General features: G+C 40.0%; 3 protein-coding genes across 4 annotated transcripts; 2 read left to right on the top strand and 1 right to left on the bottom strand.

Annotated features, from left to right (window-relative positions):
* Positions 1-3,262: 3,262 nt before the first annotated feature.
* LOC122025026 (adenine phosphoribosyltransferase 3-like) lies at positions 3,263-7,938 on the bottom strand. The gene is made up of 6 exons (XM_042583783.1): positions 7,450-7,938; positions 7,175-7,285; positions 6,514-6,606; positions 6,134-6,283; positions 4,011-4,069; positions 3,263-3,579 (listed from the first exon to the last, which is right to left on the bottom strand). Exons 1-6 carry the CDS (start codon positions 7,535-7,537, stop codon positions 3,526-3,528), a joined length of 555 nt encoding a protein of 184 aa, XP_042439717.1. The 5' UTR covers positions 7,538-7,938; the 3' UTR covers positions 3,263-3,525.
* Positions 7,939-29,621: 21,683 nt separating this feature from the next.
* On the top strand, positions 29,622-30,821 carry LOC122023346 (LIM domain-containing protein PLIM2b-like). The gene is made up of 4 exons (XM_042581397.1): positions 29,622-29,762; positions 29,859-29,958; positions 30,038-30,141; positions 30,594-30,821. The coding sequence occupies exons 1-4, from the start codon at positions 29,622-29,624 to the stop codon at positions 30,819-30,821; spliced, it is 573 nt and encodes a 190-aa protein (XP_042437331.1).
* A 4,223-nt stretch (positions 30,822-35,044) lies between these two features.
* On the top strand, positions 35,045-52,229 carry LOC122022462. 2 transcript variants are annotated; one of them, XM_042580481.1, is made up of 11 exons: positions 35,045-35,544; positions 40,299-40,385; positions 40,613-40,692; positions 40,777-41,757; positions 47,065-47,153; positions 47,858-47,961; positions 48,062-48,158; positions 48,241-48,316; positions 48,412-48,526; positions 48,607-49,138; positions 51,347-52,229. In XM_042580481.1, exons 1-11 carry the CDS (start codon positions 35,280-35,282, stop codon positions 51,822-51,824), a joined length of 2,904 nt encoding a protein of 967 aa, XP_042436415.1. In that variant the 5' UTR covers positions 35,045-35,279; the 3' UTR covers positions 51,825-52,229. The 2 variants fall into 2 exon arrangements, with proteins under 2 accessions (XP_042436415.1, XP_042436416.1); XM_042580482.1 differs by having other exon boundaries at positions 35,046-35,544; positions 40,536-40,692.
* The last annotated feature ends 4,181 nt before the right edge of the window (positions 52,230-56,410 follow it).

The following is a 56,410-nucleotide window of genomic DNA, read 5'->3' as shown; positions in this document are numbered from 1 at the left end:
GAATTACCTGGAAGCATGGGAAGCCCACCCGTGGATGCTAGAGGTGGAGGCGCTATTGGCGGAGGTGGAGATGATGCCCGTTGACATCGCGGAGGTGTTCACAAGATATGACGTCAAGGAGAGGGCACCGATAGCGCAATAAACAAGATGATAGAGGAGATGTAGCGGCAAAAGAAGAAAACCATCACCTGACAACAAAAGAAGTAGAATATGTGAAAAATTAAAAGTCAAGGGTGTTTTCGTAAATTATGTTTAAAAAAAAAGTGGAATATGAATTGACACTTTAAAAATTGTAAATTTAAGATATAAAATTTTAAACAAATGATAATTCCAGTTAGTCACATTAATTATCTCTGGGATGATCAATCCGGCCCCACGTAATTTTCCCACCGATCATTAGGGTAAATCGAAAAGTACACAGGGCGGTCAGCCCAGCATCCTTTGGTTACGTCCTCTATTTGAAGGAAAATTCTATATAAATATATCGTAATTAAAATTTGAATCATGAGTACCTAAATGATAATCTAAATGTCCTACTGTAAAACTATCATCCGGGGATATAAAATTTTAAAGAAAGGACAAGACCAACGTTGCTTAATTAGTGTGATTATTTGGCTCTTCACTATTTTTTGACTAAGAACGTAGACTTTGCTACCACAGGGTAATTTACGTGTACACAAAATTTCGATCACAGGTCATCGCACGTGTAGGTCTATATGGACAATTGTGCGAAATCCTTTCCCAGAGTAATTTTAAAATACATGCATACAATTCTAATTATTTTAGGGGTCTCACCCTTAATATGGAATTATTATAGCACCCTTATATTTTAAAAAATTTACACATAAATTATAATTAATAAAATATTTACACATAAAAATTTTACATATAAATTTCATTATTATATTTTATTTTTTTTTATGTGATGATATATATATACAGAGAGAGATTTGATATGTTAAGCGACGCTTAGTGCACGAATATGAGTGAAATCCGACATGGGTTATCTGATTGGCTAAAATCTATTTTTTTTAATCTCTCTCTCATCTACATGCAACAACTTTTTTCTCTTTATTTTTAAATTAAAATAAAATTTTATCTTCTCTCCTATTATTACATACAACAAAATTATTGTGATAATGATGATACAATATTGTAGCAGTTGCTACAACTTGTAGCAGTTGCTACAACTTGTAGCAGTTAGTTTGCAGTAGCTGCTACAACGGTGCAGTAGCTGTTACAACAATACAGTAACTGCTACAACGGTGCAGAAGCTGCTACAACGGTGCAGAAGCTGCTACAACGGTGTAATAGCTGCTACAATGGCGCAGTAGCTGCTACAACAGTGCAGAAACTGCTACAACGGTGCAATAGCTGCTACAAATGTGCAATAATTGCTCCAACGATGCAGTAGTTGTTATAATGGTGCAGAAGTTGCTACAACGGTACATTATCTGTTACAATATATTAGCTACACAATAACATTGCTACACATTATAACAGCTACTATACAGAAACTGCTACAATGTGTAGCAGTTATTATGTAGTAACTACTACAACGTTATAGCAGCTATATCACCTTTAAAAATTAACATCACAGTGATTGTTGCATGCAATCAGATGAGAGAGAAATGAGAATTTTATAGTTGATGCATGCAAATGAGAGAAAAAAGTTATTGCATGCAGATGAGAGAGAGAAAAATCAGATTTCGTTCATGGTCGCGCACAAAACGTCTCTTAGCATATATATATATATATATATATAATATCTGACTTTTCATCCCTTAGATAAAATTTTTGAATTCCTCCCCGATTGAGTGTCTAACTTTATCATACAAATGATCATTGTACTAGGTAAATTATTCTTTATGATTTATCTGACTATATTAGTCAGAAGATCGATAATATTAGATCATCTAAAATAAACATTATAATTTTACTCCAATAATAATTTAATTATTCTATTTAATATCGTCCAACTCAATTTTATTATCAATTAATGAAATGTTGATGAATCGTATTTGTCATTTGTTATTGTTGTCAATCAATGAAAATCATTTCAATCAACTTAAATAACTTTTATTTATTTAAATTATTAGATAGCATTTATTTATTTAAATTATTAGATAGTATTTACTAAATATTTTTTGCCAAGGCCCAAAATTATATTTCCTTTTTAGTTTAAATTTATGTTTTTTTTAGTTTAGGGTAAAGCATGTAAGTTTTTCTTTTCATGCTTATTTTTTTTTTTCTTATTTAATATCTCTAGTAATTACACATTATTAAATTTCATTAACATTTATTTTTTAAGTACTATAAGTAACACATTTATATTTATTTATTAATTTATCATTCACAATTTTTTATTTTTAGTTTAATTTTAGATTTAATATGCAATCAAACCAATTAACACACTAATCTAATTAGTAAATCATTACAAACTTTTACAATTTTAAAATTTTTTTAATTAAATAATAAATTTAATAATATAAAATTATTTGTTCATTTTAAAAACTTTAATTTATTTATAAATCTTTTAAAACTTTATTAATTAATGGACATAATTTATAAAATTTAATCATAAATGTTATTGACAAATATTAATCATTTAATTAATGAACGATGACAAAACTTAACATTTAGTAGCTTGGACAAAGCTCAGGTCAATACATAAATAGACAATTTTACTTACATTGCAAGAAAATTATTTAACTTGAATTGGTGACCTCAACATGGTGATAAGGTCAATATTCAATTAATTCAGTTAATTTTATATAAATTTTTTTTATTATTTTTAAAATAATTTTAATTAATTTAATTAAAATAATTAATTTTTAATTTAATTCTATTCATTCAACTTTAGTAAAATTTTAATTCTATTTAATTAATCAATATTAAATTAATTTTTAATTAATTTATGAACAAAATTAATCGAATATCCACTCCTAACAATAATTTTACTTTTATATCAAGCTCTCCTTCACCAAACCGATAACATACATTTTCTTAAAATTTCAAAATTCTCAGTTGATTTCATTCAATTTGTAACTAAGTTCAAGCCCACATTTTATGTGATTCTTAATGAAATCAATTTGTAACTAAGTTCAAGCCCAGATTTTATGTGATTCTTAACCTTCATCTATCGATACCCATCTATCGACGAGACGAAAAACAAAATCACGAACACAAGCATAGCGGAAGACGAATACAATCAGACATTGTAATTGGTGATAAAAACATCTAATTTTCTTTGGATGAAAGATTCACCAAGGAAGAAACTAAGATTATAGATTTCAAGGATAACTTTTACAAACTAAGATTATAGATTTGAAGGATCACTTTTACTAAAATCTAGAGTGAAGTTCCAACAGAAACTTTGTGAAACCAAAGATGAAGAAGAAACCAGACAACAAACTCATCAAAATTCAATGCTACGATAACCAATCCAGAGCTTCTCCCAATACTCAAATGCTTAGAGCCGACGAAGTAGACACCCAGCTGATTAATAGAGCGAAAGCGGAAGACTCAACGGGACTCCACCAGAATATGCAACGGTTTGCCTTTTAGCTTATCTCGCCCCTGAAAATAAATTTCAAAGTTTATAGTCAGTTAACATGTTCATTTCAAGCAACCGAAACCCTATCCAACCTCAAAACAACTTTCAGACGATGAATCCACCGAAAACGAGTTAAAACTGAGAATATACAGAAACAACAAACAGAATTACTATTGACAATATAGTTTAACACAGCCACAACAACTCTAAAATACACAATAATATAGAGTAGAATTGGTAGAATCATTAATTACTGTCGACAATAACACAATTAAAGAATTCCAACATGGAGAGCTAAAATGAATTTATACTTGTATACAAAAGGGTTAGTAATTGTAGATTAAAACATTATAATATTGTTCAAACTACATCGATCAAGCAATAGAAGTGTTACAGAGGAACCACTGATCTAATAGCATTCTAATTAAATAATAACGATAACGATACGACACACCTTAAGTTCTGGAAGCTCTATCACACATGCAAATTCAACCACATTTGCGCCAGCACGTTCTGAAGGAAACATAGATAAAGAATAAATCGAAAATCCCATGTAAAATACAACTATAACAGTATGCGAGCAATAACAAAGAATATGAGAATGCTACAATGTTAAAAAAAATAAAAAATAAAGATAATTTACTACGTCTATCATTCAAGGAGGTTGAACCGCTATAAACAGAAGCAATCAATGTTAGATATAGAATTGACTATGGAGTGATATGTGTTCGAAAGGTGAATCCATTAGCCAGGCTCATGAAGCATGTGACATGTCAAGTGCAATCCACACGAGCAACGTAGTGCAAACATCACATAACGGCTGCCAAATGGCACACACATGCATGATTTACACGGAAATCTCAAGGATTTACACTTTGCATGAACACATTGTCGCCTATTTCTAAGCACCTATTCATTTTATAACCGTGTGAGAAAATAGGTCAGCTGAGTTGTGCAACTGGATGAACCAACAAGTTCGAGCAAACCAATGCCTTAAAACTAATGCAATTTAAATCATCCAAGTGATGCAATTGCCCATATCAAACTCGAGTAGTTGCCATCTACGAGGCACATGTCATTCAAGGGTCTACCTATCTATAAAAGGACGAAGGGCTGGGATGGACCACGACACTCAAATTAAGTTAAAATTCTAAGATACTAATAGCCTGCTCTCGAGCAGGGTCTTCTCCCTCTCTGCACATGAAGCTTTTAACTGCTAAAATTACACAATTTATGGGGCAGAACTCTAGTAACCTTATTTTCAAGTCAAGATACTAGAGGCACTTTCTTAGTAGTGCAAGACATAAAAGAGAGCAGGTGCTCATCATATAAAGGGAAGTTCGATGCACGAAGCTCCTACCAATGTGGGTCCCGGGGAAAGGTCTATTATACGCAACCTTACCAAGAGACTATTTCCGCAACTTGGACTTATGACCACCAGGTCACGCAACAACAACTCTACCATTGCGCCAAAGCTCCCCTTCAAGGTTCTCATCACATCCTAAAGGGGGGAATTAAGCTTTGAGGAAAACAATTACACACTTTGAGATTGCCAATTGTCGCAAGTCACAACCATCATTCCTATGAACCAAAAATCAGATTTTCAACGATATCATTTTACAAAGAGGTCAATGCAAAACATCTAAGTATGTTCGTGCCATATAATAACCTCGCATATTAATTAATGACTGTAAGCATCGAAATACAAGATTTAGAACGATTGGTACACAAGATAATTGTGAACATGTAGAAGAGAAAGACAGCATGTGAACCCCATAAATCATGTTAAGTGAGGAAATCTTAGTACAGTACCAACTTTCTTTATCGAGTTCATAATTTACTTGCTACAATATAAAATATATTCTTGTACAATATAGTGAAACAAGTCGCCATGAACACAAAAGCATTTTGACATTATCTGTGTTCACAGTTCAATTGTTAGCTTCCATTGAAAAATTGATCTACATGTTAGCCATGCTATCTACACGAACACCATAAGTAACTACTTAATTGGCACATTACAAGAGATATCGAATCTATGCAAACCAATTTCTTCTATGTCATTTTCTTGTTGCAAATTCAAATTTGTAGCCTTTGGACACCAAAGAAACAATTAGTCAGCCTAGGAACAAACGTTTGAATCTAATGAGAGCAAAAACGAATGGCACGAATATTGGGCAAATAGGACCGCAGAGCCATAGCACATAAACACTTTATTACATCTTTAAAGAATGTTGATTATCTAGCACTCTAAATTGAAAAAGGATGGATGCATCTATATTTTCTTCAAGCACACCAATGCAAGAACTAGTTATTGATCAGTGAATCACAATGAGGGCTAACTTAATTGGTGAAATGCAGTAGATTGTGGATTTCCATTTCAGTAATTGGAAAGAACATTGTTGCCAGTTGAGATCGAAAAGTCATTTGCATAGCAGTAAGAATTTGGTACAAAAATTTACAGACAAGCAAATTCATGGCACACATTAGAAAATATACGAGTTTTGATAAATTTTTTATTATTCAAAGCATGTTAGAGAAATATTGATGGCACATCAACTTGTTTAAGCCACGTACCGAGTAGATTCATAGCAGCACAGAGTGTTCCTCCAGTTGCTATTAGATCATCAACTACTAGAGCACGATCTCCGGGTTGGACTGCGCCAACATGCATTTCGAGACAATCACTTCCATATTCCAGATCATACTTCTCAGAAATGACTTCACCTGCGCAACAATATGTACATATAATACGATAAGATGACCCAACCATGTAACCATGCAAAGATCTCTACAATGGACAGAAATAGCTAATTAGGCACTATCTTGGAAGATATAGTTTTGTCCGAACCACCACCTAAGTCGAGGAACAAGCAATGTTTGTTGAAGATATCATTAAATCTACATATATTGTTTCATGTGCTAGTCCTTTTATTGCTCATAAAAAGGTCAAATACCTGGTAATTTTTTTGGCTTCCTCAATGGAATAAATTTTGCACCAATTGCTAAAGCAATTGGTGGCCCAAATATCAAGCCTCTAGCTTCAATCCCTGTGAATTGATCGAAGGGTAGTTAACAGAATAGTATTTAATTGGAAAGGTCTAATAAGATATAGATCTTATTAGCAACAATCACAAATAGAACAAGAAAAAGCCATAGAAGTTTTCACATCTATGGTTTGTCGAGTTTCAGTCGACAAAGGAGATTGGTTGATGTTAGTAACCAAATCCACACATTCAGCAAGAGCACAGAGACAGAATATAGAGGCCCATTCCTTTTAGACAGTTTCCCTCAAACAATGGACCTCTGCCTGGATGGAGAGTGAAGACCACCAGTCCCACAAACAGAGCTAGAATTTGAAGCTCTGATCGAGGACACAGCGGGTCATAGTTATGGTTCATGGTAGCAATCCAGTCAAGAAAAGTACCATGGATAATCTTCCTCAAACATAAAGCAGAATGATGAAAAGTAGAGCATTTCTCTGTTTGCCAGCCAACTACACACAGATGAGTGATAAAGACATTTTCACATGAACAAGACCGGCGAGTGAGAAGAAAGGGGGCGCGGCGCTTGCCATCGAAAGAAAACTCAAAGAAGCCGAAGGAAATCACCACTCACCAGCGACAACGGTGATATCTTTCCCCAGGTACCGCTCCACGAACAAGTCCACGGCGTTCCTGAAGGCTTTCGGATTAAGTAAAAGCGTCGTGATGTCCCGGAACATGATTCCTGCGTTCAGTCGAGTGAACGAGTAGAAACATTGATGATCAAAAATGGAAATTTCCCGAGTTTCCGCAGACAAAATCCATTTTTTGTGAGAAAAAAAGAGTTTTTTTTTTCTCCTCTCTCTCTCAAGCAGATGGAAGGATGATCAGGAGGAGGGAGGGAGGGACCTTTCTTGGGGAAATCGGGGACGACGCGGATGGCAGCGGCGATTCCATGGACGCGCTGGTCCTGCTCGTTGTCCTTACAGGACGCCATTCGCCGTCGAAGAACAAGGCCAAACGGAACGCCGAGGAGGAGGCAGAGAGGGAGCGGCGCAGCCGAATCAAGCACATACAACAAAAAAAGGGAAGCCGAGAAAGCCCAGAGAAAAGGAGTAGCAGAGAGAGAGAAAGGCAGAGAGAATCGTCTCGAGAAGGAAACAAGGAGATCCTGTCGCAGCCATTTGGTCGGCCCTGCCGTGGCCTTTATCGTAGTCTGTTAGCAGCTCCCTCTCCTTCACTCTCTCCTCTTGGCTGTAGCTGTCGCTGTTGCTCTTGCTCTATATGGTCTGTATATGCTCTATATATGCTCTGTATGCTCCTCCTCTACATGGCGGTGAGTGGTGGATGATGGTGATGTTGGTGTACATGCGTAGGGGGAATCGAGAGGTATCACGAGGAAGATCTTCTCGCCTTATCTCTGTCCCTCTCCCCTTCTGTTTTGCCGTGCCGTCTTGGTGCATTGACGAAACTGTCCTCTCCGAATGGTGAGATGATTAAAATATTAGATATTATCGTTTAGATCATAAATTAAAATTCAATATATTTTACACGAGGTAAAATCTTCTGGTTCATTTTTTATTATCCAGAAAATGTGTCACTCGTATTTATGATCGGATCATAATCACGATCCGGTCATAAATAGTTACGATTTCTTCTTGAATTCATCATCCCTATCAGGTTATAATTTTTATTCGGAGCGGGTGGCCAGAGGTCGTCCGGAGAATACTCTCGCTCGGTGCCCAGTAACTTGATCATTTATTCACCATCGGAGGCCTCCGGGCGGCCTCCGATCGTCCGTTCCGAACAAAAATTATAATTTGATGGGGATGATGAACCCAAGAAGGAATCGCAATGATTTGCAGTCGAATCACGGCCACAATCCGACCATAAATACAAGTGTCACATCCCCTGGACCACAAAAAAGTGGTCCAAGAGATCTGTGTTCATTTCTCATGATGGCAAAATAATGTATTCCAAAGTCAACACGGAGAATGTAAATTAATAATACATCATGCGCTAGCTATTAAATCGTCCCAAAAGATTAACACGGAGAATGTAATTACGGGCGACTACTGATCTTTAAATAATGACTAACATATAAGCGAGATATTTACCTCACTTTATCGAGATTTGAACCTCAGATCTCATGGTGACAACACCTCACGTGCTAGCCACTAGACCGTCCCAAGGGGTCAATACGAAGAAGGTAAATTACGGACGGCTACTAGCCTTTGAAATAATGACTAGTACATAAAGGAGGTATTTACCTCGGCTTTGCCGAGATTTAAACCTTAGACCTCATAGTAACAATATCTCATGTGTTAGCCACTAAACCGTCCCAAGGGAACAAAACTAAGATAGAGTAAATTTTTTATAGTAACTGGGTTGACCGCTTCGCAGCCTCATACCCCATAAAACCCCGAAGAAATTTTTTGAGGAGTCTCAGTATCATTGTATTGGTAAGAACGTATGCAAGACACCTCATTCAACAATAATCCGACGAATAAAGAGTTGATAAAAAAACTCGAATCCGACATCTCAGCCAACAGAGATAGCTAAGATGGTAACAGGATGATTATTTGTCATATGAGATTTTAAGATCGAACTTACGATTTATGGAACGTAAATCTCTGCACCCTGTATAACTCATATAATATTTGTCTCCTCAGTTATTATAATTTACCTTCTTTATATTGATAGTGGGATGAATTGGTGGAATACTAGGGACGAACATTTTACCTTTTGTCACTTGGTGCATCGACAAAAAGGCTTTGTTGAGTTATTATAATTTATTTTATCATATTGATTCTGGGACGGATGGACGAGGGCACGAGAGGGATTTTGTCTTTGACCACTTGGTGCCTCGACAAAAGCAGTTGCCCAAATCTTTCGTATTCCACTAAGTTCCTAAACGTATATTTTCTCGGGGGAAAATCACGAGAAGCATCTCTTTATTAAAATCATCAAAAGAATCTCCTCTTATATTTTATTTTTCAAAATTATTTTTATTTTTAACGTTATTGTTATAACAGTTTAAATTTGTACTATTACGATGCCAAATTATTTGACATCACTCTTATATAGCGAGGAAAATCAATATTATATTATAATAATATTTTAACTCTTATCAAATATTAAAGTAATTATATAACTATCAATATTATTCCACATTAATTTACTTTGATTAAATTTATATTAAGTAGTTACAAATCATAAATCATAATTAGTATTTTATTTTCAATCAACATCAGTCAAGAGTATTCATATAAGTTTCTTATCATTATATTTCAAATTTAGGATAAATAATTTATTTTATTAAATTTAAACATCATTTTTCACTATATATTATATTAACTATCCTAGAAATTTTATTATATTTAATTTTTTATTATTTTTTCTTTCTTTTATATTTTTTATTATTATATTTATGGAATGAATGATAGGAAAGAGATTGAAAAAATAAATAAAAGGAGAGATATTGAAAAAAATATTATTTTATTTTTAGGATAGATATTTCATTCTCTAAATGTAGAGAATCATTATTCTTCAAATATAAATTTAGGGAATAGATAGGATAGCTGATGTAAATGATTTTTAGTTATCCTATCTAAAATTTTAGATAAAATTTTTGAATAGAATAATTGATGTAGATGTTCTAATATTATATTATATAAATTACGCTTCATAACTGTTATAATTATATAGCAATTATGAATTTATAGTTATTACAATAACACCAAAAGTAAAATGTAAAATGACTAGATGGGATGCTAAAACCTTGTTTTTTTTACTATATATATTCAAACAAAAAAAAATACCTTTTGATTTTTATCCTATTTTCTTTGCCGCATTTGATTTTAAAGTCTAACAACTATCTAAATTACACTGTTAGATACACTTAGTTGTCAAAGTACTCTTTCTTTCCTCCATTACAACGTAATATAAAAATATATCAAATAAATATAATTTGCACTAGTGATCCCGTCGATTCAATTTTTTTTTTTTTAATTTAAAGTTTTTTAAGTCCATTTATATTAAAAGTTGAGTATAATATACTACTACTAATGTTGACCTTAGCGAACAAGATCTTATTTATAGTTAATTATTACTATAATAAGTTGTTCATTAGTATTGACTTAAATTGAATAGGATCTAACTTGCATATTGATTCTGTCCGGAGGCTGAGTCGGACGGAGGCTGGTCGAGGTGTCCCGATTGTTGACGGGAAGTCGCAGGTGATTCGGCTCCCACGGGTGGCTGACGCTGCTGCAGGACCCTGCGCACACTCAGACGATCTCCCCCTTCACGTTAGAGACCGAAACCCAGGGAAAAAGTCCCCGGATCAGGCCCTCCGACGCTCAAGTCAGGTCCTTTTTCCCCAGAAAAAAGCAGAGAGAAGAAGAAAAAACAGTTGTGGAAGAAAGTGACGAGGGAGTGTGTGCGCGTACCTGCGTACGAGGGATCTCTTCCCCTTTTATGCCTTGTCCCTCGTAGAACCTGCCATCCTGTCAGAAAACGTTAGACGCTGGGCTTTGTCGTCTAGTCCCGGACACTTGTCGTATCGCCATTTGTCGTGGAAGCATCTTTCTGTTTAGGGACCTCCGCCTTTGCGCATAGGTTTTGTCTTGTAGCGAGAGACAGCTGGCAGGCTGTTACTGGTTGTGAGGGCATCTTTTCGTTTCAGGAACCTTCGCTTGCACTATTGGAATGTAATGATTATTCTCGCAGGACCGCTGAAATTCTCCGCACCCGCACTACTTAGCTTCTCCGATCCATTGTGACCTGCCTCTGCACTTTGTATTTCCTGGCCCTCCACCGTAAACCTGTAGATCGAGCTGACTCTGCTCAGCTCTGCCGATCCCAATTTGCTTCCTCCTGGCTCTGCCGATCCCGATTTGCTTCCTCCTGGCTCTGCCGATCCCGATTTGCTTCCTCCTGGCTCTGCCGATCCCCATTTTGCTTCCTCCTGGCTCTGCCGATCCCAATTTGCTTCCTCCTGGCTCTGTCGATCCCCATTTTGCTTCCTCCTGGCTCTGTCGATCCCCATTTTGCTTCCTCCTGGCTCGGCCGATCCCAATTTGCTTCCTCCTGGCTCTGCCGATCCCCATTTTGCCTCCTCCTGGCTTTGCCGATCCCAATTTGCTTCCTCCTGGCTCTGCCGATCCCGATTTACTTCCGCTTGGCTCTCTCTCATTCTCTTACATCTTTTCTCACAATCAACAAGTCTGTCTGACCCTTGGCTACCCCCCATGCTGAACTCTGACTGCCCCCTCCACTTGATTTTCCGACCGCCAAGTCGCCATGATTATTGACTGTCACCTCCTCTTGACTTTTGACCGTCACCTGGCTTTTGACTCCTCTAATCCTTTCCTCTTTGGGCCCCTCCATTACCAACTGTATCACAAGCCTCCCCCTCAAGTCTAGTCGAAGGAGGACGACAGTCTGACTGACTAGACCTCCGCACATTTCTGTGACCTCGGCATATCCCTATGATCTCAGCGTATCTCTGGTTATCTACCTCTGCGTATCTCTATGACCTCAGCATATCTCTGCGCGCCCTGCCTTAGGCGTCGACTTTTGTGTCGCGTCGCTTGGGGTGCCGTGCCTCATTTATTGCGTCGCTAGCAGCTTGGGGCGTCGCACCCCCGCAGTTGCTTTGACTTAGCTGCTACTCCTCTTTATAAGGAGCCTTAAGGTTGCTTCTCCCTGCTATCCCTTCTTTTTTACGCTGTCTTGCCTGCGTTCCCCCAACCGCTTCCCCACACAATGCATTCTCCTCCCTCTTCTCAGGAAGTTGACCAACCACCCTCCCAAACGCTGGTAAACGAACTCACCACGCTACTTGTCTCGCGAGAGCGCGAGCTAAATCGCGTGTCTCAGGATCGAGATCGCCAGGTAGCTGCTCTGCGTTCCACGGAAGACCAGTATCGCCTTGCAAAGTACTGCGTGGATGTGGAGAAGACGAGGAAGGAGCAGTGCCAGGCTAGCCTGCAGCGTCAACTTGGTCTCCAGGAACAGTTGCGTCAAGAGCATGAAAAGGAGCTCTCCCTCCTCCGTGCGGGCCTCGAGGATAAGCAACGCCACCATCACTCAGCAGCAAGCGGTCATCAGATCTTTACGCGCGGAGCTGGCTCGAGCTGTGAACGCCCCTGACTCTCCCGACAGGTCTTCACACGGGAGTGCTCATTCCCCAGGGCCAATTCCTTCCACGAGTCAAAGCTGGCCTGGGGAATAGTTGTCTCAGTGGCTCCTTTGTCATACAGCGTTCCTGCTTGTGGCCTTGGCTGTATCACCTTTTTGTTGGACTGTGCTGCGGCGTTTGTATATCTGTCTCCTTTCGACATGGTCTTTCCTATTCAATTTTCATCTAGCAAGTATTTTTTAGGAACTGGTCCGTATGTAAGAGTCAAAAATTGCTTCATGCTTCCTTTTTATGTATGAATTTTGGATAATAAAACCGACATATTGCTTAAGACTTAAAACTGTAATGAACGCGTGAAACCTGATTTCGTAGTTGATGCTGACGCCCTAGGAGTAGGGTAGATGACGTTCCGCATCCTTTGCCCTGCGTATTTGCTGCATATTTGAAATTCGCGCAAAGTAAAGTCAGATGTAGCTGACCTGATTATGGAAAACGCTCTGCTCAAGCTGAGGCACATCTCTCAGAAAGGTAGTTATGCATAGGCACCGAGCTCGCTTATGATTTTCGCAGAGGAGTTGATTTCTGATCCCCGCGTGGAGCCGACCTGAAAAGGTCGTTGGGCGTGAGGACAGGGCTCACTTTTGTTTCTCGCATGGGAGCCGACCTGAAAGGTCGTTGGGCGTGAGAGCAGAGCTCACTTATAACTCGCACTGAGGCGAGAGTCTGGGACTACCGACCTAAAGGTCGTTGGGCGTGTGAGGCTCACTTATAATTCTCGCATGGGAGCCGACCTAAAGGTCGTTGGGCGTGAGAGCAGAGCTCACTTATAACTCGAGGCGAGAGTATGGGACTACCGACCTAAAGGTCGTTGGGCGTGAGTGAGGCTCACTTATAATTCTCGCATGGGAGCCGACCTAAAGGTCGTTGGGCGTGAGCGAGCTCACTTATAACTTGACCGAGGCGAGAGTGGGACTACCGACCTAAAAGTCATTGGGCGTGGGCTCACTTATAATTCTCGCATGGGAGCCGACCTAAAGGTCGTTGGGCGTGAGAGCGAGCTCACTTATAACTTGGACCTGAGAGTCTGGGACTACCGACCTAAAGGTCGTTGGGCGTGAGTGAGGCTCACTTATAATTCCCGCATGGGAGCCGACCTAAAGGTCGTTGGGCGTGAGCAGAGCTCACTTATAACTTCGACCTGAGGCATGGGCCTGACCGATAAGGTCGTTGGGCGTGAGCGCGAGGCTCACTTATAATTCTCGCATGGGAGCCGACCTAAAAGGTCGTTGGGCGTGAGAGCAGAGCTCACTTATAACTCGCACTGAGGCGAGAGTCTGGGACTACCGACCTAAAATGTCGTTGGGCGTGAGCGCGAGGCTCACTTATAATTCTCGCATGGGAGCCGACCTAAAAAATCGTTGGGCGTGAGAGCAGAGCTCACTTATAACTCGCACTGAGGCGAGTGTCTGGATACTCCGGTCCGGGACCGGTGGCGATGGCGCTGGTCCGAGACCAGTAATAATACTCCGGTCCGAGACCGGTGGCGATGGCGCTGGTCCAAGACCAGTAATAATCCTCAAACGGCACAGGTCTAAATGCATCACTCTTCTTCGCCTCCATCCGTCCTGCCTACGCCGGCCTCATTGCTTTGGTTATTCTGGTCGCTATTGCTAGCTTTTGGCTTATTCACTTGCATCGTGTTTCTTCCTGCAATTGCATCACGTATGGTATAGAATTAAGAATAAGAGAGGGAGCGTAGAAACCTTACTCCACCCTTGGCCCACAGCGCCCTTGCATCTTATGATGACCTTGCAATTCTCGCGACGCGCCTGGTCAGCTGCTCGGATCAGGGCTACCTATGCGGAGCTACTTGCTCGGTCGATGAATATCCCCGCAGACCTGCTTGCTACTTTTCTGGCCTGGCAATCGCTTCCGCTGTCCCGTCTTACCTACGGCCCTTTTTAAATTGCTTGGCTTCTGCACCTTCATGAAACTTCCCGCCTAGCCTCGAGCTTTTCACGAAGAATGCTTCTTTCTTTGAGGCCACGCCTCTTCATGATTACCTTGCCTTGTCGACCTTTAATGCGTTCCTTCTCGCGATGACACCTGTCTGGCGCCTTTACTGCGCACGCCCCCTGACGTCAGCATCTGAACCCTTTTGCACCCTTCGGCGCTTATTTCCCATCCGACGGCGTTGAGGCACGTTGCCCCAAAAAGATATGCGGCTCAACTCTCGATGTTTCCTAGAAATGAATGGGCTTTATAAACCCTAAAGGCAGTCCGCCTTCCTTACCCCGACGCTTCGCCATCTTCCTCCTCCCTTCGTTCGTGGTCGTTTCTAGCAGTGCAGCTCCTCGTCTTCCTGCTTACGCCTGACCTGTGACCCTTCTTGTCTTCATCCTCCTTGCCTTCTTGCTCCTCACAGCCATGGATGGTAAGGACCCCCTCTGGTATTCGCATTACATTTCTGATTTAGACCACCATGACCTATCCGCACTGCAATCCAACCTGGGGGTAGGCCCGGCATATGAGTTTCGCCTTCCTTTGACAGACGAACATCCTTCTTCTCCCCCCGAAGGGTTTATCACAGTATTTAAGGATCAGGTCGTAGGCGGTCTTCGCTTCCCGCTACATCCTTTTCTTTCTGAGTTGAGCCAGTATTGTGGAATTGGTATCTCTCAGTTTGCCCCCAATGTGTTCCGAGCGGTCTGCGGAACCATCATCTTGTGCCGCATTTACCAGATCCCCTTGACCGTCAGACTATTCCATCACTTTTATTCCTTCCGGCGAGCCGAGGCGGGGGCATTCAACGTTCAGGCCAAGCCGGGCCTTAAGTTTTTTGACGACCTACCTTCTTCCAATAAAGGCTGGAGGTCACGCTTTTTCTTCCTCAAGCCCCCTGCCCCCTTAACGGGGTCTTCTCAATGGTGTTCTTTCCTCGCTTCGGACTTCCCTTCGCATGTCCATGAACCTGCCTGCTCCGCAGCTGCGGATAAGCTAAGAGGTGTTGTGGTTCGCCTGTCTGTGCTGATGCTAGAAGGCATCCTGCATGTTTTTGGCCTTAGTCCTGTCCCTACCGAAATTGGAGCTCCTTTCGGTGAGTCATTATCTTTTTGTATACTGCTCTTCGCTAACTGAAGTGCTTTTTCTTCTTATTTTTGCAGCGGTCGCAATCCTCCGTTCCTTTGCCAGCAAAGAGACACCTGCGGTGGCCGTTCTGCAAGCTCTGAACGAAGAGCTAACACAGGGTCTACCCTCTGCTCCTGCCGTCGCCTCCGGTTCACCGCTTTCGGAACCCCGGGCTTCTGAGGCAGAGGACGACCTGATGCTTATTGAGCCACCAGCTCTCAGCCTTGCCCTGCATCGCTGATCAACCCGCGGCCGAGCCATCACCCGCAGAGCCTGCGTCTTCTCTCCCGCCAACTATGAAGCTGCGCCTTAGGCGCAAGGGCAAGAGAACAGCCCCAGCCACCGCAACTTCTCCTCCACCTCCTCGTCGCCAGCGTGTAGTGAGCATTTCTTTCCCCACCAGGTCCTCGGATACGAGCTCAGCCCAAGAGACAAGCTTGGTCCAGGAGAAGGCCTTTGATCCGGAGGTGGCAGACCCACCATTGGACCTGACTGCTTCGGCGTCAATCCAGAGTGTGTTGCCTGCCCCACCTTCGTCCTCCGGCGATCAGCTTCCATACTTACTGATGCCCTCCGCGTCTCCTCTTCGCGCGCCTCCGAGCTCGGCCATGCCGACCCCGAACCTGCCCTCGACAGACCCAGCCTTCGAAGCGTTATGGAGGCTTCCTTCGGAGACCGATCCGGCCTACACGCCTGCTGCTGATTCGTCGCCTATCTTCGGTAGGGTCAACTTCTTTGGGGACCTGGCCATCTCCTGGCAATCAGCCAGTCAGCAGTTCTGGGAAAGCGGTTCTCCTTTGGGGGAATTCGATCAGATTGCTCGTTCCCTGGTCGTGTAAGTCCCTTCTCCTATGTTTCCTTGTATCCGTGTATCTCTGTAACCTCCTTCCTCTTCTTCCGGCTACTGGCAGACCTGCTCCGCGAGTCTGAGCGCTGTACAACGAGCGACCGAGCTTCAGCGGGAGAACGCGGCGCTCAAGGCACGTCTCCAGGAATTAGAGCACCCTGCGACTTCCTCAGCTCCTCCCGAGCCCTGTCTGGGAAGCTTGGATGCCTATTTGCGCGCCATTGGGGAGTCGGCGGCTTCTGCTCGGACCATCTCCCATGCTGCTTTTGATAAACTTCAACAGTTGGAGGCGGCTTTGAAGACAAGTGAGTCTTCCTTGGCTTCTGAAGTGGATCGTCGTCAAGCGGCAGTCTCTGAGCTGAAGGATAAAGAGGCAGAGCTGCTCTCTCAATCGGAGGAGTTGACGCTTTTATGGCAAGGTCAGGAGCTCTTGCAGATGAGGCTGGCCGACGTCCAAGCCCTGGCTTGTGCTGCCGTTGCCCGAGAAACAACCATGAAGACTCAGTGGGAAGCGGGCCAAGCCACTCTCCAATCCTTGCAAGCGGATCTCGTGAAGGCCCAGGAAGCAGTGTCTCAGGGCCAGGGCGATTTGTCCTTGGCCCGCGTCGAAGCTGAGGAGAATCGGGACAGTTTGGAAGTGTACCGGGCTGGCGAGTCAGAGCGGCTGAAGGCCTACAGGCTGGCCTACGTCCGTTCTTCTTTCTTCCTCCACAAGCTGGGACGCTGGATGGTCTTGTTGCTCTGTCACGGGGCTGCTGGTGGGGTCAGACAAGCCTTTGAGCAGGGCTTCCTTCACTCGGCCCCTCCCGCCACATTCTTGGACACAGCTCGCCTGACCAGGGAATTGCCGCAGGACACCTTCCCCTCTTTTGAAGCGGATGAGGGACTTTTCCTCCTGGAGGCTCCTCCACCTGCAGCCGATCCAGCTCTCGGGGATATCTCTGCCCAGGCCCCTCCCGTTGCTGCCTCTGATATGTCTGCTGCTCATGCATCTCCTGACGCAACACCAGCTGACCCCGGGCTCCTTCCTTCGGCTTACGTTGACTCAGTGCCTTCTCCCCCGGATGTAGTATGACGAGCGGTGTGTTGTAACGCTTACTTTTTGGGTGTTGATGCTGAACCTTTCATGATTGTACTTGATCGTATGGTTGTATTGAACTTCGGATAATTGTCTAGCTTCCCCTTCATGCATCCTTAACTTGTTTCTTTCCTTAGTCGGTCGTCCGTGGTTTTAGTAGATTTATGCTAACCTGCTCGCCTTTGCTCATTTTGCTTGCTTTGCTTGGCCACGTAGCTCTTCCTCCGATAGTTGCCTTGGTACCTAGCACGGCCCGGGCTAACTATTGCCTCGCATGTCCCTGAAGCCTGCTGACCTGCACTGCCTATCTCTCTATACCGGCTCTTCCGTACACTTTTGTCTTGGTTGGAGCGACTCCTTTAGGAGACGCTTCGTATTTCGAGCTCGTGCCTTTCCCATAATGTCCTCTGGTTATATTTCCGAGGCTCATCACAGAGTGCTCCCTGTCTGTCTTCGCCCCTGCATCCACCGTCCGTTGCGGACTTACGAAAATATCCTTCCTCCACCATACCTATAAGTATTTTCTTCTTCTCTCCCTTTTGTTATGATTCGCCCTCACCACGAAGTACGCAAACGTCGCCGTCGCCGACTGTTCGTTTCTGAGGTTGTGCCGCGCTTCTTCCTTTTTCTCCAAGCTTCCCCTTTTCGTCTGTTCCTTCTGCCACCTGAGATAATCTTCCTTGTAATGGCTTCTCCTTCTTGGGCTTCCTTGCTGGCGGAGCATTTCCCAGACGCTTCAACTTTCGCTGAGTTAGATTGGGATGACTTACGGTACACTTATGAAATCCCTACTAGCTTTCGCCACATCATTCCTACTGGTGTGAACTTGTACTTCAATCCCCCGCCGGACTCTTGTACTTTCTTTACTGAGCAGTTCGTATCTGGCCTTCGTCTACCCCCGCATTCTTTTTTGTTGGGAGTGTGTTACTACTTTAAAATTCCCTTAGGTCAGCTAACCCCCAACTCAATAAAGATTTTATGTGGGTTTGTAATACTCTGCGAAGTTTGTGAGGTTTCTTGGTCGGCTCCCCTTTTTCATTGCTTCTTCGCTCTCGTTCGGCGCGCCGATGGTCTTTTTGATTTCCAAGCCCGCAGCCAGACTACTTTCTTTTCTTCTCTCCCTCCTCTCAGTGCGAACTGGAGGAAAAAGTTCTTTTTTCTCCGGTTTCCGGAGGAAACAGACTGGCCCACGCATTGGCAACCTGAACTGCCTATGACTCCAGCGCTGAATGAATTCCATATGGACCTCTCTTATGCCACGGCTGCTGATCGATTGGGGGAATGGCGCTTGAATCTGACGAGATTACTATCTGAAGATCTACTTTCTTTTTTCAGACTAAGTCGTTGTACTTCTGACACACCGCGCTCCTTGGGTAAGTTCGTGTTGAGTGCCTCCTTTTTGATCACTTTCCCTGTGATAGTGACTTCTCATGTTGGCGGCTTCAGCTGAAGTTTTGTATCGTGCGTCGGAGGTTCTGCCTCTGCCCCTCGATGACCGGGAGATAATGCGGCGCAGTCGGGCAATCTTGGGCAGGAGGCTACTCCCTCACCTTGGGTCTGCCACAGTCGGGGCAGCGACTCAGCCTGCTCCCAGCCCTGCCTTACACGCCGCTTCTCCTTCCCCTGCCGCCTTGAGCCGAGGTCGGGGTCGGGGCCAAGCCACTCGCCCGGCCAGAAGCGCCTTCCGAGGAGCCTCGCGATCATCCAGACGCGATCGCGCAGCTCTTCATCGTGCAGGTCCGAGCTCATCCGGACGGGGCGACACAGACAGGGGTGCGGCGGCCTCTTCACTGGGTCAGCCTTGCTCTGATGATTCTGACTCTGATAACCAGCCCCTGCTTCACAGGCGGCGCCGAAGACCAGGTCTGACTTCATTAACGCTTGGTTTTGCTTTTTTTCATATGATCATGCTGCCCCTTGCTACTGTCGTGACTGGCTCTGACATTACTTCCCTCTTTACATCTATTTCCCTTATCTGACAGCTTCTCCTAACCCCTACAGGGGGCGACCAGCTGCGTTCCGCTCTGCTCCTACTGCTGCAGAGGGAGACAGCCCCGGCGATCATCAAAACCCGGTGCCCACTGAGCCCGCTCCTGAGCCAACTCCGGCCCCTCCTGGTGCTGACGCCGGCCCTTCTCAACCTTCCTTCTCCGCCCGCCATCGTTACAGGACCACCATCCCCTCTGAAGCTACTCTAGCTCGGCGGCCCGACGCCCCTGCAAGCCTTCTGATGATGAAAGGCTGTCTCGACAGTTTGTGGGCAGAGAGCATGGATCAAATGGGTGACGCACCTCCATTAGCCCAGATGGACAGGTTCTCGAAGTCCTGGGCTAAAGTAAGTACTCTTCACCTTCTACTGGGTAGTGGTTGGTCTTAACTGAGGGTTATATCTTTCCTCCAGACTCATGCAGAATCCCTAGTGCTGAACCAATCTTTCCACACCCTTCATCATGAAAGCAAAGAACTCCAGGAGAGAGTCTCCGAATTAGAGTTGCAATTGAATGACCCCGCCCAGGCCAGTTATGCTTTGCGAGCGGAGATTCAGGCCCTAACCAATCAGACCGACCGATAGAAACGGTCCCTGATACAGGTGAAGGATGAGCTCCGAGCTATGAGGGAGGAGAGAGCTGCATCTGAGGCGGGGTTTCAGCAGCAACTAGCCCACCAAGCTCAGGAAATACAATCCAAGAATACTCTTCTGCAGGACAAGAACAATAAACTGGAGGTCCAGGCGGCACAGTTGGAGACTCAGGCAGCTGAATTGCTGGCGCTGAAAGCAGAACTGTCACAGTCCCGAGCGGCGTTAACTGGGGTATCCACCGCCTTAACCGTCTATCAAGAAGGAGAGGAGGACCGTTGCCTACTAAGTCGAATGTCCTATCTGACTTCCCCCGAATTTCTGTCCCAGGCTGGGGCACGCTTTGCTACGACCGTGCCCTATACGGCGGCTGGAGTCATCAGGCAACTGCACGCACAGGGCTTCCTGAGCTCTATCCCCCCAGCAGACTTCTTGAATCACGACCAAATCGTTCAAGGCTTTCCGGATGAGATTTTTGCTCCTTTCAAATGATCTGTACTAGCCACTTAAACTGGGAAATTGTTACATGTACATTTGTCTTTTTCGAGTTTTCACTTGACTCTCCTACTGTCTCCATGCCCTTCGTCTGATCCGGCCTACGTCCACAGAGCCAGCCCCCTCAAACTCGATAGGGCTGTAGGTAGTTAGCACTCCAAGGTCGATCCAGCTTCCTTCCTTGAGCGTCCTGCAAATAATAGGCTCCCGATGCCAATTTCTTGATAACTTTGTACGGTCCGTCCCATTGCGGAGCCAACTTCGTCACTTCCCCTAAGGGCTTTATCTGCTTCCAAATGAGATCTCCTTCTCCGAAGAATCGGGGAGTCACCCTTCTGTTATAGTTCTGCCTCATTCTTTGTCCACAGGCCTCCAACCTGGCAGCTGTTTGCTCACGGATTTCACTGATGAAATCTAGCTCGGCCAGCCGTCGCTCTGCGTTCCCTTCGTCATACATCGTTCTTCTCACGGACGGTATCCCAACTTCCAGAGGTACCACTGCTTCATTGCCATACACCAAATGGAAAGGTATCAGACCTGTACTTTCTCGGGGTGTTGTACGATAGGCCCATAAGATGTTTGGTAGCTCGTCCACCCAACTGCCTCCCGTATGATCCAGCTTGACTTTGAGCCCCCGCACTATTTCTCGGTTGACTACCTCTGTTTGACCATTGCTTTGCGGATGCGCCACCGAAGTGAAGGCCTGAGTTATGCCAAACCCCTTGCACCAATCTTGTATCTTGCGCCCTTGAAATTGCCTACCATTGTCTGACACCAGTTTGTGAGGCAGGCCGAATCTGCAAAAGATATTCTTCCATAAGAACTGGATCACCGCATCTTCAGTGATTTTGGCCAGAGCCTCCGCTTCCACCCACTTGGAGAAGTAATCCACTGCTACCAGCAAGAAACACCTTTGCCCCGTAGCCATCGGGAAAGGACCTACGATATCCATACCCCACTGATCAAACGGGCAAGACACTATAGAAGTTCTCAGCACCTCTGTAGGTCGGTGCATCAGATTCTGGTACCTTTGGCATGACAGACAAGTATTCACCAACTTCTGTGCGTCCTTCTGCAAGGTAGGCCAGAAATATCCAGCCAATAGTACTTTCCGAGCCAGCGTTCTTCCACCCGCGTGATTACCGCAGCATCCCAAGTGTATCTCCCGTAAGGCCTGATCCGCTTCTTCCATATTCAAGCATTTGAGCAGAGGTCTAGAGAAAGACCTTTTGTAGAGTTGATCTCCGATCATGATATAAGGATGGGCCTGTCTCCTGAGCATACGTGCCTCTTCTAGGTTGGTGGGTACAATCCCTTGCTGGAGGAAACTCATTATGGGCGCCCTCCAATCAATTACTTCGCCCAGATTATTTTGCAGGTCGATCTGAGCTATAAGGAAGGTCTATGCTATAGATCTATCCAGCACCCAAGTAGTCAGAGAGCTGGCCATTTTAGCTAATTCATTTGCCCTTTCATTTTCAGCCCTGGGAATCTTGGTAACTGTGACTTTTTTAAAATCTTTCCTCATCTTCTCATAGGCTTCCTTGTAAACTTGCATCTTTTCGTTGTTTGCTTCGAAGTGTTCGGTCACCTGCTGAGTTACTAGCTGCGAATCTGAATGTATTACAACTTTGCTTGCCCCCACATGCCGAGCTGCTTGCAAACCTGCCAATAGGGCTTCATACTCCGCCTCATTATTGGTAGCTCTGAAATTCAGCCGTACAGCCAGCTGCATGATATCTCCCTGTGGGGATATTAGAAGTGCGCCTACGTCACTTCCCCGATGAGTAGCTGATCCGTCTACATAAATCTTCCAGACTTCCTCCGAGTCGGCCTGATAAACTTCTGTCAAGAAATCCGCCAGAGCTTGTGCTTTGATCGCGGTTCGGGGCTGATACTGTATATTATATTCCCCTAGCTCGGTCGCCCATTTGATAAGCCGGCCCGCTACCTCCACCTTGGTGAGGGCTCGGCCCATAGTACTGTTTGTCAGGACGGTGATGGGATGCGCCAGAAAATACGATCGGAGGCGCCGAGCCATTAGAACAAGTCTATAAACCAACTTCTCTAGGGCCGTATACCAAGATTCAGCCCCCTTCAATAGATGATTGAAAAAATACACTGGTCGTTGTACATTGTCCTGCTCCTTTACCAGCATGGCCCCCACGGCCTCGGGGGTAGCTGACAAGTAAACCCAAAGGGGCGCTCCCACAACAGGCTTGAACAGTGATGGTAAGGACTCCAGGTATTGCTTTAGCTCCTCAAAGGCCTGTGTGCATTCTTCAGTCCACTGAAACTTGGCCGCTTTCCTGAGCACTTTGAAGAAGGGCGCCGCTCTATCTGCAGATCTGGAGATGAATCGGGACAGCGCCGTTATCCTGCCGACCAGCTTCTGCGTTTCCTTCAGATTCTGAGGGATCTGCATGTTCCGAAGTGCCTGCACCTTCTCTGGGTTGGCTTCAATCCCTCGCTCGGTCACCAGATAGCCCAGAAACTTACCTCCTTTGGCCTCGAACAGACACTTCAGGGGATTCAGCTTCACCCCATATTGCCTCAGAGTCCCGCAAGTTTCTTCTACATCTCTTATTAGGCTGGACGCCAGGGGGGACTTGATCAAGATGTCGTCAACATAGACTTCTACGTTCCGTCCGATCTGACTCCGAAAAACCTTATCCATCATCCTTTGGTAGGTAGCTCCAGCGTTCCTGAGCCCAAACGGCATGACAGTATAGCAGAAAGTACCATCAGCTATTATGAAACTAACCTTCTCCTGATCCTTCTTAGCCAGGGGTATCTGGTGGTATCCCTGATAAGCGTCCATCATGCATATCCTTTCACAGCCAGCAGTTGAATCCACCACCTGGTCGATCCGCGGGAGAGGGTAACAATCTTTGGGGGTGGCTTTGTTGAGGTCGCGAAAGTATATGCACACCCTCCACTTGTTGTTGGGCTTCTTCACCAATACGACGTTGGAAAACCAGGATGGGAATTGCACCTCTCGAACATGTCCTGCCTTCCTGAGCTGATCTACTTCAGCCCGGATAATCTTATTTTGGTCGGCGGAGAAGTTCCTCTTCTTCTGCTTGACTGGCTTGGCCTCGGGTATAGTATGCAGCTTGTTCTCAGCTACTTCTGGTTTGACCCCGGGCAATTCTTCCGGGGACCAAGGAAAGACGTCTCTGTTGCGGATCAGGCATTGTATCAGCTCCGCCTTCAGCTCCGGCGACAGATCACTAGCAATGCGAGTGATGCTCTCAGCTCTGTCAGGATACAACTGAATATCTTCGCAGGAGACAGGCTCCTCAGCAATAGGCAGAGGCTCTTCCTGGGTGGCATGTACACCGCCATCCTGAGTCCGCCGGCTCTTGCGCGCCTCCACCCGGACCATATCGATGTAACAGCTGCGAGATACCTTTTGCTCTCCCTTGACTTCTCCGACCTGCTCGCCAACCGAGAACTTGATCTTCTGGTGAAAGGTGGAAACGGCAGCCCGGAACTCATGCAGGACTGGCCTTCCCAGGATGACGTTGTAGGAGGAAGGCGAATCCACCACAATGAAGGTGCTCCTCCGAGTGCGCACCAATGGCTCAGTGCCCATGGAAATGGCCAGCTTGATCTGACCCATGGGTTTGACTTCATTACCTGTAAACCCATACAAGGAAGTGGTTACAGGTTGGAGCTCAGCGACGTCGATCTGCATCTCCTCAAACGCAGCCCTGAATAAAATGTTGACCGAGCTCCCGGTATCCACAAAGACCCGAGCCACTCGGCTATTAGCAATAACAGCCTTGATTATGAGGGCATCGTCGTGGGGCAGCTCCAGACCCTCCAGATCTTGAGGCCCAAAACTCATAACAGGGCCGGAGGCCTGCTCGTGGTTGCACCCCACGGCTCCGACATACAACCGCCGGACGTGTGACTTACGGGCTCAGCCTGAGTCCCCGTCAGTGGGCCCTCCTGAAATCATACCAATCTCTCGCACAGCAAGGTTGCCCCGGTTATCCAGTTCTCCGGCATCTCTTCGGTCTTCGCCTGGGCCAGCTTGGTTAGATGGGCCGGCTAGGTCGGGCCTGGTCTGCCGAGCACGCCCAGCTGCAGCTCGTTCCTCCTCCATTCTCTGTATTTAGGGCGCCAGCGCCGGGGGAGGCAAGCCCTGCTCCGCAGCTCGCCTGGAGTCACGGGCGAATTGAAAGCAGTTACTGAGATCGTGCGTCCTGGACCGATGATATGTGCAATATGGTGCCCCCCTTGGTCCAGGCCTGGGCGCGTGTACGGCGGCGATTCGCGGGGCTGGCCTGACTCCCTGAGCGGGTTGGGGGGCAGGCCTGGGTTGACCTCGCTGGAAGGGCTGAGCTGGCTGCGGTGCTCTCCTTTCAAGTCGGTTGCCTGTAGCCATCGTCTTTTCGGCTTTCCGCCTAGCGGCCTGCGCTTCTTCCACCTTGATGTAGCAAGAAGCTTTCTCCACCATATCGTCGAAGCTTCGGGCGGGGTTTTTGATGAGGTCCCTAAAGAATTCCCCTTCTCGCAATCCGTGGGAGAAGGCGTTCATCAATATTTCTGAGGTGGCGGAGGGGACGTCATTGGCCACCTGACTGAACCGGTTGATGTAGCTCCGCAAGGGCTCAGTCGAATCCTGCTTGAGAGCAAAAAGACAGTGGTCGGTTTTTTGATACTTACCACTACTGGCGAACCGACGCAGGAAGGCTGCTTTGAAATCCATGAAGCGATTGATGGACTCCGGGGGCAATCCATCGAAGCACTTTTGTGCCGACCCGGACAGGGTATGTAGGAATACTCGGCATTTGACAGCGTCGCTGTACTGATACAAGATAGCCGCATTCTTAAACTTCCTCAGGTGCTCTTCCGGGTCCTTGCTCCCATCGTATTCTCCAATGTTCGGGGCTCGATATCCCTTGGGCAGGCTTTCCCTCAGGATCTGAGCCGAGAAGGGTACTTTGTCATCCGGATCCTCAGGCAGATCTCTGGCAGGGATTATAGCTTTCCCCTTTTCGGAATCCCGAGGTGGATGTAGAGAGCTTTCCGCCACCGACGCCGGCGGCTCCTCTTTCTTTGGACTGTGCGCACGAGGTTCGACCCGATGATAGTTGCGGCGAGGCTCCCGGAATGAAGTACGAGGGAGTTCTTCCTGCTGCTTCCTCTTTGAGCCCCTGTCGGAGGCGGGAGCCGGTTCTTTGGACGTTTCAGGTGCTAGGCGGGGACGTGAAACTGTTCCTTGCTTCTCAGAGGCGGCTTGCTTTCTAACCTCCTTGAAGAGCTCGTACTCCCCCGCGGTCATGGTTACGTTGATCCTCCTGCTAGAGCTGCGACCAGAGTCCTCCATCTTCACGCTCCGGAACAGATTGTTGTGTTCCCACAGACGGCGCCAAATTTGATCCCGTCCGGAGGCTGAGTCGGACGGAGGCTGGTCGAGGTGTCCCGATTGTTGACGGGAAGTCGCAGGTGATTCGGCTCCCACGGGTGGCTGACGCTGCTGCAGGACCCTGCGCATACTCAGACGATCTCCCCCTTCACGTTAGAGACCGAAACCCAGGGAAAAAGTCCCCGGATCAGGCCCTCCGACGCTCAAGTCAGGTCCTTTTTTCCCCAGAAAAAAGCAGAGAGAAGAAGAAAAAACAGTTGTGGAAGAAAGTGACGAGGGAGTGTGTGCGCGTACCTGCGTACGAGGGATCTCTTCCCCTTTTATGCCTTGTCCCTCGTAGAACCTGCCATCCTGTCAGAAAACGTTAGACACTGGGCTTTGTCGTCTAGTCCCAGACACTTGTCGTATCGCCATTTGTCGTGGAAGCATCTTTCTGTTTAGGGACCTCCGCCTTTGCGCATAGGTTTTGTCTTGTAGCGAGAGACAGCTGGCAAGCTGTTACTGGTTGTGAGGGCATCTTTTCATTTCAGGAACCTCCGCCTTCGCTTGCACTATTGGAATGTAATGATTATTCTCGCAGGACCGCTGAAATTCTCCGCACCCACACTACTTAGCTTCTCCGATCCATTGTGACCTGCCTCTGCGCTTTGTATTTCCTGGCCCTCCACCGTAAACCTGTAGATCGAGCTGACTCTACTCAGCTCTGCCGATCTCAATTTGCTTCCTCCTGGCTCTGCCGATCCCGATTTGCTTCCTCCTGGCTCTGCCGATCCCGATTTGCTTCCGCCTGGCTCTGCCGATCCCGGTTTACTTCAGCCTGGCTCTGCCGATCCCAATTTGCTTCCTCCTGACTTTGCCGATCCCCATTTTGCTTCCTCCTGGCTTTGCCGATCCCAATTTGCTTCCTCCTGGCTCTGCCGATCCCGATTTGCTTCCTCCTGGCTCTGCCGATCCCGATTTACTTCCGCCTGGCTCTACCGATCCCAATTTGCTTCCTCCTGGCTCTGCCGATCCCCATTTTGCTTTCTCCTGGCTTTGCCGATCCCAATTTGCTTCCTCCTGGCTCTGCCGATCCCAATTTGCTTCCTTCTGGCTCTGCCGATCCCGATTTACTTCCGCCTGGCTCTGCCGATCCCAATTTGCTTCCTCCTGGCTTTGCCGATCCCCATTTTGCTTCCTCCTGGCTCGGCCGATCCCAATTTGCTTCCTCCTGGCTCTGCCGATCCCCATTTTGCCTCCTCCTGGCTTTGCCGATCCCAATTTGCTTCCTCCTGGCTCTGCCGATCCCCATTTTGCCTCCTCCTGACTTTGCCGATCCCAATTTGCTTCCTCCTGGCTCTGCCGATCTCAATTTGCTTCCTCCCGGCTCTGCCGATCCCGATTTACTTCCGCCTGGCTCTCTCTCATTCTCCTACATCTTTTCTCACGATCAACAAGTCTGTCTGACCCTTGGCTACCCCCCATGCTGAACTCTGACTGCCCCCTCCACCTGATTTTCCGACCGCCAAGTCGCCATGATTATTGACTGCCACCTCCTCTTGACTTTTGATCGCCACCTGGCTTTTGACTCCTCTAATCCTTTCCTCTTTGGGTCCCTCCATTACCAACCGTATCACATATGATTTGCAAATTCTGTATATTTATGATTCATACCTACTATTCAGTATAATCGTTAGTATTTATAAGAGTTAGATACATAACATCGATTGTCCATCTGTGTATTTAAATTTATCTCTCTTTATATTCATGAGGTTAGCTTAAAAGGAACAACTGAGATGATGAATCCATAATAAGCTTCCATCCTTTATGTTACCCATATGATATAAGGGGGCGTTTGATTAAATGATGGCAATGACTATGAGTATGGATTTAATAGTAGGGTGGAATGATAATAGGAATGGAAATGAAACTCATCAAATTATATGAGTTTGATTGATTCCCATAAATCTAGTAATCATTCCCAAAATATCATTCTCAAACCCATAATCCAAACATTATCTTTTACTATAATTTCATTCCCTTATTCCTAAACTCATCAACCAAGTACCCCCTAAGTTTATATTCTAACATAAAAGTTTTGTGAAAAATTCCTTCCACCCCTTAGTCATTTGATGGATGCATATAAGTTGACTTCGTAGTTTACTTCTCTTCACATAATTTAGAGACGGACTGTGAAGGGTACTTGGGTTAAGCGTAGTTATTTTTTTACTACAATATTCTAACATAAAGGTGTCCCCATGAGGGACAGGGGTGCACAGTTAGTTAGAGGGTGATAGATTTATTATAATAAAATATAGATCAATTTCCGACAAGTATATATGATCTCAAAAAAAAATTGCTCCTATCCTCTATTCATTTAGTGGTCAATTATAAGTTAATCATGTGATTTACTTAAATTTTAGGATAAACTGTGAAGAATATCTGAAATGAATGTAATTAATTTTTACTATATTATTCTAACATGACGATGCCCCTCATGTTATATAGTGGTATTTGAATAACTAGTAATGTCGGAGCACCATGTCAAAAGTGACCTTACTTCCTGAATTTATTTGGGAGCTGAGCTACGGGGTCAAATTGTCCACCTGAAACTTAATCGATATAGATGTGTATATATATATATATAAATTAATATATTCTAATATAAAGGTGCTATCATCTATTATTGTGAGGAAGGCATTAACTCATGAACGCTTGTCATAGGTTGTTAATGCAATGACAAGGCTTGTCACATGTTGTTGGTGTAGTGACATAGGGTGTCATTTATCTCAAATTAAAATTTTTAATTAATGTTTTTAGTTTAAACCTTCAAATTCTAATTATACAAATTAACTCTTAAGTTCATAATTACCTTCTTTTTTAATTTAAATAAATAAATAAATAAATTCATAATCTATTGAATTCTTTATTAACAAACATAATTAACTCATAATTAATTATCTAATTAATAATGATAATTAATTCTTAATCATTTATTATATATCCTACATGAAGATAATTTTAGGGGTGACACACCTAATGAACAAATAATTAACAATGATTGTGCCAAATCATACAACTTATATATATCAATCATAGCATATCGAAATTCAAATATGATATCAAGAATATATATGGAAATATGAATCTTAAACATTCAAATTGTGTATGAATTTGTTGGGTCTTACCCTAAAAATAGTAATTTTCATATCAATATGTTGGTGATTGAAACTTGACTTAGTCATGTGGTTTCGAACTCTCGATTCCTCCTTTTTCCACTCCTATCCTTCCTCCCCTCCTCTCGACTCTCTTTTAACTCCCCTTCCTCCCCTCCTCCCCTCTCACCTCTCACCTCTGATCACCTCTCTCCCAATTCCTTCATTCCTATCCTTTCCGGAGGGAGAGAGAGAGAGAGAGAGGAGGAGAGGCAGTGACCTAATTGGCATCGCAATGGCAGTGACTTTCAGTGGCACCCAGGACAAGTGCAAGGCCTGCGAGAAGACGGTCCACTTCGTCGACTTCCTCTCCACCGACGGAGTCATCTACCACAAGTCCTGCTTCCGGTGCAGCCACTGCAATGGAACTCTCTCTGTACCTACTTGATCACCATCAACTCATCAATGAAATACTAATTAATGCACAAGCACTTCACCTTATTGTAGTAATGGCCATGAATTGGTGTTTCAGATGTGCAACTACTCTTCCATGGATGGTATTCTTTACTGCAAGCCACACTTCGAGCAGCTCTTCATGGAGACCGGCACCTTCACGAAGAAGTTCCCGACCGGTGATCGATCGATCTTCCATTGATGTACTTTGAGGTAGAAAAATTTGTTTACTAATTGAAAGGTTGATATGATTCTCAGTCACAAGGTCCGGAGAGAGGATTCCGAGCAAGTACTCATCCATGTTCTCTGGAACTCAAGATAAATGTGCCACTTGCAAGAAGATAGCGTACCCTTTGGAGAAGGTTTGTGCGTAGAATTGTATATAGTTTTGTGTTGTTCAAACTTATTTGATAAGATAATTGAGCTAAGTCAATCCAAACATGGTCTAAAATGAATTAAGTTATTGAAATGATTGTTAAAACTTAATTTGATTTCTTTTTTTATGAGTTTGAGTTTGATTTATTTATATATTTTTGAGATCTTAATTAAACTTGTTTAATTTTTTAAAAAATTTATATTTTAAAATTTGTTTGGTTAGTAAGTAAATTTGATATCACAAGGTTGTTTAATTTGTATTCTTTGTAACTCAAGATAAATGTGTCACCTATAAGAAGACAACATACTCTTTTGAGAAGGTTCATATATATATTTAAACTTATTCATTTTGTTGATTTTATATATCGAATAAACATAAACAAGCTCTTATCAAATCAAATATCAAATCTACTCATTAATTACAATGTAATATTTGCAGTTGATGATGGAAGGGGAGAATTACCACAAGACATGCTTCAAGTGCTCGGTGGGAGGGTGCATCTTGACGCCCGCATCGTATGCTGCACTAAACGGCATCCTCTATTGCAAGCACCACTTCGCGCGGCTGTTCATGGAGAAGGGAACCTACAGCCATGTCATCCAAGCTGCCATGCTGAAGCAAGCGGCCGCCGTAGAGCATGCGGTAGGGCAGCTGCCTGCGCTCTAGTTCATCATGACCTAAAACAGAACTATTGATTTTTCTTTGAACTCATGAGCTTTTTTGATGTTTTTCTACTAAAGGAGACAAATATATGAATCGAAAACTATTAATGCTTCTTTTAATTTTGCAATGCTAAATGGATGAAAACATAGATGTCTCTAAAGGATGAAGATAAATATTTGAAAATGGAAGAGCAATATAACTTTTTTATCGCATATTTCTTCCGTGAAACAACTTAGCTTAATTATATAGCCATCGCAAAGAAAGTCCAAAAGTAATTAATCACTAGTTCACTACACATAACTTAATTTAATTGAATCATAAGACAACTTATATAGTCATTGCAAAGGAAGCCCAAAAGCAATTTGGATCTTAAGTGATCCTCCCATGTCTTGAACACATGGAATGCCAAGTTCGATCGTTTGTATCTTCAAGGACAAAAGTAGGAATTTTTCCCTAAGAATGAATGCTGCTAGTCAATGCCGATTACAACTCCACCCAAGTTGGATAATTCAAACCCACCAAACAAAGTCATGGCAATGGTTAAGAGATGGGTTTGTTTTTGATAAGTTGAATCCAGTGTACTAGAGAATGTAATTCAAGCTTATTCAATGAATGTTGATAAGGGGTATTCTCTGAAAGTCGTGTGGCTAAGAAGATCAACAATTGGGAAAGGATGGCAGGTAGAGCCAATAAGGGAAGACTATGACTCCTGACTCTTAACTCCCGGCTACCATCGACTCCCGACTAAGGACTCCGGGTCGCCACTGATCCCGAGTGGTCCTCAAATGAACCGTTATGTAGGGAGAAGCAAGGATCATGCACGCATCATGATGAAAGCGGCGGAAAAACATAGACATCCGCGACGGAGAATGTAATTCAAGCTTACTTGATGACCGTTGATATAGGGGCATTCTCCGAAAGCTACATGACTAAGAAGGTCAACAACATGGGCAAGAATGGCAGGTAGGGTCAACAAGGGAAGACTTTGATTCCCAACTCCTGGCTACCACCGACTCCCAACTCTAGGCCGCCACCGATTCCTATGCAAGGAGAAGCGAGGATCACGCATGCATCATGGCGGAAGAGATGGAAAAATGTAGACATTTACTATGAAATAAATGGGCAATGATGACCCTTTATTTCGGAGAACTTGATAACGTTTGTGAGTAACATGAAGAACGTGGTAACGCCTATGGATTACGCGGAGGATGTGACGAAGCCACCCCTGTCCCTATAAACGGTTGGTGAACTTTATGGAACATGACATGCACACACAACATCCAAACCCTAATTTCCAACAACTATTTTCCTCCCATAGAGAGCTAACTTGAGCGTTAGAGTGGCTGTGACCGGATCCTCTCGACCATCATTCTAATGCGCTTTCTTTGAGTGTTCCTCCTTGTAGGCCTCAAACCATGTAAGTTGTTAGATAGCCAATACGAACAACCCTTCATTGATGAGTCAACCGTTCCTGTTCTCAGACATGATCAAATGTGTTAGATCAAATGCACGCTATCAAACATGATTAGGCTTCAAATTTGTATAGTTGCCAGCTAGTCTCCCGGCATACCAACACAACAAGAACTCCGAGGGGGCCTTACCTCATGATGGTCCAACTTATTTAGGTCATGCCTTCTAATGACCCATCTCGAAGGGCACAAGCCTAGTTATAAGTCATTTGGTAGCAATCCAATCTTAGTCAACTATAAATATCAAACCAAGTCTTCATACTTGACTGCTCTCGATGAGATGGGATCTATGCTTTTATTAGCCATGCTCGATTATTTAGCTTATGGATTTTCTCCCTAGGTCATAAATATTAACCTTAAATCCTAAATTCTAGTTCATTTTAAGCTCCTTGAGGTGTTGGAAATGCTTGGGGACAGAGTGAATCAAAGAATTTTACAATAATTGTCGTTCTACTTTGACGTTCCTCGTAGTAGCTCAAATGACTTTTTTGTTCTCAATTTCGGTTGATTCAAATCTTCTTCAATCAAATGAAACATATATAGATATGGAAATTTTATCTACCAATAACTAGTTGTAAGTCTTGCTAACTAAAACCAAGTTTAGTCACCTACAAATGGCTAAGATAGCAAGTTTTTTTCACTAACCAGTTTGGTGCCAATCGACTAAGAATCTCTCTAATCAAATACTCAAATCTTTCCATTAACTCAAATGGTTTTCAGTCGACTCTAATTATGATGATAACAAGCATATCTTCCAATGTATAACATTCCAATCAACTGAAGATCTCTCTAGTTGATACAATCCCAACAAAAGCTTCTATTTTGAACAATCAACTACCTATCCGACTCAATAACTTTAGTTGAATAAGTCCTTCCTCTAGTTAACTAGAACTAAAATAGAATCTATTTTAGAACAAAATGTTTATAATCTACTCTTAAGTTTACTCAATACTTTAATTAATTAATAATGACTTTTAGTTGATTAAATTTGCTTTAAGATCTTGACTTAACTTGAAATCAAGCTAAAACATCAACTACGAGCGAATTCACAATTTTGACTTTCAAGCATCAAACGAACAATCAGTTTGAAGACGTGAACACAAATTGTCACCGTTAAGTCGTGAATTATGAACAATTTCTCAAACTCTTTGTTGAACTTGACCTCTTGATCCAACAATCTTCCAATTTGATCTAGTTGAATTATGAACTTTTTAAGCTATATATGCACTCTATCAAGCTTTTACACATTTGATGAGCATAAAAATGAGATGAACTTACTTTAAATCCTTTTAAAACCAAATTAAAAAAACTTAAACAAATAAATAGATTTATAATACCCAAATTCACGTAGCATATTCTAAAATAAAATTTCGTTATTACCTATTTCACATTTCTAAGTTTTAAAATACTCAAATCACGTAACATATTCTTGAAATATCCCTTCTCTTTTTCTCCAAGTCCATCAATCAGTTTCGTCTGACTTATAGACTTAAAAGAATTCTAAATTTCTTAAAATTAAAATCAATGTATTCCCAAAAGTCTCCTTAATGTATGTATGCTTTCATATATGAATTCGATGTAAAGGCTCGATAGAATTTATAATAAGCTTATTATAAAACTTAGGATAATGATACTCACTAACAAGAGTTTCTAAGACTCCTTGATTCGAAAAATATTAAACTTTTGAATTTTTGAATGACGAAGCTGGTTAATATATCTAGAGAACTCCGAATCAATTCAAATCAAAATCAATACTCTTAAAAATCTCCTTAATGTATGTATGCTCTCATATTTGAATTAGATAGTGTAAATTATGAATGGTTAATTTTTGAATATATAGAGTAAAAAATTAAAAATATTCTCTCAATTTAATTTACTAATCACAATTTATACCATCAATTATCAAATTTATTATACCGTCAATTATCAAATTTAGATCTGAGCATAAATATATTAATGATGCTTTCCAAAGTACATTAGTTTTGGTGTGAAGTAATTTAAAGTTCTATAATTTTATTAATTTTGAATTAAATTAGTCCATGAATCTAAAGAGCAAAAGTGGAGGTATTTTGAATTTTGGTAAAGCCGAGGTAAATATTTTCCTTATGTGTTATCATTATTTCAAATGCTATAGTCGTCCGTGATTTACCTCCTCCGTGTTGGTCCTAAGATGAATTGGCGGGGGCACTGAGGGCGAACGTATTCGTCTTTTACCACCAAAAGTAGAGGTATTTCAAAAACATGCCACACTATTGCATTTTAAAATTTGAGTATGTGAAATGAATAATGATAAAAAATGATGAACCAAATAACATTAAACTTGAGACGTTCGATCCAATCCCACATAAATTTTTCACTAACCGCTAAGGATAAATGGGGAAACGCTCGTGAAGGGCAGTCCAGAACCCCAACATTCCATAGATACACGTTCTATTTAAAAAAAAAAAAATTCTCTACAATAATAATAAAGGTAGAATTCGTCATCCCAATAGCCTATTAGCCTCACAACCATCTATAAAAAGATAAATAAAAAACTATAATTGACCAATAAAAAAAACTTTTTTCTTACTTTATCTCCTATAATACCAACTTTATCTAGTACTAACAACCATCACGAAAGCATAAGGTATTATGAAAGAAAAAAAAAAAATCTCTACAGGTGTAGTGTAGGTGCCATTTACTAAAGAAACGAATAATAATGAAACGGGTCAAGTAAGTTGCCGAAATAAATGCGAATTAAGAGTTCTAGGTATATACGGGAAAACCGTGTGTGGCTGGCAGTTGGCATATGTCGCTGTTTCTCGGCTGACTGCTGCTACTGCCGCCGTAGCCCGGGTGCCGTTACAACCACTCGCGATCTCGCCTATCCTTTTCTGACCATTCCCATTCGCCTTCCTCTTCCTCTTCCTCTTCCTCTTATTCTCCTCCTCGACCTTTCCGCTGCTACGCTTCCCAATCGGAAACCCTAGGAATCCTCGTCCCGCGCTCGATCATGCCGTTGCTGTGCCGCCCTACGTCCCCCAATGCTCTACATCTGAAGGTCAACCTCAGATGCCGAACCCCGCCGCGCCTCTTCCTCCTCCTCCGTACGCGGTTCCCTCCGTTTGGCCGTCGCCTTCGGTCTGCGGCTGCTTCCGGGGGCCAAAGGAATCGGGGAGCTTGGAGTGGCTCTGACGGTGGGTCGCCGGATTACTTCGCTGGTTGGTCCGCTGCAGGGAACGGTGGGAGTGCCTCCTCGGGAAAGGAGAAATTGGAAGGTGAGCTGTTTTTCGTAAACAAATTCATACTCGTGTGAGATGCTATGGGATCGTCTTCGTAGGGAGTGGAGTTTACACTTTCCCATGAGGCATTTGGGATCTGTGAACTTGTTTTTCCCATTAGGGGGAATGGAATCATTTCGCTTTTCTACTTTAGTGGAATTGTAACAACTAATTAAAGAGAAAAGGGAAATTTGGATCTCTTTTCTCCACTTTCGGTGTTCCAGAGGAGAGAAAGGAAAAGTATTGCAAAGATAGGTTAAACCCTACGTGTCTTAGGAATTTTAATGACAAAATTAAAGGGTTAAATTTTGTTCCTCTCCTTATGAGACAAAGGAAATTCCTCCCTCTCTCTTCCTTTCTATCCCTCAAAAATCTTCTTTTTGCCTCTTTGCCCCCTTGAATAGGAACCACATAAATGTCAACCTCGTTTTGGTAAAATGTGGCATGTATACATTACTTATTTTCTTTCATGCTTTAGAACATAAGGACTTTTGGTTAAATATGAATCAGTTGATGGACAATTTCTTTTATGGAACTTGTTACTGGCATAGCTGAAGCTAAGTTCTAGACATGTACTACTCACATAGTAAGGAATGTATTTAATCATGCCTCTTAGCTTTTGGAAACACATTTTTTGCTTTGAATTTTTTTGATGAATTCTCACTTAATTGGTTACTTGTTGACCCTTATTTTCTTATTTCGGTTTAAAATATTAATTAACGACATTAGTCAATTGAAGATCAGATACGATCCCACATATGTAATTTAAAAAAGAGGTACATTAAGAATGACAATTAGTGAGAAATGAAAAAAAATCAACATGTGTTTCTTCTAGTAATCAACATAAATGGAGGGGACATGGAAAAAAAAATTGAGGTTATAATATTAGGCAAACATCAAAAGGAAGCTCCATTTTAATAGAATCATCAAGGGGTGCCTTTTTAGTTTACTAGGTATGTAAGAATCGAGTCTCAGCTTCGGCGAATTCAAGGATGAATTTTCCTTAATGGACGGTTGACCTAAGAATGCTAGGTTGATGGGCCATCCGCTGCGAGCATTTCCCAATTTATCCTGATGACTAGTGGGAAACTTATGTGGGGCCAGACCGGTCACTCGGATTAGTCGGCGTAAGATGGATACCTTGTTCCAACTAAAAAAAAGGTGCCTTTTTGATTTATCATCATACGAACGCCCTAGGATGCCCCACTTTATGTAAATTGCCAACCCTCATTTGCTTGGCCAAATAAAATCGAATAAGTTGTCTTCCGATCTATATCCTGCTCAATTCATCAAAGGACACCCTAATATTACTGCAACCCTTTAATTCCACCGAACTAGCAAATGTTGCTTTGTCTCTTTGTCATTGGCAGACCTCTCTCCTTTTTTCTCTAATCTATCTACACTGTAGGTTTTCTTCAGTTTTTTTTTTAAATTTCTTCTCCATTTTCATGTATACATTTTGAAGCCTTTGTTCATTCAAAGAAAATTTTTTACCATATAAATCTTGAAGAAATATCAAAATAAGCAGATCTCGACACTCATGTTTCTTCTCCATTGGGTCCGGAGAATGCATAAGAGTGTTGGTGAAGTTATGCTAGGTTAGAAATTTCGTCGAACCAACAAATGCCACTTTGGCTCTCTATCATTGGCAGAAGTCTCTCCTTTTTTTCCGATTTATACTGACATTTTTCTTTAGCTATTTTTATTTTTATTTCTTCTCTTTTTTCATGTATATATTTGAAATCCTTTGTTCGTTCAAAAGTTCTTTTCTACAATATAATGCATAAGAGTGCATGTTTGTGAATTTGGAGAAGATTAGGTCTATCTAGTAGTTTTGAACAAAATTGCTATATGACCCTAAATTGTCCCAAGTTTTAAATATATGATCCTTTTCTTATTATACATACTATGAAAATTTAATGTGTTAGTTCTGCAGGGTTAGATGTCTTTCTGTTCTATATAGACAAGATTTCCCATGATGGCTCTAGAAGTGTTGTGCTTAACACAGTTATAGAAATAAATTAAAGTGAAATGCCTTTTAGTTTTTGGAGGTGGGATTGTGAAGCAAGATGCTTCACCTCTTCAAATGACTTAGTAAGTCTCACAAGGCTGGGTTTTAGAGTTCCGTTTACATACTATGCACTCTCGACTACACCATTAACATGACTATCATTTACTAAAAATAAGTTGTCCAAGTGTAGTTTCTTCCGCAAGTTGTCAATTAGGTGAAGTTATGGTTTATTGTCGAATAATCACTTGATTGTAGAATAATAATGATAGAGAGGAAAAGTGTAGTTTTGCAACTTTTATTTATGTGTAAAGTAGAAAATTGTAATTATATGATATATGTGCATAAAAAAATTATACTTTGATATATGTGTAAGGAGAAAATTAAAACTTTATAACTTTGATATATGTGGAAGGAGGAAAATTGTAACTCTGTAATTTCAATATATATGCAATGGGAAATTTTTTAACTCTATAACTTTAATTTATGTGAAATATAACCCTTTTACGTCTAGGCAGTAGTTTTCGTAAAATTGTATAAATATGAAGAGTAATGAATTTTGCACTTTTATAGGACTCAGAGAATACATACAGACTCATAAAGTGTTTGTTTATGAATTTAAAGAAGGCATATAGAAAATTCAGAGGGTCTAGGGATTGTTTCTAAATTTAGAGCAATTTAGGTCTATGTACCAATATTGTCCAAAACTACTACATGGATCTAAATGTTCCAAATATAAAAAGAACGCATATAATGACTCCAAAGGGTATAAGGAATGCACAATAGTACTTGTTTGCAAATTTAGAGTAATTTAGGTCTTTTCAGCCAATTTTGTTCAAAAGTTTTATGTGCAATTAAATTGGTCTAAATTTACAAAGAAATGAATATAATGAATTCAGAATATATAACGTTTAGGGAATGCATAGGGGTGCTTGTTTATGAATTTAGAGATGTTAAGTCCGTATAACATTTTGTTCAAAACTACTAAGTCTTAAACTGATCTAAATTATAAAAATAAAACATATAGCAAATTTAGAAGGTCTTTGGAATGCATAGGAGTGTATGCTTGTGATTTTAGAGCAGTTTAGCTCCATGTAACAACAATTTTGAACAAACCTGATAATTGGAAAAGGAATACATATAGTGATTGTTTATGAGTTAGAGATGTTAAGTCTACATAGTCTTAAAACTACTACATAGTCTTAAACTGGTCTAAATTATAAAAGGAAGACTTATAGCAAATTTAGAGGGTCTATGGAACACATAGGAGTTTATGCTTGTGATTTTAGAGCAGTTTAGCTCCATGTAACAATTTTGAAGATACCTGATATATATCTTTGAACTTATTTAAATTGGAAAAGGAAGACATATAGTGACTTTAGAGGATCTAGGGAACATGTAAAAGTGCTTGTTTATGAATTTAATCGCTCTGGGTGCATGTAGCACTTCTATATGAACCGAAATTACCCTTAGAAAAGGAAGATATATAGCGACTCTAGAGGTTTTAGGGAACACATAAGAGGATCCTTTTTCAATTTAGAGAAATTTAAGACCAATTGGTTTTAAACTGTTCTAAAATTGGAGAACCAAGGCATATAATGGCCCTAGAGGGTACATGGAACACAGGAGTAGATGTTTGTGAATTTAAAGAATTAGTTAAAATTGGAAAAGAATGCACATGACTATTACATTTGGAGAATGCATAGAAGAGTAGCACTGTTGAACAAAACTTCTACGTTCTACATGACCCTAAATTGGTTTAGAATGGAAAAGGAATACATTTTTTATTATTATTATTTTTTAAATTTTAAAACAATGTAACAGCTTTAAAAACTTTATGGTAGAATTCATATCATTTTTCTTTTTTTTTTGTACAGATTTTTTGGTATATATATTTTTAAAATTTACAACTTAATGTAGCATTTTTTACCAAAACTGCACTTAAAATTGCTACATGAGTTTGCTTAGAGGCACGCATTTTCTTGGCTAGATGATCGTTCTACTATTTTTAGGTGGCCGAGTAAAGGTGCAGCGAGCTTTGAAGTATAAATTTGGAAGAAAATACTGGGTGAGACATCTTGAGACACCCGCTTGATCCATAAAATAAAAGGGATGCCCTCATGGCAATTCTGTAATGAAGGGTCACACTTTTGATTTTTGTCCTATAATATTAGTTCAAAAGAAAAGGCATGAAAAAAAAAAAAATAGAAATCACAAGTGCTAGTGTAGGGGTGTGTTCTTAGTTATGATGGAGCCTCTCAATTTTAAGGAATTCTGTATAACAATTGTTGGAACAGCTTGTGCAGTAATTTATTGTCTTTTCACATATGCTTGCAATTCTTTGTTGATTTTTCTCAAAAAGTGATTATGAGGAAATATTTAGTTTATTCTGATGAAGTCACCTTTCTCATGGGTAAATAACTTGCTAGCACCAATAAGAAAAAGAATATGTTGATAATCTTGATTTCCCTGGTAAACAAATTCTGCCTAATCTAACATGATATGTCTTCCTTTAATCTACCAAATCATATGAAGATGATCTTGATTTTGTGTAATTGAACTAGGCAAAATATTTTCAGAATAGAACTGGGTTGTTGATAGCCAACAAAAAAACTATAGCATTTGGTTTTTAAAGTTCTTAATCAAACTGATTGTTTCCTGCTATTGAGATTGTATTAGAACTATTCTACATTTTCTTATCAATTTTGAGTCTGTTGAAACACTTGTAGAAGTGCACTTCCAGGTATGCTAGGAGCTGCACTTGCTGGACTACTTTTTGTTGCTGGAGTTACATTTGCAGCACTATCAATTTATAGTAAGCGTGCACATGGTATGTTCAATTGATCAAAACAACTTATGTTTCTAACATTATTTTTCATTTAGAATAGACACCTTAAAAATTTGGTAACCTCTCTTTAGTTGTGAGACAGCTATTGTTACTTGAACGTTATGCATTTAAGAATTTGTCAAATACTTTCAGCTATTCGAGAACCATATAGTATTTTTGCAAACACATATAGCCAATCAAAGTGCATGCTTTGATTAGAGTTTCAACAGGAGTCAACCGAGAGATGGAACCAGTAACAACAGATCAGGAAAGCTTCATATCCAGTGATGTCGATGAGAATGTTGATCGAGTAAGACAGTTCTACAATAATGTGGCTTTAGTTCATAAAGAAAACATAGTAAATCTGTAAACACTAATATTAAGTGTTATCCAGGACTTCCTCCCAGAAATTAGTGGAGAAGCAACAAAGAGCAGATTGGATGTTTTACATAATGGAGATGTTGACACTGAAGCTACATTTATACATGCTAAATCAACCCAAGTTGACGGTGATGCTACTGAGAGAACATTTGATCAAGATAATACTGAAGTAGTAGAAGAAATTAATGATAGTCCTTTACCTGATGGATTTAATACCAGTACAGCTGATTTTCCTACAAATGCTGCTGGTGCTGGTGTTCCACCTAGTAAGGAGATTATAAAAGATTTTGATGCCGCCACCTTATCTGAGACTCAGAACTCAGTGACAGGAAATGATGTGAATATGCTCAGAACTATGACACATGATGATTTAGTTCAATCTGATATTGTTTGTACAGATGATCATTATGAAGGAAGCATCAAAGCTGCAGAAAACTCAAATTTTGAAGTCCCATTTGATCAGTTTGTTGGATCTGAGAGCCAGTTTGACGCTGCTTCAGAGGAAAATTTAGTTAGCCAAGTTGGCTCCCAGGATTTGGTAGTGATCCCACGGTCTTTCACAGAGGACCAAGCTTTTGGAGAGAACAAGATGCACAGTCCTGAATCTTTCACTTTAGATCTGCCATCATCCAACCCCATTGAAAATGCTTCTCCAGAAACATCTTTCAATTTAGATTTTCGTGACACTGACAGTCTGCTGCTTCAGAACGATAGTGTTAATTCTTCAGAAGATTTAATTGATTCTCAATCACGTGCCATCCATTCTGTAACTGTATTAGAAGAGCTAGGTCAAATAGAATCCGATTTAAAATCTGTAAATCAAAATGGAACCTTATCTCCTGATTCACCACTTAATAAACAATCTTCTCATTCTGGAATACCTGCTCCGTGTCACATATCTGCAACTCACCAAATACCCATTGGAAAAGTTTTGGTTCCTCCATTAGTTGATCAGGTTCAGGGGCAAGCTTTAGCAGCATTGCAATTTCTAAAGGTAATAACTAGTTTTTTTTTTTATTTCTGTTGCTATTTATTGAATTAGTTAGAAATTCTATGTCCTAATGACAACATTGGTCTATTTGTTGAAAAATACTGTATTTAAGTATTGTAAGGATACTTTAACTCTTTACTTTTCATGATAGGATCTCAACACGCCATGAAGTTTTTTTTACTTTCCATCTATGATCCTTATGATTGTCTTGGCTTTAAGGTCTTATGATCCTATGAGAAAATGTGCTAGACTATCCAAGTTCCATACAGGATGAAAAAAAGTAAACTATGCTAGAATCCTGCAAACCTAATATAGTCAGACACATACATGCACATGGACATTCTAAACAATAACATCTACTGAAAGTAGACTATTTTTTTGCTACCAGTCTATCTAAGAAACTTTCAGGTTTCAATTATGCAACAACTCTTGTTAATTTTTAAGCGGAAGAATCCCTTTTAACCTCCTTGCTGCCATTGATTTTATATAAATATACTTGCCGCATGAAAATGCAACATCTTAACAATTACATTCTATGTACTAAAGTTCATAGCTGGGCAATTTTACAGTTAGGTGTGGTATTGGCTCCAAGTAGGCCATAGTATGACATGTGGATATCATGGTGATTTGTAATTTTTATTAGGAGATTAGGTGACTAGTGATACACTTGTGCAATCTCCTCCAGCAATGCGCTCAGATTAGGACCTACATGGATTTTCCTTGTATTATATTTTTCATATCTTTAGTGTAAGAATATTTAACTAAGGTCCATTATGATAGACGACGACAACAACAATCAACCCTTATTCCACTAGGTGGGGTCGGCTATGGTTCATGATGTTAGAAATGTAAAATGTGAGATGTTCGCGAAAATATCATAAAATTAGATTGTGCAAATCACATTTGAATTTGTTTTGATAGGCTTTAACACATGAAGAAACTTTACATTATAATAAGATAAAATTTAATTCAATTGACTATCTAATTGCTATACTATTATTTTTATATATAATCTAAATTAAAATGGTATTAAATAAATAAAACACATCTAAATTTATTTTGTCATGCTTCCATGCATGTCAAAGCATGGTAAATGTAAAACAACATGGTGCCAAAACTGTACCTTTTCAATGGGGGATAAAAATTATGGTATAAAATGATATAAATATTATCCCTAGATATGTAGTTTTGTTCTTATTTTTCTTATCCATCTCTATTCTCTCTCCCTCTCCATCTCCAATCCATCATCAACATCATATGTTGGTGCCCTAGCATGGTGCTTGAGATTTCAAAGCTTGATTTCTATATTTCCATGTAGACACTTTAAAGTTACAAATAGAGTCACAATATTTCCTCTTAGAGTTGTTTAATAATGTATAAAATCTCATATTGTTATAAATATATTTAATACTAGGACCACTTAAAGAGCTAATGGTAAAGAATCTAGGATTTTTCAAAAACCTTGCTATTATATATATTCATTCTTCTTTGGAATTGGTAATTTTTTTTTTTAAAAAAATTATTTAAATGATTTAAATTGGTAAATTATTTAAATTTTAAAAATAAATTATAAAAAATTAAAAAAAATAAATTTAAAAATAATAAAAGATAAAAAATTGTATAAATTATTTTTAAAAAAAATATTGAATATGATATTGAAAATGAAAAAAAGTCTGATCAAGGGAGGATAAGTACTTTAGTTTCCTTATATAAGAATAAGGGAGATATATAAAATTGTGCAAACTATAGAGGTATTAAACTAATGAGTCATATCATGAAACTTTGGGAGAAAGTAATAGAAAAAAGATTAAGGAAGAATACCATGGTGATCGAAAATCAATTTGGGTTTATGTCGGGAAGGTCGACAATAGAAGTTATTCATCTTCTCAGATAACTAATTGAAAAATATCGACACCAAAAACAAAATACATATGATATTCATTGATTTAGAAAAAGCTTATGATAGAGTTCCAAGAGAAATTATATGGAGAATTTTAAAAAAGAGAAGTGTTAGCGTAACATATATTGAACTAATTAAGGATATGTATGAGGATGTAACTACCAGAGTAAACACTTTAGGCGGAATAACTGAATTATTTTTAATAAAGATAAGGTTACATTAAAGATTAGCTCTAAGTCTACACTAATTATGGACGAACTCACTACACACATTCAAGACATAGTACCGTGGTGCATGTTGTTTGCAGATGATATTGTTTTGGTAGATGAAACACGTGAAGGAGTAAATGCTAAATTAGAATTTTGAGAGAAACATTAGAAGGAAAAGGTTTTAGGCTTAGTAGAATAAAGACACGATATATAGAATTTAAATTTAGTACTATTAGATGTAAGATGATGAGTTGTCCGGAACCAAGAGCTTTAAATATTGAAGTTCATTTTTGCAAAACGATGGAGTACATATAATACAAACAGGATAGTTGAAATGGAGAAGAGCATTGGGTGTTTTATGTGACCGTAAAGTATCTCTAAAACTTAAAAGGAAAATTTTACAAAATCGCAGTTAAACCTGTTATGTTATATGGAATTGAATGTTGGGGTGTGACTCAAGCACATGAGCAGAAAATTAGAGTTGTAGAGATGTTGGGGTTTGACTCAAGCACATGAGCAGAAAATGAGAGTTGCAGAGATGTTGGGGTGTTAAGGTGGATGTATGGACATACGAGGATGGACAGAATAAGAAATGAAAACATTAGAGAGAAAGTCGGAGTTGCATCTATTGAGGGAAAACTTCGAAAGACACATTTAAGATGGTACGGGCATATACTTAGATGACCAATAAATGCTCTAGTTAGGCGATGTGAAACTATGACAAATACACATATTAAACAAGGAAGAGAAAGACTAAAAAAGACTTGGTTAACAACAATATAACAAGATAAAATTTATTTAAGTATAAATGATGATATAATATGAGATAGAGTTCAATGACGTAAAAAGATCCATATAGTTAACCTCACCTAGTGGGATAAAGTTTGGTTGTTGTTATTGGAATTGGTAAAAAAAATAAAAAAAAAAATAAAAATAAAATTAATATCTCTATTCTCTGTCCATCTCCTATCTGTCATTATCATATGTTGGTCCTCTGGCATGGTATGAAAATTGTAAAGCTTGAGATTTCAAATCTTGATTTGTATATTTACATGTAGGCATTTAGAAGTTACAAATTGATTCCCAACATTTCCTACCAAAGTGGTTTAATAATATATAAAATCCCATATTGTTACAAATATATTTAATACTAGGATCACTTAAAGATGGTGGTAAAAAATTTAGGATTTTCCAAAAACCGAGTTATCAAATGTATTCATTTCTTTGGAATTGGTAAAGAAAATATTTAGGAGCAATAACACCAAATTTTTGGATAATTAGGTATTTAGAATCAATTAATATCAACCATTATAAGTATTATGATATAAAATTAAAATTATTGATAATAACTAAATTGTATAAGTAATATCATTCTTTATTTGGTGGTACGAATATGTACTTAAATGACCAATAAATGTTCCAGGCACGAGGTGAAATTATGACAAATACACACATTAACGAGAAAAATTTAAAAAGATTTGGTTAACAATGATAAAACATGATAAAATTTATTTAAATATAAATGATGATATAGTAAGGGATAGAATCCAATGGCTAGGAGGATCCATAGCATAGTAGGATAAAATTTGGTTGTTGTTATATATAAGTAATATCATTACAACAAGATAAATAAATAATAACAATTATATTAGCAATAAAAATTAGCATTGATACTAATCAAATATGATTGATAATCGTATAACTTAAATAATGTTAATAAAACTTTATTATTGTTAATAGTTGATAGTTTCTTGACTTAACCTCTCCTTCTTCAAAACTTTGTTTTCTTGTGTTCCATTAAACAATAGACTTACACTTGCCAGCTAGTAGGATCAAAAAGCACTGACACTCCTTTCTCTCCATTGTTTGCGACACTACTCGTTGAAGGTTTGGAAAATTTGAGTTGGAATGGTTCAATTACTGAGCTTTCAACACAATTCTTCCAAATCTCCTTTATTTCAGATAGCCAATCAAATCCTCATCTATTTACTTAGATTCCTAGTTGTGTTTGATTTTTCAACTGAAATCAGATTAACACTTGCTAATTATTTACACAATTTAGCATTAGTTTGTTTCCTGGTCGTGTTCAAATTTTCAAATGAAATTAGATTGACACTTGCAGATTCTTAGATGATACATTAGTTTGTTTGCTGGTTGTGTTTGAATTTTCAAATTGAAACCGGATCAACACTTCAATTCTTGCCTAACTTGGTTGATTCCCAATTCCCTCATAAGCACAAGAAATATCAAATAATCAAAGTATACAGATCTCATGCTTGTGTCCAGATCTCAATGAGCTTAGAAGACTAGGTCAATCGCCTCCCAAAGTAGGACATGTATTCGAGCGATTATCCTCCCCCAAATTACTGTCTGATTCAGGAATGAGCAACTTTGATGTTAGGTATTTTAGTTGACTTTGATAGAGCAACACAGGAGACAAAATTTTCCCAATTTAATCTTTAAGGTGGTGGTCATGGAGCTCAGAAAAGTTGGGAGGGGAGTGGTAGGAAAGGACTTTGATGTAATTGAAGAACTGGCATTTCAACACAGGACCACTGGGAAATCAATGAATGACAGGAGTTGCCGACAAAATACAGTAGCAGAAACAAAGTCAAGGAGGTGTTATATCTGTAGCAGTATTAAGACAAGGGATTGCTGCCAATGGCCATTATTTGAAGTTGAAGGACCACGCTTTGGTGGACATCGACTCCGGATTTGGTAAGGGCAGGCAAAGGTGGTGAAACATGTAGGCATATTTGTCTCAACCGGATCAAGGAACTCTAGGTATCATGCAAGCATGTGTAAGGAAGAGAACAAGCATGAGTTGAATAATTTATGGGTAGATGTGGGCTGAGGAGCGAGTGCGATTCTTGATCTGATGAAGAAAGAAAGCCTCGTGCAAACAGACCTGTGTAGATTTCTTCACTATATTTATCATCATTCTCTTCTATAAGACTTTGATTTTGCAATTATCCTAAATCACGTGTTTATAATTTCTTGAAGGATAATGTTATATTGGCGTAAATGGTCAAGTGTCAGGAACTTTTATTTAGTTATTTATATGTTAATCTTGCTTGGGACAAAACAAGATAAGTTTTCCATTTATCACTGTAGAAAAGCTGAAATTTTTTAGTATGTGCATATCTGTTCTCTCTTATAGGACTACCATAGTTATCTATCACACTCAGTTGAATATTGTAGGTTATTGAGGCTGATGTTCAGCCAGAAGCTGTATGTACTCGTCGTGAGTATGCTCGTTGGTTAGTTATTGCCAGCAGTAATCTTTCCAGGTATAATTCAGTTGTTTTCCAACTAACCTACATCAGGCTTTGCTGTTTATTTCTGTGTATCTGACTAATCCTTTTTTTTAGAAAGTGATCAAAATGCATGGGTCACAATCTGTACGATTAATGATGTCACCTATTTGGACCCTTCTATTCACTTTTTCACTGGATATTAAATCCTTTCCAATTTTAATTTGGTTTGGAGGTTGAGTTGCTAATAGCTTGCTGGTTTGCTTTGTTTGAGTTACTCAGAGAGTGTTTGGTTTCTATTTTTATTTTTTAAAAAACGCGCGTATTTCCATTTCTTAGAAAATGACTTTTAGACATTCTCTATTTTCCCATAAAATGATATCTCCTTTTCTAGAAAACAAATGTGGAAATTGTCAACCAGACAATGTTTTTTATTTTCTCAGAAAATGAAAATAGAAAATTTACAAACCAAATGCGGCCTTAGTTTTTAGGGTTTCTAAGCCTGTTTTATTTTCTTAATAATCTCATGTACACAAGTGTTAACATCTATATTGATGGCTAGTGAAACTGAAACCAGAACTTTATTCAATATACTTGAAAACCAAATAGGTCCAGCTTACTTCTTAGATAAGATTATTTAGATGTTATCCTTTGGTTTTTTTTTTTAAAATCTAAAATGTAATATTCATAGGGAGTCATGCTGCAGTATGTATATTAAGTTCCTGATTTTCCTAAAACAGGACTACACTTTCAAAGATTTATCCAGCTATGTACATAGAGAACATAACTGAACTTGCATTTGATGATGTTACACAAGAAGACCCAGATTTTCCTTATATTCAAGGTATGAATTTTAGAGCATGAGCAACTAATTATAACATGATGCGACTTGTATGGTTCATCAGTCTCATATCCTCTCCTTTATGCCTTGTTTCTTGGGACAGGCTTGGCAGAGGCTGGGCTAATCTCTAGCAAGCTTTCTTTGATGGATTTGGGTCACTCCAGCAATCAGCAAGATTCTGTTCTTTTCTTGCCTGAAGGGTAACATGTCTCCTCATGTCTTTATTTTTCCTTTTGCAGCTAGCATCCGTGACACCTTTTGATCAAACACGTTCCATATTAGGCCTGTGTCACGTCTAGATCTCATAAGCTGGAAGATGGCTGTTGAAAGAAGGCAACTTCCACAAGTTGACCAAAATGTAAAGCAAAAAAGTCCTTAGGTCACTTATTCTTGGCCTTGTTTGGAGATTAAGCATCAGTTCTTTACACTCTCATGATATCTTTTTATGATCAGGACCTATACCAATGCTCTGGTTATATAGATATTCATAAGATTAATCCAGATGCTTGGCCAGCTTTGGTGGCTGATCTATCTTCTGGCGAGCAAGGAATTTCTGCTCTTGCATTTGGTAAAATTTGCCTGGTTTTCTGTTTATATATAATATACTAGGTTGCCAGAAATTAACTGCCCTACTTGATTAATGAATAGGTCGCACAAGACTATTTCAACCTGATAAACCTGTCACGAAGGCACAAGCTGCTATTGCACTTGCAACAGGTGATGCGGCAGAGGTGGTCAATGAGGAGCTTGCTCGGATTCAAGCTGAATCATTGGCTGAAACTGCTGTGAATGCACATGCTGCTTTGGTAGCTCAACTTGAAAATGATCTTAATGCAAATTTTGAGAAAGAACTTACCAAGGAAAAGGAGAAAGCAAAGGCTTTAGAGATATTAGCAGAAGAAGTGAAGGTTGAATTAGATAGATTAAAGACTGAAAGGGAGGATGAACATAATTCTCAAATCAAGGAGCATGCTGCTGTTGAATCTGAAATGGAAGTCCTTTCCAGGTTAAGGCATGAGTTGGAAGAGCAATTACAGAGTCTCATGAGTAACAAGCTGGAGATATCTTTTGAGAGGGATAAGATCAACAAACTTAGACAAGAGGCAGAAAGCCAAAATCATGTTATTGCTCAGTTGCAATATGAGCTGGAAGTTGAGAGGAAAGCTATGCACTTAGCAAGGTACTTTAATACTCTATTCTCTTCTCTGTGGTTCTCTAAAGATATTTTGTCTTGCTACATAACCTATGTAATGCTTTCTAGCACGTTACTAATGAGGCTTTGCAAACTAAGAATTTAATTGAACCAAAGCACTTGTCCTAAAACATTGCTGATAATCTTAAAAGGCTAAAGAATCTCATGTAGGTTGCTAAAGATGTATAAAAAAATGGATCCTTTTTTTAGCTCCATATGGGGCGTATATCAGCTACACCCATATCTCATCATAGAAAGTCAATCTCATTTTCCCATTTACATGTGGTAGTATGTTGCAAAGGTTTCTAGTACTTGAGAATCAAGATTAATACGAACATTTTTTGTTGATAATATTTGTGGGTTATGGCTAACCTTTCTTCCTTGTAATTGTTTCAATGATTGAGAATTCTCAATTCATTATTTATATACTTGATGTATCTATGAATAATTTGTGGAATGCAAAGAACCTAGGTACTAGAATATGCGGTTTATAGAAAAACCATTAGTTTAGTCTTTGAGAGGACTTTGTACTTTTAATTAAGGTTCCTTGGCATGTAATATATAATTTTCAGTAAAATTTAACTACTGCACACACCTATGAGAAAAAAAATCCAGCAGGAAAGTCAATTTGAATTCAGACATTCGGTTGCTATTTGAATTCATGAGTGGCCCTCCCTCCCTATACTTGTATTCATTATTGTAACTTACACTTTGCATCCTAAATTGTGGTATCTACAATTAGGTCCCTAATACTCTCCCTTAAGCTAGTTTAAAGATATAAAGGAAATCCAGCTTATTATAAATATATTCTATTCAAGGACCTAGATTTGGCAAGTAGATCTACTAACTAACCTTTGGAGAGAGGTGATATTTTCATTGTATTTCACCTTTCCGATAAAGTGTCAATTAATCTGTATAGAGTTTCATCCTCTTATGGAACAATAGCTCGTAGGTATTTGCCCCCATGGGTTGGCGTAGTTGGGTTGCTGCAATAGGTCTTGGGGTCAATTCCCAGTGGCTGCAAAATGTCTCGCTAGGCGTTTGTCCTCCATGTGTAAAGGGCCGCTGCACTAGGGCAAATGTCCTCATGATTTATCCCCTTCCAAAGAATGTGGAGCCATCCTAGAGAGGTCGCTAAGGTGACGACTTTACCTTTTGCTCCAATAGCTCGTAGGTATTCAAAATGGTCAAAATAGCAATTTGATTGTTATAGTATAGCTTTGTTAGCTGTATGAGAGCGTTTCCCAACTCAATCATTGACTAAGTGGCAGAAAGCTACCTTAACTAAGTGCAAGCTACCTGAACATATAGTATGAATGATATCACCCTAGGAGAAGGAAGCATACTATACTGTACTACCATGATGTCTGATGGTGAGGTGGACAGTTAGGGAGAGGGGGATTAGCAAGGGATGTCAATGGGTTGGGCGCAATGCAATCCGAAGCTACCATGTTTTTTCATGGCTTAGCTGGCCTTCCCTATGACAAGGTCTCTAAGCACAACAAACTCCAGGGCCACCTAGTTTGTGGGGTGATGTTCCGTAACCAGAGAGCTAACATTTTTTTAGTAAATAAATGTGGTCATGTAAAATTATGCATATATCAATAATACTAATTGATTATACAAGCAAAGGCCACACCACATTAGATGATTCAACTGAACGCCCCAAGTGGAAAATTACATTTCATTCTCTCAAGCACATAGAATTCTGCCCCTGTTAGGAGTACAGATATAATTATTCTCTGCAACTAAAACTATGAAAAATTGACTATCAACCCCATGTTATCTTCTAGACTGGAGATCAACATGACAAAAGCTAGCTCGGTGTCAAGAGTTGATATAGAAAAACTCTCGAGTTAGTTTTTGTTGGAAAGTCATAGAAAAAGCTTTCTTATCACTTGCAACACATTAAATATGATCTATCAAATTACAGGCAACACATCCCCGAGATGATTCAAGCTAACAAGGCTAAATGCTCAACCCGGCAGTCCCTCACTATATACATGTTCATGTCATGAGTTTGTTTCAATTCGTTTGCCCAAACAATTAAGTTCCAGGCTTCTAGGGTCATCCCAATTTATGAGCTTTGTCAGGCTTGACGACTGGGACAACTGCTAGCAAAAGTTCCTTTTATTCTCCTTTAAATGATATATTTCTGTGCATGGTTTGAAATTATTTATGTTGCATTTTCATCAGATCCTGGGCAGAGGAGGAGGCCAAAAGAGTTAGGGAGTATGCCAAAGTACTTGAAGAAGCTAGAATAAGTTGGAAGGGGCATTTAATTGATGTTGTTAATGGAGGTTTACAAAATAAAGCTTTCACTGTAACAGCATTGGAGCAGTCTCCAGTTGAACCAACGTTTGAAAGAGGCGAAAGCTTGGTTAAGAATCTCAAATCAATGGCAGCTGAATTAAGATTCAGATCTTCTGCTACAATTGAGAAAGTGGCCGAAAAGATTCTATCTTTAATTACAATTTTGAAACAACAGGCTTTAGCTGCTTCCACACAGGTACTGGATCTTTGGAAAAATTTAGCTGCTAAAGCTAAATACTCAGTGGATGGTGTCCAGGAAAATGCCTCTGAGTTCAGCTGTTTTGTCGGGGATCAGACTCGGAGGATAGTAGAAGATTGCAAGGAAGGTGTTGGAAAGATCAGACAGAAGTTCAAGACATGAGAAATTTTTGGTCATTTTATGTAAACTAGAGGTTACAACAAGTGCAAGGAAATGATCATCAATAGATCAAGATCATCCAGGTCCATAATAAGCTGTTCAAATGGGTTTCTTCTCTGCCAATGTTGGTTGGCACATTCACTCCACATGAAAAACCATAACCAGTGTTTTGGAAGTCATATCGTTTTAATCATTTTCCATGTATGAATATTAATAATGAAGTATACTGACACCTCATTGATCTAAACATAAACAATGATACCACAAAGATTGTGTTGAGTTTAAGGGAAGTAGCTTATTATGCCATCCCCCTTTTAAGAATTAGCAGTTCTGCCAATGGTGGTTTATAGGTGCAGCTTCTTTGTATGATCTTTAAAGAATCTGTATGAAGTTGTATAGTTTCAAGTATATAATTCATCTGCACTCTGTCCATTTGTTAAGTATTAAGTTGGTAATGTGGTGATGATGTGGTGGAACACTAGATCATTTGCTATGTCAACAATCGAAATGGGAAAAAACAATGAAACTCTAGTGCTGTTCAATTTGATGACATTGGGCATGGCTGATACTGAAATGGCATGTATGTTTTGTCACATATCATTATCAACACTGCTAAGTAGTGGACCTATAGAGTATAGATGGATGATATATTTAAATTTAATAACTTAAAACTCTTTGATAGATTTTTTTTTATGATAGCTTTAAAATTTCAAGGATGCTATAGATTATTAATTAATACTTAATATAAATGGCCTCACAATTGTCGTGCAACAGATTTGATTGAACTGAAACTCACAACATCACACTTTAGTAACTGTTTGTGACAACTAACAAAATAGGGTCAGCATGGCTACAAACTCCCATTTGCTTGATGATTCATTCCTTTTGGCCAAAAGTTGATCTTGTTGTTTACCCTTGCACTGAATTGGATTTGTAGTAGTTATTCTTTTTTTTTTTTATTAATTTTTGGAATAGAAACTGATTTATTTTGTTAAAAAAATGAGGTTAGAATATTGACTCTGATTGTCTTCATAGTTATATTCATTCTCTAAATAGTTGTTTGTAAGAAATATATATAATTGTTATATTCCATTCTCCAAGTATCATATATTTCTAGTAGACTTCATGGTTTGATAGAGTAATGTAAGAGGGGGATGAGAATGGATGACTCACAAATCAAACATATCATCAATTCCAATATTTAGTTGGATAATTCATGAAGGTGTGATCGTTTCTAATATGTCTTTTCCATCCTATACATTTTGTAGTTGTATATCATCAATTCCTAGTTATATATCATCAAATTTTAAATGAAGTCCGATGATATGGAGGAATGGGTGAGCTAGGCGGGTCGAATATACAAAACATGCTACGGAAGTCTAGTTGATAAAACGAGTGGGGTTAACTAGGAAGATCAAACAAGTCTTGTGTAGCATTCGAGTCAGCCAATGCGGTGGTTTTGGTTGGGTGGAACGCGGGAGCCAAGCAAGTTAGTTGAACTAATGCAGTGGTTTTACCTTGCAATTTGAACATGTTATACTCTATTGAGTAGCCTAAGCCTTCCTCATCCCTCCGCTTGTGGGTATTACCTACGAGCATTCTCAGCTTCTTTCTGATGTGCCGCGAGTAGAATTGTCTTCTTCTTACATATACGTTACGACTACTGGATTTTTTGCAGCCTCAATGAGCGACTTCTACATCTAAGAGATCATGGTAGTGAGGGATATAGAACTTGTCACTCAAGTGATCATTGTCTTTGCCTTTGTGAGTAGCTCTCACATTGGCTAAATTGAGGTAAGCATTATCCTCGAAGGGGGATTTAAGAGGTGAGGATCGACACAAACTTTCCTAAAATAGATGAAATGATCTCATCAAATTCACACACATATGACTCTGACTCGACAGATCCTTAATTTTCTTTTAGCTTCAATAAGGGACAAGATAATTATGTAGATGCTATGGAAACACAATCATCGTCTGCGGTAGATAGAATTTTGAAAGGTTTAGAAGAGCTTCAAGCTCTTCAAGTTGAATCATGCAAGGACATCAAGAAAATGAATGATACACTTAAGAGTAGTTTTCTTCGAATTATTCTCTATGAGAGTTCATAATGGACTTTAAGCAAGCTTAGAGTAACCTCGACAATGGCCGTTCTAAGGTATGATCTTCCTATTTGCTCGAAAGGAATTTCAACGAGTTGAGGTAGCAACTACGAGGCTATTCTATTTAAAAGAGGAAAAAAGGTTATGGAGGATTTGTTGGGATAAAATGATACAAAAGCAACAATCGTTACCAATATGTGTGGCAAGTTAGAGTGGCAATAATAGCAACAACAAAGAATAGAAACAACAAAGAATAGCACAACACTAACACAGCGGTTTAATATGATTTTCAATGCTAAGTTCTTAGATTTTTCATAGAATAAAGAGAGTTTTGGTGACATCTCAGATATGCAAGTTGCAGATTAGAATCTACCTTTTAAAATTATGTGTGATACTATTGATTTTACAGTGGGGGCAGTGTTAGGATAAAGGAAATACAAGAAGTTAAATGTCATACACTATTCAAGTAAGACACTTGATGATGCACAAGTAAACTATGTCACTATTGAGAAGAAATTGTTAGTCATAGTATTTGCATTTGACAAATTCAGTTTATGGCTTATTCTATTGTGATGTGGCTTGTTTGTGTTTGATGAAATGTGTGTGTGGTGAATGTATATGGATATGAAGGATTGTACACCTTGTAGAGGATAAACTCTATATTGTATGACCATGGGGATCTTAATGACAAAGGGCATCCTCTAAGCAAACTTTCTAACATAATAAATACTCTTGAAAGGAGGTCAAATTTTTTACCAGAGATTAATTAATTAGAGTTTAATTGATTTTTTTTTCAATTTAATGTTAGAAAATAATTTGTGTAATCTAAACTGTATAACGGGAAGCTCTTAGTAACATAAGGGTATTCTTTTCAACCGGGCTTTCTTTGTTGCTTCTGCATTAAAATCTAATTATCTAACCTTTCACACTATTGTATGAACTCTTAGGCTCCGTTTGGTAGGGATGATAAGATTAAGATTATGTTTTTAAAAAGTTATTAATATGTCGTTTGGTAGGATTGATTAAAGATAGGATTAGGGTTGATTAGGAGTGGGATTCACAATCCCTAGACATGGGGAATGATTATTAATCCTATTCTCAATCCTATCCTAATCAACCAAATTCTAATCCTATCATTCCTACCAAACGGAGCCTTATAGTGTATTGAATCAAATAGGTTGACACGAAGATTTAACCTTAAATCAGTTGAGTAAAACTCGCCATCAATCACCTGTCCAATCTACTTAATCACAAATACAAATATTCTTTTTGTTGGTTGATTAACTTAAGTCAATTGAAAGCTGACTATCTATACTACAGCAGCAAACACAACTATTTTATTAGCCGGTTAATTACTACTTAATTGACTCAACCAACTACAAAACACTTTCAGTCGACTAAATCATCAACTACAACCAACCTAATAGTTGAGAGACTTTGGCTAAGTTGGATACTAACCTCTCTCACGTATAAATCTCTCAATTTATTGGTAGCTCGTCTCGCTACCTGGCTATCTCCCATTAGGTTATTCATTCCTCATCAATACATTAAGCCTTCAGTTCACTACGTATGCCATCCTTCATAATTCACCTACATATTATCTCAGGACGGTTTAGTGATTATGCATGAGGTACTAATTTATCTCTTTCATGTTAATCGAGATAGATTGACAGAGGTATTGAGACGAGCACAATCACCTTTGCTAACTTTATAATTCATCTACACAAGTTTGCTCCTCCAATATCCTTTAGGTGTCTCATTTTATTTTATTTAATTCCTATAAAACCACAAGCCCATTGAGCTTCAGTCGATGGTGTCGTGGTAGGATATTCAGGTTGTCACCTAGGTACTTATAATTCGATCCCTAGCTATGACGTATTTGTAAGAATTTTTCCTCCAAATGAGGGGTGCAATTAAAGAATGCTGGGCTTCTGGACTGGTCGTCTCGTGTGTTTCCCGATTTACCTTGATGATTGGTGAAAAACTTCTGTGAGGCCGAGCCAATCACCCCCAAGGATAGTCAAGCTAATTGAGATTATCATTTTTTTAATCATACTAATTCTATCCCCTCGAGATAATGTGATGATAAAGATATGTGATGTTATTATATTAAATTATGAGGTCTCTATGTATACCAAGTTCATACGTGACTTCTTACGCTTATCAAATATAAATACGATTCTAACTTAAATCTTTTACCCAAATATAAAAACTTAAAATCGAACCCAACTATCAACGGGCACAATTGTATTAACAAGAGGAAAATATACATCTTCAATTAAAGAAAATAAATTAGAGAATATTTTTCAATTAACTTTAGAAAGTAATTTTATTGTTTAGTAAATTGTTTGTAGACTTATGTAGCATATTTCCCTGATTCATCATTCATGTAATTTATTTCCTAAATTCCTTAAGCTTTTGGTTAATAAATAAAAGTTTAAAGTACGTATAAAGCAAACAATAATAAATTTTTACGTTTTTCAAGTT

The sequence above is a fragment of the Zingiber officinale genome, chromosome 9B, assembly GCF_018446385.1.
Source record: "Zingiber officinale cultivar Zhangliang chromosome 9B, Zo_v1.1, whole genome shotgun sequence".
In the NCBI taxonomy this organism is placed as follows: Eukaryota; Viridiplantae; Streptophyta; class Magnoliopsida; order Zingiberales; family Zingiberaceae; genus Zingiber; species Zingiber officinale.
This window is presented reverse-complemented; position numbering and strand designations above follow the sequence as displayed.

What these genes read in the sequence shown, in the direction of transcription:
- LOC122025026 (XM_042583783.1), bottom strand. Translation starts at nt 7,537, where the DNA reads ATGGCGTCCTGTAAGGACAACGAGCAGGACCAGCGCGTCCATGGAATC. An exon ending in TGCTGCTATGAATCTACTCG is followed by an intron (nt 4,070 to 6,133) that starts GTACGTGGCTTA and finishes TGTTTCCTTCAG; the next exon opens with AACGTGCTGGCGCAAATGTG. An exon ending in TAGAGCTTCCAGAACTTAAG is followed by an intron (nt 3,580 to 4,010) that starts GTGTGTCGTATC and finishes ATTTATTTTCAG; the next exon opens with GGGCGAGATAAGCTAAAAGG.
- LOC122023346 (XM_042581397.1), top strand. Translation starts at nt 29,622, where the DNA reads ATGGCAGTGACTTTCAGTGGCACCCAGGACAAGTGCAAGGCCTGCGAG. An exon ending in ACTGCAATGGAACTCTCTCT is followed by an intron (nt 29,763 to 29,858) that starts GTACCTACTTGA and finishes TTGGTGTTTCAG; the next exon opens with ATGTGCAACTACTCTTCCAT. An exon ending in TAGCGTACCCTTTGGAGAAG is followed by an intron (nt 30,142 to 30,593) that starts GTTTGTGCGTAG and finishes TAATATTTGCAG; the next exon opens with TTGATGATGGAAGGGGAGAA.
- LOC122022462 (XM_042580481.1), top strand. Translation starts at nt 35,280, where the DNA reads ATGCCGTTGCTGTGCCGCCCTACGTCCCCCAATGCTCTACATCTGAAG. An exon ending in GGGAAAGGAGAAATTGGAAG is followed by an intron (nt 35,545 to 40,298) that starts GTGAGCTGTTTT and finishes GTGCACTTCCAG; the next exon opens with GTATGCTAGGAGCTGCACTT. An exon ending in AATTTCTGCTCTTGCATTTG is followed by an intron (nt 48,527 to 48,606) that starts GTAAAATTTGCC and finishes ATTAATGAATAG; the next exon opens with GTCGCACAAGACTATTTCAA.